Source organism: Enoplosus armatus, chromosome 22, assembly GCF_043641665.1.
Source record: "Enoplosus armatus isolate fEnoArm2 chromosome 22, fEnoArm2.hap1, whole genome shotgun sequence".
Classification (NCBI taxonomy): Eukaryota; Metazoa; Chordata; class Actinopteri; order Centrarchiformes; family Enoplosidae; genus Enoplosus; species Enoplosus armatus.
Genome location: NC_092201.1, coordinates 10,189,448 through 10,261,536, shown reverse-complemented (window position 1 = coordinate 10,261,536; position 72,089 = coordinate 10,189,448). Strand labels below are relative to the sequence as shown.

The 72,089-nt window shown below is 41.6% G+C and overlaps 2 protein-coding genes across 2 annotated transcripts; both read left to right on the top strand.

The window, feature by feature from the left end:
- The first annotated feature begins 3,018 nt into the window (after positions 1–3,018).
- On the top strand, positions 3,019–9,094 carry cntn1b (contactin 1b). Its single transcript, XM_070928896.1, has 23 exons — positions 3,019–3,076; positions 3,191–3,226; positions 3,322–3,448; positions 3,537–3,718; positions 3,856–3,951; positions 4,031–4,243; positions 4,426–4,525; positions 4,716–4,900; positions 5,061–5,185; positions 5,301–5,418; positions 5,605–5,755; positions 5,861–5,988; positions 6,069–6,241; positions 6,399–6,522; positions 6,637–6,804; positions 6,950–7,099; positions 7,188–7,258; positions 7,366–7,618; positions 7,748–7,869; positions 8,237–8,426; positions 8,525–8,646; positions 8,771–8,927; positions 9,012–9,094. Exons 1-23 carry the CDS (start codon positions 3,022–3,024, stop codon positions 9,092–9,094), a joined length of 3,129 nt encoding a protein of 1,042 aa, XP_070784997.1. The 5' UTR covers positions 3,019–3,021.
- A 30,238-nt stretch (positions 9,095–39,332) lies between these two features.
- pdzrn4 (PDZ domain containing ring finger 4) lies at positions 39,333–71,880 on the top strand. The gene is made up of 9 exons (XM_070928981.1): positions 39,333–39,401; positions 58,205–58,476; positions 59,341–59,443; positions 64,894–64,992; positions 66,664–66,726; positions 68,960–69,061; positions 69,230–69,346; positions 70,146–71,204; positions 71,308–71,880. Exons 1-9 carry the CDS (start codon positions 39,333–39,335, stop codon positions 71,878–71,880), a joined length of 2,457 nt encoding a protein of 818 aa, XP_070785082.1.
- The last annotated feature ends 209 nt before the right edge of the window (positions 71,881–72,089 follow it).

Here is a 72,089-nt window from a genome sequence, read left to right as displayed (position 1 = left end):
AAGGAGACGCAAGGTGAAAGTGTCTGTATGCGTCAAGGGCGCAGGACGCTGCCGGATGCACCATGGCATCTGTTTGATAAAAGGCAAGAGGGCAACTCCCTTACAGATCAAACACTGTTTAAAGATTGTATTCTGCACTGTGCTGTCACCAAATCTGTAGCTGTTGAGTCTAAATAGTTACATTTATCATTAAGTCTAAAATATCTTTGGTTTGAAGTTGAATATTGCAAATACTGTGATATGCATTTACATATGTTTTCTAAATATCACTTTTCTTTCCCCCCATCCCCTGGACTGTAACAAGAATTCAAAATGTATGACAGTCAAAGAACAATCAATCAACCATCAGATTTTATTTTCCGTCTATTTTTGGCATATCCCAGCTCTTGGGATGCTGAAGAGAAACCCAGAATCAGCACACAAACCAATCAAACAGAGCCCACTTTAATCCATTCACCTCTAACCCAGTCGACTCAAGATTAAAACAGCATTATCCACCCTCTTGGTGAATTCAAACATGACTTTGAATGTGATTTTTCTGGGGGGGGTTTCTACAGCCATAAAACCACAGCAAACGTGGTTATTTCGGCTGTCACGAAGACACTGGGCTTTAAAACATGTGCTGACCTACATTTCGCTGGTCTGTCCAAAGAGGATCTGTGATGAGATTATTGCGAGAGGAGACACATGAAAACACACTCTGATGAATTGATTATAGAATTAGTGGCAGAACAGATTGCTGTGACTATAATCTATAAAGCCAAAGCTATATAAATGTAGTGTCCTGGAAGGTTGTGCGTTAAAAGTTTATTGAGTTTTGAATATATTTGCATCGATAGAGACCCCCATCCATCTTCAGGGTCCTGCAGATGCAGAAGAGGTCCCATGTCTTGCTCCTCTTTATCCACCTCCAAGATAAACACTTTGAAGACATATAGCTGTGCAAATGCAGGATAGATGCAGCTAACCGCTAGTATGCTGTAGTGATGTTAGTGTTGAGTCATCAAGAGTGCACATGAGGAAGCAGTGCTGCAGTCTCTGCATGTGGATGTGCTGCATACTGGGTGTATGCCTCTGCTCTCCCTCGCTCTCTCTATTTCTGAGTGGTTGAGATAAACGTGGCGGCTGGGGCACATGGGAGGTGGCTGTCTGGAAGTTTTTTTCTTCTTCCTGCCTTCCTCTGCCTTTTCTTTCCTTTCATCTTCTCTTGTCCAGAATGACTCGGTACAGGACTGTGAGACTGTCAGGCCGCTAGCTAACTGTAGGACATACAAGCATTTGTTGTCAAACATTTCTGAGCTGTTTTCCTGATTTCCTCTTGATTTGCTGTCCCTGATCACATCCCCTCGGCCTGGGGCATTAGTATTAGAATTATTAGAAGTTTACTATCAGATATAGCCTGAGCTTTAAGCTGACTGTTTAGTTCAAATGAAGAAACATGGAGGCATGTAGAGCTAGTGCACCCTCATCAGAAAACATAAACCCCAAGAAAACTCATATATATATATACTCTAAAGTAAACAACACATATATATATATATATATATATATAATCATTGTTTTCTGCATGTTTTTTGTCAAAATATAGTAGCTTTGATCAGACGGCTCTGTGCAGTTTTATGGATTTTGGATGCATTTTGCCACAACAACACAAGGGGTGGAAGAGATGCGAGAAGTGTGTTGTGTTACCTCATTAGAATGCCCACATCTAAAATGCATTAATCTTCAAACAAACATAAATGGACTTGTTTGTTTCAGAAGTGTAAAATAAACCTAATGATTTGGTTTGTCTTCCCTTGGACTGCTGACATTAGTGCATTTCATATTTTTTACTTCAATTCACACACTTGACCCAGGTTGGCGAAACTACAGCCCACAAACATTCCCCCAGTTAGCTATCCCAAGATAGCCTGCATTTACAACAAATGCCATCTGAAAGGATATGATTTACATTAGAGGTGCACTGATAGAACTCTTTCTGTCCCAACACATGTTCTGCTCCACGGTGTGCAGATAGAGAGTATCAGACACCAGTACCATCTTTTTCCTAAATTTAATATCTGTACACCTGACTGTGTGGAGCTCATTGGAATCATTTTAATGTAAGGTGACATGAGGGCAGGGATTGCTGTGGTGTTGAAAGTTATTATTGGAACCATTATTATTATTATTATTATTATTATGATACTATTGTTATTTGATGGAACCAAACCCTCTTTTTCCTAGATTCCTATTCTACGTTCACCTCGTGCTGCAGTGTATTCTGCACTGTAACGCTGCTCACAAAGTTAAGTTCTCCACTGGGATCTTTGTGAGTGTACACAAAAGATCAACCCTCCCCCACTTCATCCCATCCTGCTCATCTTTATCAATCCTGGGTTCATCCTGCTTTACATCTCCACGTTCCTCCCCAACCTCTCTCTCTCTCTTAATATCTCTGTCTCCCCCTATTTGTCCTGTTTGACAGTGAGAGTTGAAACACTGCACTTGCTCACAGCAGTGCTGCTACTTCCTCCTGCAGAAGTGATGTGTAAGCATGTGTGACGGTGCAGCAGGAGCTGTCTAGGTGTTGTGGGGCTACCTTGTGTTTTGATTTCAGACAGCCCCAGTGTTTCAGCACAGACCTGTGTGTCTCTGCAAGGTGCAAGTCCTTGTGGATGTGCACGCTCTTTGCATGACTATTTGCAGCGTTCTGCTGAGTCACTCACATCCTGAATAATTTATAAGCAGAGGGAGGATTCCAGCTAGTTCTGCACTCACTGTGTTGCTGCTGTGGAGAGTCATGCACAGTCATCAGCCTGGTATTCTATCTCAAGGGTCAAGTGTTTTAATAACAAACTGTTGCCACAATGAGGGAAGATCATGTTAAACAAAACAATAGCTTAAACAGCCTCATATCTTTTCTTTGTGTCTCTTCCTCAGCCCTCTCCAGTTCATGTCCTGTCTATCGACTTCTTGTTTGTGTCCCTCTGCCCATCCGCCTAACTTACGTGGCTGCAGTAAGTCGGTTTGTTGACTGTCATGGCCTCCGCTGCTTTTCTGCTCCTGGCCCTCTCCTCCTCCGTCTCCCTCACAGGTAAGAGGCGCAGTGATGCCTTAAAATATACCATTTACCCCCTTTGAAAGAATGTCAATACTACCTGCACACCATTAGCTGACATGGCATAGCTGACATGTGTTTGCTTTGCAGTGGCAGTCCTGTTTGGTGAGCCTAGAATTTTTGGAGGTGAGTTCAGTTTTGGAAGACGGGACAAAAAATGGGGCATTTCAGGGTGGTTTTTAAATGCTTACGTCCGCTAATTGGTATGTAAAATTTGTCAGAGGTTGCTACTGGATATGGCCCCATCTTTGAGGAGGAGCCCGTGGATGTGGTCTACACTGAGGACTCACCCGATGGGAGAATCTCTATGAACTGCAGGGCACGAGCGAACCCACCAGCTACATACAGGTTACGCACACTAAAGATTGTCCTTCAAAGCAATAATATACTGCATGTATCTATCTTATGTAGACTAGTTGTGTTGTATCACTGCCAGGTGGCGCCGTGACAACTGGGAAATCAAGTTGATGGAGCAGCCGGACGAGTACTACAGCCTCGTGGGGGGGAACCTGGTTATCACCAACCCCAAACAGAAGAAGCATGCCGGGACGTATGTGTGCGTGGCCAGGAACGTCTATGGCACCGTCATCAGCAAGGAGGCCAGGGTCAAGTTTGGATGTGAGCATCTGAAGGGTTCACGTGCAGCTCGTACTAGCTAGTACTCATGTCTGATGCTGTTCTCCAGCCTGGTCCTACTATTTATAATTCCGTTCCGTTTTCCTTCTTTATTTTCTCCCCACCTGCGAATCATATAGTTGTAGAGGAGTTTCCCCAAGAGGAGAGAGACCCAGTGTATATCAAAGAGGGACAGGGGGCTGTTCTGCTGTGTGCCCCTCCAAAAGCCTGGCCACGTATGTACAGGTGTTCATGTCTCCATTAGAAAAGTCAGTCTCGTGAAGATAACAACAACGTCTGTCTTTTCCTTTTCAGAGGAGGTGACCTATCGGTGGATCTACAATGAGTTCCCAGTTTTCCTGTACACAGACCACCGTCGGTTTGTCTCCCAGAAGACGGGGAACCTGTACATCTCCAAAGTGGAAGCTCAGGATGCAGGAAACTACTCCTGCTTCGTATCCAGCCCTATCACTGGGAAGAGTGTCTTCTCCAAGTTCATCCCCCTCATCCCCTTACCCCCTGATGACGGTTAGTATGGGATAGCTGTGCTGCAGCTTAACAAGAAAAACAGATAAACGTTTTCTTTGACATGTGTTACAGAACAGAATTTTGAAAGAAAACTATTACAGAAAATGACACGCACATTATCTCCATGTTTCTACTTTGCAACATTGAAAGTTTTGAATATCTTTTTTTTTTTTTTTCCTCAGGCGAGGAGAGAAAGTACCCAGCAGACATCAGGGTGATGTTCCCGGACACTACTGCCATGCTGGCCTCTAATATTACATTGGAGTGCTTTGCTCTGGGAAAGTATGTTTTCATTTTTGTCGATGTTTGCTCAATGTACTGAATTAATGACGTACAAGGGCTCATGAGACACATGCTTTCATATAGACACTGCTTTATGTGAACATAATTGCTGATATGCGCATTTGTTACCTTTTTAATGTAAGTTTGAGTTTAAATTCAAGTCTGAATTTGATCTTTTTTGTGTGTTCAGCCCCGTCCCTCATATCGTTTGGAGGAAGGTGGACTCCACAGACCTCCCACCAAATCACGAGATCAGCGAATCAGGAGCTGTGCTGCATCTGTACAATGTACAGTATGAAGATGTGGGCGGATACGAGTGTGAAGCCATCAACACTAAAGGAAAGGACTGGCACAAGGCCTGGCTGTATGTGGAGTGTAAGTGAATTCATTCAATACCAACATTACATTGTAGAGTTTACTCTACAGTGTACACTTAGTGTAAAGATTATTTCTTACAATTGAATCTGCCAGTGGTGGTGTTTTGTGAGATTGTGTTGAATATAATCATATTCATCTCAACATATTGTTTTTACAGCTGCTCCAGAGTGGGCGGAAACCATCAACAACACTCAGATCGACATCGGCTCAGAGCACACCATGCGCTGTGTGGCGTCAGGGAAGCCCTTCCCTTTCATCCGCTGGTACAAAGATGGATACATGGTAAAAAGTTGTACATTTCGTCGCCTATTATTAAAGAAATTGGGTTGTACACGGTATCAACTTAACTTTTGCCGTTGCCTTCGTTGGGTTGTGTGTGTGTGTGTGTGTTTTCCAGTATGGGAAGGGGGAGTTGAAGTTTTCCAGCCTCACTTTTGATGACTCAGGAATGTACCAGTGTATTGCTGAGAACTACTGGGGCATCAAATATGCCAACGCTGAGCTGCGAGTCATTGGTGAGTCCCTTCAGGAAGCTGTACTCTCATTGACTTATTGAATATTAGGAATTAAACCGTTTCAAAGACTGAAAAGTGACCAAACACCAAACACACATTTGGTGTACAATGATATAAATTTCTTCTTGCTAGAAGATATCATGAACGTGGCTAAACATGAATTCACACTTTATAATCTCTCTTCAGCATGTGCTCCTACGTTTGAGTTTAACCCTGTGAAGAAGCAGCTTCTTGGGGCTAAAGATGGCCGTGTGGTGATCGAGTGTAAACCCCGAGCTGCTCCTCGACCACGGTACACCTGGACAAAGGGCAAAGAGCTCCTCTTCAACAATTCACGGTCAGTCCAACTTATAACACACTCAACAATAAGGCCCTCCCATACAGTATGCATTACCCATCCACTGTCAAGCAGCTTAGCTTAATTAATTGTGCTCATTTTTAGCATTTCCATCCTGTTCGATGGGAGTCTGGAGATCCTCAATGCCACCAAAAATGATGAGGGCATGTACAACTGCTTTGCTGAGAATGACAGAGGAAAGGCCAACAGCTCTGGCTATCTCACCATCACAGGTCAGTGAATATGTGCAGTAAACATTTACAGTGACATATTCTAGTATAATGATTTTATTTGCGATGTTTCTTGACCCCAGAGGCTACCAGCATCACAGAAGCGCCTGAAGACACTGAGGTAAAGGTTGGTGATGAGGTGATTCTGAGGTGCGCCGCTTCATACGACCCCATGCTGGACATCGCATTCATCTGGGCCATAGACTTCAGGGTCATCGACTTTGACTCGGAGTGGCAACACTACGAACGCGTTATGGTAGGGTGATGGTTCATCCTAGCCATTTAATATTTTACAGGTGTCTCATAATTAGCCACTCGACACCGTACTGTTATTGTCAGCTAATGACAAATATACAGATCTGTACACCTTCTTCCTTTTTTTTCCTCTTCTCGTTTTGCTTCCTGTTGTTCAGAGTGAAGATGGCAGTGGTGACCTGAGAATAAAGAATGTCCAGATTTGGCACGAAGGTCGCTACACCTGCACGACTCAGACGGTGGTGGACAGCGACTCAGCATACGCTGATCTCAAGGTTGTAGGTCAGTCCCAGCTTGCTTTGCCTCAAATGATCACAGATACCAAGATTATTTTTGATTTTTGTACAACAGAGTATATGTACCTCCTTTTCCATGCGCCTTTCCTGCCTGATCCAGGTGTTCCCGGGCCTCCTGGTGTGATCCGGGTGGAAGAGATTGGGGACACGTGGGTGAAGCTGGTGTGGACTAAAGGAGCGGATCATAACAGCCCCATTCTCTACTATACCATTCAAACCAGACACTACTGGGCTCTGAACGAAGATGACTGGAGGAACGCCAGCACCTGTGAGTACTGCTCACTGCCAGTAGGGGGCCAACTCGCTCTACTTGCACGTTGTTGATAGGTTGCTTAATCACAAGAGACAGCAAATATAACACAATTATTAGCACAATACAGTTTGACTTGACATGACATTTCTGTCTCCATCAGCTCCAGCCTTTCTTGATGGCAGTGTGGAGAAGGCAGATGTGACAGACCTGTACCCCTGGTTGGAGTATCAGTTCAGGATAATTGCCACCAACGAGCATGGCTCTGGAGAGGCTAGCATCCCCTCCCTCAAGATCAAAACCTGGGATTCTTGTAAGGAGAGAATACTGATATTTGATATATCTTTTAGTCAGGACAGGTGTGGGGTAAATAAAACTCTAAAGACCTTTTTTCTTCTCAGCTCCGGTGATTGCTCCCACTGATGTGGCAGGTTATGGAGGTAGAAATGGTGAGATCGTCATCACATGGACAGTAAGTGAGCCCTCAGTTCATGGGACATCAAAAATACTTGCACACACCGCTTGCGTTAACAAAATCTAAGATATCTTCTTTTTCTCTTCTCCACTCCTGACCATTAGCCTGTGGAGCCATGGTATTTCTATGGCAAAAAGTTTGGCTACATTGTGGCTTTCAAGCCTCATGATGCTTACGACTGGTGGTACGAGACCATTTCAGACCCAGAGACAAGGCGTTATGTTCACAGGGACTCTTACTTCATTCCCACTGAGGAAGACTTTCAGGTCAGAGAGTTTCAGGTGAAGATCAAGTCGTTTAATATTAAAGGAGACGGACCATACAGCCTCACCCAGGTCATCTACTACCCAAGAGATGGTGAGGATTTTGTTTTTTTTTAGTTTGGTTTCAGTGAAATTCCCTTGGGAGAAAAAGGGTGTGACACTAAACTTAGAGCAGTTGACCAATTTTTTTTTCTTTTCTCATCCATTTGTCTGACTTCTACAGTACCTACAGAGTCTCCGACAGACGTTTATGCCAGGCCGGTGTCCTCCACCGAAGCTCTGGTCTGGTGGTTGCCAGTGGTCGACACTGGTACAGGTCTGCAGCAGTACATTGAGGGATACCAGGTACAGAGCTTTAACTGTACAAGTTCCATACGCTAATATCACCAGTGAAAGACCAATTTTAGATATTTTAGCAACACATTACCCTCAAACAACTGGTATGGCTTCCTTGGTTCAAAGTCAACTGATTGCCACCAGCAACAGTGTTCGTCTAAAACCAACTGCTGGTCATTACAGTTTTCAATTTTAAATATTCTTGTATGTTATCTCGAAATTATTCTTGCTATCACATTCTCAATGCATTTTGGCCTTGGTGTCAGAGTTAATTGGCTAGCAGTGAAAACACTATAGCTTTGAAATGTCTCTCTTTATCCAGTAATGACTATATAATCAACAAACTAACTGACAAACCCCCTCTCTTGTTAACCAGGTCAAATATTGGAGAAAGTACGATGATCCGGAGCCGGGAGCAAATCGTATATTTGTTTCAGCCTCAGTCAATCAGACCAGGTTGGAGAACATGCTGCCAGACGCTCACTACCTTATTGAGGTCCGTGCCTTCAATGGAGCCGGCCTGGGACCCCCTGGTGAACACTGTGAGATGTTCACAAAGAGACCACGTAAGGCCAATTACTCACAGTCTTACTGCACAGGAAGCACCTACAATGATATACAGATATAGATGTGGTTTTAATAAATCATTTTGTTTCGCTTACAGCACCACCAGACCCTCCCAGGATGTGGCGCTATATTACCTGGACAGGACAGTGGTTGTATGTTTGGTGGGATCATATCCAGTATGACTGGTTTGGCAATATTTCCTTCCCACTGTACTACAAGGTGGGTGTGGAAAGCTTTGCTACAATCTATTTAGCCTAATAATACATTACATCTGAGAATAATTCCCAGGACTACATGGAAATAACAGAAGTGTTGAAAATCTCCCATGCTTGTTGTTTTCCAGGTCATGTTCAGAAAGACAGGCTACATCTACGGGAAAGTCTACATCACTGGCTGGCACTTCATGGACTTCCCCATGCCTCAGGTTGGAGACTATGAGCTGATGGTTCGCGGCCGTTATGAAGGAGGAGATGGCCCTGTCAGGAAGATTAGGATTCAGGGTAAGACTGAAATAATTTAATGATTGATTAAAGAATTTTTTGTTCTCTTGGTCTGTTTGTCTCATGTTGTTTCTGCTTCTTCAGGTAAAGCATCTATGATCACGCCCACTCTACGTCTGGTGTCGTTGGTGGTGCTGGCGCTGTGCATTGTGGGATTGGAAATTTAAGCCTGCCACAAGTCACATGTATATAATAGACTCTGGGAAGTAAATATGTGGACCTAATAAGAGATCCAGTCTTCTCCTCCAAACACATCCTCACACTGATAGTCATTGGTTAGCATCTGTTCTGTTGTAACACCACACAGGAAGTCGTTTTTCACAACAAAAGAATTGGGTGATGGCCCCGCCACTTTTTATAGACTTCATCTTTTAAATGAACAATGCAGCAGAACTGCAGGATACATTCAAATTTTATCAGTTGAAGAGATCCAAAATGTGTCTATCTAGATGTTTTGTTCAAGTCACCCCAAAGTCAAAGCCAAAACGACAAATGATAATTGTTGGATGATATAATTAGGCACTTAATTATTTAATGTTCAGATCATCCAGTCAAAAAAAAGAGTCATTTTTAAATTGTTTACTGAATGATAAAACTGTTCTATCACCAGTGCAATATGTCCTATTCATCCTCTATCATTGAACTTTGTTTATGTAATCACTGTTTCCTGTTTGGAGTTGAGCTGGACAAACCCATAGAAAAATAAAAAGAAAATGTCATTTATAACAAGCACTATAAATTTCTCAGATGGTCAAGCAATGAATATTATGTAAAGACCTGTATAATAATCACTGTATTTAGGTTTGAAATGAGGAAAGAAGGACAAGTGACTGGATTTTATGGACATATAATGTCACTTATCCATTTTTCCTCTTGGAACACACACAGAGTATCACATATTTTAAACAGGCGTATTCTTCACAACCATAAGTACACTGCTCTAGATTCTAAAAGGTTTTCTCTTTTTAAAATTGATTTTCTACATTTTCAACGGCGCTGTCTGACAGGTACAAAGGATGCTTGCTTAATTTAAAGTTTCATCCTCACCAGAATGTGCATAGACAGTTTAAGAGTTCTAGCTACGGATGACAACTTCCTTTGAGACCAGTGATGTTTTTTTCAAGCAAAGATGTGATATTTGAATGAACCACGAGGCTGGGGTTGGACAGAAACTACTGTATATCACATATATATGTATACTAATTTACTTTATGTCAGGCTGCAAAACCATTAAACAGAGTACAACAATCTATATTGTCTAATTGGTTGAGTTTTATTCCATTTTTTATTTGTCAATTACATACAGTATGCTCCTTGACTCTTGTTAGTGTTTAATTTTAAATTTGGTGAACAAGGAATTACATTTTTCTATTATTCTCTTTACTTTTTGAGCTCTCAGAGCCTGCAAACTGAAATGTGATGTGTGATTTCAACCAGCAGATGGCAGTATATCCCCGTGCTATTTACCAACGTTTGGAGTAACATTCAGTCCAATCACATACACGACATAGTGTACAGCAGTGTTTTTCATAGCTCATACCCATCTTATCCATATAAAAGTTGGCAGTACTGCAAAAATGTTTTTCTTTTCTGTATGTATGTGTATGTGTGGGTATTCTTCGTTTGCCTTGCACTCTCACAGCAATACTACTCACATTCACCATCAGGCCTCTATAGTATGGATTTCTCTTAAGGTTACTCTGCTATTGCTCATTCCTTGTACAGTGTGACAACATATCCATAATTTTTAGTTTTTTGTCTGTGTGCTTTTGTTTGTGCTTCAAAGCGATCTTGCATACTATACTGTACTCTCTGTGTGGGAGGCTTTTATCTCTCCTATTTCCACCTCCATTACCAGCATTTCTTCCATTTTACCTCCTTCCCTTCAACCAAATTACATGGACACAGAAAATCCCATGTGGCTGAAATCAATGCTGCCATCATTTACAAACAATCACAGCAGAAGCACAAACGTGAGTCCTCTCATGGTAGGGGAGTGACTCTTCCTCCAGAGAGGGATATTGAAGAGCCTGTTGTTGTGATACATGGTTCCTTTTGCTGTTATTTACTTGCTCGGTCCGGCTCCTCTGTGGACAATGAACAACAGCAGCACACTATGTGCCTTTAGTTTGTCTCTGGGGCCAAATCTTTTTTGTATAGCGTGAAATGTTGCTTTCAGAATCCAGTATTTTAAATCTGTGCTGTTAAATCAGACAAGTTTGTGAATGAAAGGGTTTGTTTTTATCACTGTGACTTTGTCAGATTTATGGTGAATGGCAACATCTGTCATGTCGCGTCTCCACAATGTGATAAAAAAGTACCTCCTTTTACAGCAAAGAGTCTGAGCAAAGAGTGGAATGCTGTTCATATGTTACTTTATCACTGTGTGGACTTATTCAAAGTGGGTCTGACTGATATTGTGCTAAGATATGTGCAGGAAGCACAACACTCTCTTGGGCCATTACTGTAAATAAGAAAGGTGATTGGGTCAACTCGCCTGATCAGGGACGGATATGCAAACTAAACTCTGGCATCGGCTGTGCTGTCAAAATAAAATGCATCAGCACAGGGAATGATGACACTGTGCTTTCAGGGAATTCATCTAAGCAACTGATTTCATGAATGTTACTCATGCCATGGTTTAAAGAGCGCTGCATTTTTGGTGGATGGCGTTAACACCCTCAGAGCCAGAACAGGACAGGAGCAGCAAGTGACATCTGCACATACAAAACATGCCATAGGATTTTATCACATATATGTAACCTGTATAGGTAACCTGCTATAGACAATTCGATAGTTTTTCAAGATAGCTTAAGAGGAAATGATAAATGAATGACAAAATGAATGAATCGGTCATAACCAGTGATGGCAAGTAACTAAATACTTTAACTCAAAGTAATGTACTTAATTAAAGTACGTCAAAACTGTCCTTGAGTATTTCCATTTATACTACTTGCTACTTTGCTACTTCTAATCCACTACATTTCAGAGGGAAATATTGTACTTTTTACTACACTACCTTTATTTGACAGCTATAGTTTCTAGTTACTCTACAGATTTTTAAAAACAAAACTCATGACGTGGTTATGAAATAAATATATGTCCAACATGTATGAAGCACTTAAAATAAGATCTACCTCGATGAACTAAATCAATAACAAATATATATAATACTATAACACCCTGACATTGGCCATTCTACACAATAAGTACTAGTTACTTTTTAAACTTCACATTTTGCTGATAATACTTATATACTATTACTGAAGTAACATTTTTAATTCAGCGTTTTACTTGCAATGGAGTAAAGAATCTGAGTACCTCTTCCACTACTGGACATAACACTAACATAACAACCCCTAAATTTGTATTTATTGTTCTTGTCCAATAAACTCACTCTGTTTCTGACATCAGGTATACTAATCCCAGGCGTCAGATACAGTAGATAAACTCAAACGATGCAGTGCAATGCAGCTGATTATTTACGTATTAGATATTCCCTTTGCTGCTTTCCATTTGATCAGAAGACGCTCTCTGGCTGTCAGGTTGGACCTGTGAGGGTGGGAGCACATAAATAGATTTAATAATGGAGCTGGAGCCCTTAGTGGGGTTAGGTTCAGCCTGTGTGATTACCTATCTCTCACATCCACTCATTGCATTTTTTTATCAAATCCTCTCGACCCTTTAGCCCCATTTCCATTCTATGAATTATCCCCATCCTCATCCATATACCAGTAGCTGTGTTTTTTTGCACAACAGCACACTATAAATTTAAATAGAGAACACTTTTTCTATAATTTAGCAGCAGTGTTGCAGCACAAAGGGTAATGTAATGAATACTATAAGCATAAAAAGGTATGGGAAAGCTCAAAACAAAGTCTGTGGAGCAAGCAAAGAGCCAAACCAGGACATATGCAAAGCAGCCTGCATTAGCCTTCGCACTGGCCCATAAATCACATACATTTGGCAGGGCCCTCTGGCTTGCTAGCTAGTTAGCCCAGACTAGTGAAGCCACTCCTGCTGGTTCCACAGAGCTGGGTAGCGTATTGAGCAACATCAGATGGCTCCCGGGGTTCGGAAAGAGCCACACTAAATCTCCCAGACCAATTTGGTGTTGGCAGAGCAGGCCCGTGTTAGCAGCACAGCTAACCTAGTTAGCAGCCTGTAAGACCACGGTTGGAGGCCCCTCCCGCTGTTCGATTGGCTGAAATGGGCTGCAGTGTCAGATCAGGAAGTAATTGCCTCTTCTATGGGTAGTTTATGACCCTGTTTACCCTGTGAAGAATAGCTCCTTCACATATCCCTCTTTCTGGTGGTGGTACTTTGGTTGATGTAGGTGCCCTCTCACTATTAGTGAACAAAAAGAATGTGCACCTTGAGGCTGAAGGAAATCATTTTAGCTGTATTGTGTGGCATTGAGGGGGAATTGATTGCTTACTGTGCATTGTATACTCTCACGGAAAAGGCTTTTCCTGTCCATTGGCTAAATTGGGAAACCTCATTGTGGAAATGTTCCCTGGATACCCAGGGCTCCACACTGCTGTCTAAATTCAGAAATAACAACAGACAGGTTGTGCGATTGTGTGACTTGGTTTTGTGTGTCTCATCAGCCCCCTGCCAGATTTGAGCTCACTCTGCACCAGGACCCCCTAGTCTGCTTTGGCAATCGCACCAAATCCTCTCTGGCTTGTGCTGGCAGACCTGATGCTTGGTATCGCTGATGCCAGAAACAGTTTCCAATCCTCTTTGAGTCCAATTAAAGATTAACAGCAGTACATCCACAGAGCCAGGAACCTTTATTGCTGTAAATACCTTTTTCAGCCTTTGTTTAGGAGATGTTCATTCAGTGCAATTGCTGAAATTGGGAAACGGGCAGTCCATACAAAAAATATCGCTAACAGCTGTCATTGTTTGACATCTGTTGCAGCGCTGGTTCAACTGCTAGTTTAAATTTATTCCAGGATCCGGATCAAATACTTCACTGATGTACAAGGTAAACAAGGACAATGGAATAGAACAGAACATAATTTCTCTCTAAAAGTGAGGAAATTTGTCCACCAATTTGGTCATCCAGACTGAAATATATTTATATATTATACAGACATTCATCATTCCTAGATGATAATATCTCATGGCTTTGGTGATCCTCTGACCTTTCATCTAGCGCCACCAGCAGGTCAAAGTCTTCACTTATCCAGTAAAATATCTCAACAACTACTGAATGGACTGGCACAAGATTTTGTTGAGGCATTCATGGTTCCCAGTCTATGTATCCTAATGACTGACTTTTCATCTAGCGCCACCTTGATGTCAAACACTTAATTTGTCCAATACTGTATATGACAGAATACCTGCAGCTTGTGTTTACGGCTAATTAGCAGATGTTAGCATGTTAACACGCTATATTTAGATGGTGAACATAGTAAACTTTATACTTGCTAAACATCAGCATTGTCATTGTGAGCATGTTGCCATGCTAGCATTAGCATTTAGCTCAAGTACAGTCTCACAGAGCCACTAGCATGGCTGAAGACTTTTAGTCTTGTCAATGTATTATAAAGTTATATGACATATCATCTTTCTTGTATCACTGATCTACTTGAATCCATCCTTAATTATTGAAGAGGATGAAGCAGCACAAGGTTGCCTGTGCCTCTAATTACTGAAAATCAGTCTCCAGTATCAACAGTTATCTAGTCAATCAGGGAGAGAGTCAGGGAGAGCACACTGGTCAAATGATTCATCACTCTTCTTGTATTCACTCTCAGTATAACAGTTTCTTAACAAGTAAAACCATGGTATAACCATGCATTCATGCCATTATTTGCCTTATTTACACCTAATTGAACATTTTATTCCTGGTATGTACGAAAGGGAAGGACTTCATTGGAAGCCCTTCACTTTCAATGCAAAGAGTGCACGTATACAACTATTGAGTTTTTAAATTATATAAACAAGTGAATAATATCTGACAGAAGAGTGAAATGATAAAATCCTTGAAAGGAAGGAAGATTTAATAATTTGGTAGACCTGTGGCCTGGTATAATAATAATGTTTAGATATATTAAATTAAAATATTAAATGGCTCAGATGAATGTATTTTTTGCAAACACTGTTAAATATCTGCTCTGCTCAACATCTGCCCCTGTTTCTGGTGTAGACAGGAGAGAACAGCTTTAGCCATTAGTGTGGTCTCAGCTGTCACACAGGAGGCCTTGCAGTGAAGGATGGATGTCAGCCTTCTGAAAGAGAAATGTGATACCTGTGCTGTCAGGAAGGAAAAGCTGGAGGGATGGAAGCAGGGACAGGCAGGAAACAAGCTGGCAGAAGAGGAAAAAAAGCAGAAGATAGAGAGTGAGAAATGGAGGGAGAGAGGGAAAGAAGATAGACTTTGAAAGACACCACAAAATGATGTGCCATCACTCAGTGCCTGTGAGGCAAAATCACCTCCATCCTTCCTCACACCCTCAGAATAATGGCTGGATTTATCACGCGTTCCCTATTCACAGAGAAGATTTCTCCAACTGGGAGGAGATGACATAAAAGTAGAACTCAAGTTAAAGTTTAGAAACAGCTTTATAGCATGAAAGTAGCGTTATCCAGCTCAAATTCCCCTTGTTATGCTGAAAGACGTCTGTCTGGGAGCCAGGATGGAAAATCAACTTCAAAAGTCTTTTTTGATACTTAAAACATTGTCTGAATCTGAATCTGAAGTGGGAGCAGATGCACTGCAAGATGGGCCCTCTGTGGTGTCTGTCTACAGTATGTATGCATATTTTGTGTATGTTACATTGTCCTTTGTCTCAGTTTTAAAGGCAATTCTGTTGGGGAATTGTTTTGCTACATGAAAATCCTTTTGGCACACAGATCATCTCAGACTGGTGTCAGCAAGGCTAGCAGATTGCATCAGGTGTCACATGTACAAACTGGTTCAGGTTCAGCCACAGAGACAGGCTCTATTGTCAACACAGCAGTTACATAAAGAGTCATTAGTGGTGTTGCATTGTTAAATAAGGTGACAGATCCAGTCTGTTGTGTCTCCTTGTGCTACACACATCTGTACACAGCAGACATTGTCCATCTTAACAAGAAATGTTATCCTCTGTCAGTCATAAAATTTTATTTCCACAGAAAAAAACAACACAGCTGTAAATATGTCATCCCCTGTAAATGATGACTTCCCTGTGCGGGCCAAATAGTAACAAACATGTCACATTGTAAGCTTTAACAATGCCTTCCCGTATTTGTCTGAGTATGTGACACTGATGGCAAACGGTTGTAATGTCCTGCTAAGGCTGATAAATATAATGTGCAAGTACATGGTGTTATTCTGAAAAAAAATCAACAAATACAGTATGGTAATGCACTCATTAGGCCAAGCGGTGTACCAAGTGGGATCAGAGATGTGTGTGATGGATACACAAACGGATAAATGGGCTATTTATCCCCCAGTTTCAACACATATTACATTTAAATTGACATACTTTATTTCCTATGGAAACTAGACGTTAGGAGACTCACATGAGACAGGTTAAAAAAAGACTAATCTACAGCCTGTGAAGCTGCACTCAGGAGCTAAATGCTAACATCATCATGCTAACATGCTCATAATGATGATGCTAACTAGCACTAAACACACAAGGTACAGCTGAGGCTGATAGGAATGTCATATTTTTTCCAGGTATTTGGGCATAAAATAAAGTAGTGGACATATTAAAATTACATTATACATTATATCCAAAGACTGTGAGGTATTCCCTGTGACTTCTAAATTGGCTTTGACATTACAATCAGCTAAGTGTCTCTTTAAGTTACCGTAGTTCACACTCCGACATCCACACATCCACACAAAACCTCAATGAAACATTTTTGCAGTAGTTACCCCCCCCCCCCCAACACACACACACACACACACACACACACACAGGTAAAAACAATAGGGGAAAGTGCTGTAAAGAGTTAATGTGTTATCACCTGAATTGAGACGGATGCATTTTTAATGACCAGTCCTTGCTCAAAGCAAGAGAGGCATCAAATTATGCAAAGTAAGTGAAAAATCCTAATGGATATTGCTCTAGGTCGCAGCTGAAAGACCAACTTTGCAGTTTTTTAATGTCCTTTCCCCTTGGTGAAATCTTTTAACCTGCATTTGCTTAATTCCTGAAAAGCTGAAAAGGTTCAACTGCAATTTAGAGGACGCTGGTGTAGTTTAGCATGACACCCAAATATGTAAACTTCAGAAATATGACATTTTCATTATCTAATTCTTCCAAACTATCTGTTTGGTAAGCATGCTGCTTGTTCTTTACATAAAATCATTTTGTAAATACCGACTGTTCGTGGCTTGACGATCCATAATGATATTCACGATCACCGAACAAAACATCTGTTTCCCTCCACAGTTCAGCAGTGTTTATCTCTAAGCTTCAGCTCTGACTGCACTCCTGAGGTGGCATTTTAACTCTGTTCACACCTGGAAAGATTCAAGGCAGATATCAAAGCAGAGACATTTCAGTGTTGCAGGGACCTCTTGTCAGAGACACACACAAATGCACAAAACATATAGACATATATAGTATATAAATTTGTTTGCACATATGCAGATGCAGAAAAATGTGCATGCACACATACAGACACAGACGGGCACATGAATTAATGCACACGCACAAATAGACTGATTTCCTTTGCTGCCATCTGTCAGCTGTAGCAGCCTCAGGGGAGTTACAGTAGGCCGCAGACTGCGCCACAGTTGGGTGCTAAAATGAACAGCATAGCAGATGTTTGCTTTGCTTTTTAGTAAGTCCCTATACTAACCTCCAGGAGAAGACTGCCGTTTCACTCCTGTCATGTAGTAATGTCACTTATTTTATGATGCCCCCACAAAATGGTCGGAGAAACATCTGTGTTCTGTTTATGCTCGTCTTTGTGAGGGATGGGCTGCATAAGCTGAAGAAAGTCATGTCAAGACACACAGAAGATAAACCAGCAGGGGTGCAATGAAATTTTTTTATTTCTACACTCACAAACACTATCATTACTATCAATATTTGTCATCGCATACACATCTGGAGCAAGCCCTCTGATTACACTTTGGTTGTTCAACAAAGCCATTCTGAGTTATTTCTATCACATTAATTAAAAAACACAACATAAATGCAAAGTTTAATTTCCCAAAAATAAAAATGTGACGGCCACTTTTAGCATTAGCATTGATTTGGAGTTGTGTTTCTGGTCACCCAACAAATGAAAGTCCAACATTACAGTAACTCTCCTTTTAGCTCGGGTTTGGTCTCCAATAAATATCTGCTAAATGTTTCACAGTTCACATGTTCATGTGGGTTTGTCACTGCAAGCAATCCCTTACACATTACACATAGTCATTACATCCACTGTTGACATTTAAATATGAACTAGAGCAGCTTTCACATTTCTAAACTAAAACATGTTATGATTCTCCCCAAAGGTGAGCTGCTCAAATGTTGCCAAGAGTTCAAAAAGACCTGCAACTTTGCCAGCGCTCCGTTACTATAGGGGAGGATAGAGAAGAAGGATGCTGGGAGGAAAAGGTTTGACAGGTTTGATGTGCATGCACCCAGTATGACATCACCACCACATTGTAAAGAACACCTCTCAGACAATAGGACCATGTCCTATCAACTCCCAGTAGAAATGACTCCACAGCCTTGCATTAGTCATTGACGGATGACACAGTGAAGTCCCTCTTTCCATTGTTCCTGAACATTACCCAAATCAGCTGAGTCTCTAAACTCACTCCCTGCTGATGTCACCAGAGCTCCACCGTGAGAGCAGATTAGTTGTTAATATCATCTGTTTGAAGGAGTTAAGCCTTTAAATAAGCCTTTTCTTTGAGGGGTGATATACAGTTCTACTTTTGGATCACTCTGTTTGGATAAAAGATTGTATGAAGCCTGAAGTCATCAAAGAGAGGGGTTTCTTTACTTTTCAGATCTGGCATTTAGCTGTCACCCTGATCCAGACCGAAGAAGAGCGTGAGCAAGTAGGGATTTAATGTCTCATTCAAGGACACTTCACAAGGACACATTGTTTTTTGGCATTATTTCCCATGTACCCTGGGAAAAAAAAAGAGAAATTAAGAGCTTGAATCCTGCAACATCTTGGACAAAAAAATATTCTTTAAAGCTGCTGTAATTAATATTTTTATACACACACCTGCTTCAGATCATCCAATCAAGCCATCTGCACCACTCCAGTATAAAAGACCGACTCAGCTCTCCACTCGTCGCCGGATTGTCCGTTACCTTACCGTGGTAATTTGTGTGGCTCCTTGTGCTTAAGTTAACCTGCTCGTACTTGGTGATTTATGCCTGTTCTCTCTTTGTCTCCCAGACTCTGGTTCACCTGCACCTGCCTGCCTGCTCCTCCTTGTCTCCGCTCCGTTCCTGTGGATCTCCGGTCCTGTCCGCTCTCTCCCCGGTCCTCGCCAGCTCCAACCACCACGGCATCCAGCCTCCTCCACGACCCCCCCCCCCCCCAAGAACCCTCTCTCTTCCCCATTTAACAATAAATCATTGTTTCAGAACTCTGAACCTGCTCCGCCTGTATTCTTGTGTCTGCATTTTGGGGTCCAGCCAGTTAGCTTTCTTTTATGGATTTTAAGAGACAGTAGCTCTAAGGTATTTGTCTTTTGGAACAAATCTCTTCAAATACACCAGGCCACTCATGGGTGTCCTCACAAAGGTACATGCTCTATGGTGTGCTTCAAACTTCTGAGTTTGGTCCATGATTGGGTTCACATGACACCATGTTTTTGTCTCACCTCTCCTGCCACTCTCTCCTGTGCGCTGCCCAACACGAGCAAAGGAAATCCTAAAAAGCAGAAATGTACAATCCCTGTCTCGGCAAACCATTAACCCCTTGCACAGTGAGGCCTGGCCCATTGATTCCAGACTACCTTTTGTCAGGTTTGATTTCAGAACCCATTTGTCACATTCCTTAAAATGTACAGGGTGCGCTCTGTGGATCAGCACACCAGGGCGCCACATAGTGTGCTTGAAGTTGATGATGACTAAAAGATCGTTCACAGTCACTTTTCACCATAACAAGACAAGCTAAACAAATGAAGGTTAACAAGTGGGGCTTGTCAACCTCCTGCGACCAGTACATGGTTTCCTTTCCATGCGAAGGTTAGAGGAGTGACAGTCGTGGACAGAGGGCGTGACCCCTGTGTGTGCGGGAACGTTAGGATGAGGTTAAAGGTCAGAGGGCAGGGGCTTTGGGGTAATAAGGTCAGACAGTGATACATTACTGTAGCCTTAATGCAAACAACTCTTCAAGAACTGAAAAAAGAGCAGAGGGCACACTTATGGTAAGAGATACAGGTCAGTGTGTCATCAAAACATCTTCTAGGTTTTTCTTTCTGACCTAAGATGTGTTTATCATTCACTTGATAAACTGTACATACTGTGTTTATCTATCTATTTACTTTTTGGTATCAATTTTGAGGAAAAGAAGGTTTTAAAATGTATTTATGCTTCACATTAGCCTCCATAAGGTGGTCGCTAGTCTTTGTGGGGTGTTGAGTTTTTATTATCTAAAATATTATCATTCATCTGAACAGAATCTAGCACTGTTGAACGCTTTCAATCTGTTAAACCCCTATTTGTATATTTTTTGAAATACATGGAAGATGAAACATGAAAATAAGCTTTTGACAGATGTTTGGTTTGGCATGCAATCACATGTTTCAAATTATATGCGATTCAGTCAAAGATACCCTTGTGATGAGAAAAGGATGCAGAAATACCAGCAGAGCATGAAGATTATTTAGTGACCTTTCACCTCTACAATGACCCCAATCATATCTGAGTCTGAGGTATAACTGATAATAATGAGTAATTATGTTTATTAGCAGTTGTTAGAGAGGAGAGAGATCCACATTTCATGAATAGATTTGAAAGGTTAAAAGCTTTAGAGAAAGCATGGTAGAATACAAAAAGTCATTATTTATCCCCAAATTTCCACACAACAAACACGATCTGACACACTTCACTGACTTCTTTATCTTGCTGCTTACGCCCAACACATTGTCACACATAATTTGGAGATTTTTGTTTGCAGATAATGGAGTAATCTGCCAATTCTGCGTGCAGAGCTCATCACTGAAAATCTGACATGGCACATCGCTGATGGATCACAGTTGGCTGCTGATAGGTACAAAGCTGTTGTGGTGCGTCTGGAGCTTTTTTGACACAGTTCTTAATTAGTGGTAGCATCTGGACTAACTAGCCTGGAAAAAACTAAACGTCAGGAAGATATGACATTTTGTAAAAAGCAGACAGACTTTAGATGGATTCGTGTTTTGGGTGTCAAAATGTGCACTGATGTTGAACTTCAAATCAATTTTATTTATATAGCCCAATATCACAATTTTGCCTAAAGGGGCATTACAATCTGCACAGCATACAACACCCTCTATCCTTAAAGCCTCGATTCGGGTAAGGAAAAATGGAAGAAACCACAGGAAGAGCAATAGAGGAGGGTATGTCCTGTATGCAGAACAGACCAATATAGTAAAATTACAGTATGGACAATCAGGGTGAAATTATCGATAGATTGACAGATATATGGAGAATATGCATCCGGGAGGACGTTGAGCAACTTCCAGGTACCACCACACAACCTCCTCTCCTCCATGGAGACCTGGAAAGAGGACAGACCACACAAACAAAACAAAAGCTGTTTTGGGTCTGGATCTCCTGGAGGATGAAGATCCAGATCCAAAACATCTGGAATGAGGCTACCCCCTGACGCTAAGATTATTTGGAAAATAAATAAAAGTCTAATATGATATTGACTTTAACAGACAGAGTAACAGAGTAGACAAGTAAGATAAGACTGACAGTTACGGAGAGTGAAGAGATTAAAACAGACAATTGAGGAGGGAGAAAATAGACAGTGTTTTTTGACGTCACGGAAATCACAGGACGCAGCGTCATGGCGAAGCACTCAACCTTTCGTTCTCTAATGACTGTTTTGAAACCTTTGCCTCAACTAAAGATAGAAAGTATTGTTCTGAGGAGCATATTTGCATGCGCAGTGAAGAATAAAAGTGTGACCTGAAGACCCAGAGACTGATGAAAGTACTGGGCTGAGGTGTGGGCAGCCAGACTGACAAGCCTGAGTATGAGAACCAGTTCCTCAGACAACAAGACTTGCAATTATCTCCACCGCAGGCCAATCAGACACGCTGCGCTGAGGCAAGAAGCCTGCAATCAATCTCCAATGCTTGTAATGAGAAACATATTTTTCTCTGCCAGTGAAAAGATAATCAGCAGCTGAACGGAAGGGTCAACAGGTCCTCCCTGCAAGGATATAGCGAAACAAATAACACGAATCTCTATCAGCCTCCACGGCTCCATAGTTGAATCCTCAAACAAGGTTACCTTCAAACCTGCAGACCCTTAACACAGCTGCTGGCTGTGGTATCGATCAGAAGTATCTTAGCCTGTAGTACCAGCAGTTTTGTGCCCTATGTAAAGCGTGCATTGATTTGAACATACAAGATACAAGACTGTATACAACATAGTTCCCTCTAATACTTTTCAGTGCAAGAGGAACATCTGCTGCACGTCTGTTGAGCCTCTATAATGTGTCCTAATGTGATTGAGGAAAATAATGAACGTTACAGAGAGCTATCAAAATGTGTTGAAGGGAGTAATACATTTTCATATAAATGGACAAAATTCCATTCTCAAGATTTTGGTGCAAAAAACATAGCTTTTAAGATTAACCTGAGGAAGAAATATTGAAAGATTATTCAAGAGAATACATTAGAGCCATGTGTTGTTAAAAACCGGCGTTGTGGTTCACTCATTATTAATTTCAGTGCCTTTTGAAGTATATGTGTGCACTGTACTTGGCTACATAATTTAATACTTTGGGTCATTATAAAGAGGGAATGTATATCCGATACAATCACATGCTTATATCTCTCAGTGGGGCCTTAATGAGATACATTATTCTTCAAAATAGGTTTTCTAATATAATCTTACAGACAATACTTTTCACCAAGATACTGCAGTTTACAGTAATAATTCAACATTTTGGGAAATTCGCTTTTTTGCTGAGAGTTTGATGAGAAGATCGATACCACTCTCATGTCTGTACGGTAGATATGAAGCTACAGCCAGCAGCTGGTTAGCTTAGCTTAGCACAAAGACTGGAAACCACCTACTGGTACCATTTAAACTCACTAATCAACACATTATATCTTGTTGGTTTGATCTACACAAAAACCAAAATATAAAAACAGATTAAACATATTTTTTACAAAATAAACAAATGACATAATGTGTTAATTAGTGGGATTTAGATGTTTCCCCCTTTTTCTACTCTTTGTGCCAAACTAAGCTAGCTTCCTTCTCATCTAACACTCGGCAGGAATGCTAATACGCCTTTTTTCCATTTTCTTTTCGTTAACACCTTAAAAGGATAATATAAAAGTCACAGGCTATACTCACAAGAGGGGAAAATTAGCAAACTTTAACGTTACGTTTGGACAGAGCCACTCTAACACTTTCCCCCCTTTTCCAGTCTTTGTGCTAAGCTAAGCTAACCGGCTGCTGGCTGTATTCACTGCACAGAAGACGAGCAAGCGCAAACTATTTATTTGACACATTTAGCCATTAAGTCCTCTACTGTAATGCCAACTGCAGCTCTACAGTGTTGTTTAATTGATGTAAGCATCTCATGATTGTATACAAATTGTTTTTTGTTATTTAATATTTGTAATAATTACTTTCATTTGTAAGGTCATAGAATTCCTGCAGTGTGTCTGCATGTAGAAGTGTGTGCATATGCATGTGTATGTGTGTGTGTGTGTGTGTGTGGGGGGGGGGGGGTGCTGATGTGTAGTAGTTAATGGAGGTTGTTTTAGTTTGTCATTGTTTATGGGATGGAGGTGAAACCAATTTCAAATAATTGGAATCAGTAATTGAAATTTGTGTTGCCACTTAAATTGGCTTTTACTACTTTTATTTGGCCATTTAGAGGAAAAAATGCACGCTCTAAGTTTGAAAGTGAAAAACATTAAATCCTATAAAGTCAGGCAGAAAAACATGTTAAATAATACAACAAATCCATTCATTATGCTCATCTGTTTTTTTTTCATTAGGGGGAGAAATTCAATATCTCATTTCTCACATCTTGCTGTGTGGCCTTTGAAGCTTGTGCGTGGTTTCTTTGTAATTGCGAGACTAATTCTTTTTTTGACTTTTCAACACACCTACTGAGCAGGTTCTCCTTTATACAATCTCCAAATTGTTTATTCATTCAAATAAGTCAAAGAAAATATTCTCTTTTAAGGTAGCAGTAACCTGGAAGTAAGACTATTTCTGTAATATTCCCAAGTATTTGCTTTTACTTTTTGTTATATGTTATATGTACATTTGTGTGGGTAGTTACAGCTGTGGACACAAATGTGCACATACAGATAACAACAAATGCAAAGGGTGGACGGGATGTGTTTCGAGGTGACCTCTGTGTTCATATGACCTCTCGTGACTCCCAGTTTATGACCTGTGAAAGGATACAAAGGATTCTGACCACAGACATAAATCCATATTAGGCACTGTGAAGGGGATAATTGGCTGACCCCATTATTTATTATTGAAGATTTTTTGAGATGCTACATTTTATATTTGACAGTTGCTACATGTGCAGGACAAATTGCTTTTCCATTGAGATGCGTTAGCAGTGGCTGAGCTTAAAGACCCTGAAAACCTATTTTCTCAATCACCTTCTCATTATGAGCAATGATCACAACATATTCTATAACAGCTTTGATTATTTCACATGAGAGATTTTAGTATTTGTTTTTGTTTTCGCACTGGTTATAAATGGGCGGGGCTTAGTTGGATTTTTGTTTTTTGTTTTTTGCAAACTTTAACTTTATTTAGTCATGAATATTTACTTTTACTGCCTAAGTTAAAAAACCTGGCGCACTATGTTGCAAAATAGTCTCTCTAACGTCTTTCCCACACAGTTTAACAGCTCTTACATAGTTTTGGTTGATGTTAGAGATAATTGGGATACTATGCACAAACCAGCAGGATACCCATACATTACAGTCTAACACCATATTATCAGGAAATCACAAGAAGTGTTGCTGGCACAAAGAAATTGTTGACAGCTTAAGTTTTGTGCTACAACACTGGCAGGGTGTCATCTCATGGAGCCCTTGTTTTTTTATTGTCCACACAGTCTGGAGCAGGATAATTGTCATGCATTGGAAGCAGGGGAGCATGACAGGCACAGATAGACGGGGAGACGCGCCATATATACTGTACTAGATACTGACAAAGCTACTGCCATTTGTCTCACCAGAGCGGAGCAAGCCGACCCTGTCTTTTGATCAATGTGTCTCTTTCACCCTTTACCCCTCACTTTCTGTATGTGTCCGTCCATCTTTCTTTCTTAATGTCTCTCTCCTTTTCTACTTTTTAATGTCTTTTTCTGGTGGCACACAAGCTGAAGACAAACACTAAGTAAATGTAATAATATTACCAAAATCCTATTAACGCTTTATATTACTTTGTTACTGCTAAAACTAATATATTACTGTTACCTCCAACAATGCTGTAGCAGTTTTCTCAAAATGGTGAGAGCAAGAAATGGATGGATAGATGGATGGTTGGGCTGACAAATACTGAAAATGCCAGGGAAATTAGAAGTATAGTGATGAAAAAGTAATGGCTGGGGGAGCAAAGAGACCTGACCATAGAAGTGGTCTATTAAATGGACATAATATTCCGCCATTAAGACCTATTAGGAAGCTATGACTATGTTTGGCATGATTGGACGCTGGGACCTTTAATAGAGCTCTTCATGTTTTCATCCTGCACACTCTAAAAGCTTTGAGTGGTCTTGGTTGCCACTGCAGCACTTGAAGACACTCATGGATGCTGCAAGAGCAGACCGAGCTGAAATTATCATAAAAACCTAAACATGGCCTCTCAGATCAAGTAACTACACAAATAGCATAGATGCTCAGCAATGTGGTTTGTATGAGTACATAACTTCTAATCTAGGTGGTATTGACATCAGCAATTTCTCCCCACAGTAATATGTGGCAATATCTGGAGTGAAAGAGGTGGGATGATTCAGAGCTAGTACAAATATTCCTTTACACACACTGGTTCAGTTGTGTGGTTTGGTAGGAGCTGACTGAGTTTGCTGCTTCACTGGCCTGCAACTGTGGCTGAAACCAAGGGGTTTCTCTTCTTGCGTTTGGCATTGTTCTTGCAAGCTGCTGGAAGACATCAAGCAAATGCCTACAGTATTGGATCTGCTGACAAGTATGGAGATAATAACGTGCCAGTCGTAGGCTATCAACCAGATTCAAGTAGCGTTAACACTGGAGACACATCTTCATGGAGCCCTGGGCCAGTTAGTGGTGGTGGTGATTCGACCTCAATTGAAAATGAGGCATGTAGCCACAGTTAACAGCCTGAAGCTGAATCACGGGAACCAAACTACCAATCTGTGCCAGAAATCCAGTATTCACTCAAAGACGCCTGACTCAACTGAAAGAAAGATAAATCCTTTAAATGGAACCTGCTGACCACTGATCCTTCTGTGCTCAATAACTCAAAATCCAGTGCATTCCTCACAAAACATATACTTTGCTACAGCTGCAATGTGAAAATGCAATGTCAAATATGTCTAGAGCAGTCGACTTCTAAAGTTTCTGTACTTGACTGAACTGTATAGAACACATAATGGAAAAACTGCATTGCACCACTGTTGCTCCAACACAGAGGAGCTGTATGAAATGGAAAAACACAGCAATAAATCCAAGAGTGATGGCTGATGAGAGGTTTGAGTCTGCAAAGAGCTGTGGAATCATACCTGTGACCAGGAGCTATTTACCATTCTGGTAGCTTTACCCAAGACCCCCATACTGTGTGAGGACAACCTCAGGTAAAACATTTCACCTGGTGAGATTGTTTTCACAGAACTTTGTTGAAGAAAGACAGCTGAAAAGAAAAAAAATGGAAGGTTGAGTGGTGCCTTTTGAACTCTTGGCACTTTACTGACCTTGTGGCATTGTGGATCCACTAAACAAGCTTCCCTCTCATGAGATTAAGCCTCTTAACCATTTTGATCTTTCTGACCGAAGAGGACCCCCACTGGGACACAGGGCGACCCTAACATGCCCTCATGCTCCGCTCTGATGAATTGACCACTAAAGGTCAACAAAGAAGAAAGTGCTTCTTCGTGAGAGAGGTGCAGATTTAACTGACAAATCTGAAAACATAACCAAACACATGATCTGATGCACCATTATCTCCTGCTCTAAATTAGAGGCTTTGAACCTTTCATCATGCTTTATGAGGTCCGATTCAACAGTTAAAATAAGAATTGCAACCAGAGTAAGGCTGTGACTTTCTCTAAATTTCAAATTTGAAGGCATTCAAACAAACATGTAATTTGTTCAAATTTATTTGAAAGGCAGCCCATGTACCCTAATCCTAAAATACATTATAGAAGTAACACTGTTCCATTTGTGGTAGAATACCAACAACGACACTGCCTCACAAGCTAACAATCTAATGTTACAGAAAAGCTAACGTTACTATAAGGCAGTTGTGTTGCTAAATTGGCGAACAAACTAAACACAAATCAAATCCAAAATGATTCCTTGCATTTTTTCTGAAATGCTTTGGTGTCCTGATTATCTCTTTCAGAAGAACAACAGCCTCAGATGCCCAGTGCATTTTTAGGAGTGCCCTAAACCAGTGACAGCCCTAAACCACAAGGATTTTGGTTGGATGACATGAGTGCAAAGACATCAACAAAATGCAGTTTTACAGTATTCAATTAAACTCAGTCAACACGTCAGAACAGAAATGCCCTCTCCATTGTGTTTATGTATGTGACCTTCTGCCTCCAAACACAACCTCCTGCTACGGTGACAAAAGAAGTAATGGTGCTTTTCAAAAATTATTTTGTCGGAGTTTTATTCTTGCAAGAAGTCTTTCTGCAGTTTACTTTTACTCCAGCGGCCCTGACTTTCAGTCAAGTACAACCAAACAGAGAGCCCTTATTCCTTTTTGTCTGGCATCAATACTTGACACACTGTCCAAACACACTTGACATCGCCTCTTTGTCATGTTTGTGTTGAGAGGAGAACTCCCAGATCAAATCAAACCAAAATGATTTGGCTTTTCTGTGGACACAGCAGAAGAAGAAAAAGTAATGGTCCATCTACACAACGTGTGTTGATTCATCTGTGCACCCACGCACACATTCTAGTTCACACACACACACACACACATATAAGGTACACACATCATTATAGCATGGCTCCACCACATGACGCTATTTCAGTGACAGATCTCCGCTTAGTGCTCCTCTGTCATCAGCTCTGTCATATTGCATGGTTGCTATGACAACCATGGCATGATGTCAAGTCAAGAGAAGGAGGTAAAAAATAAGGTCTTGGTGCTCCCAACTATTTTTCAATGAGGCTGATTTGATTCAAACATATGGCACATACTGTGCATGTTGGTAGATTGTGTTAATTCATGAATATGTGACAAGTCCAATCATATTTGACAGGCTGATATGTTTTTAACAAGCAGTTAAAGTGCTGTAAAATGCTTTTGACAGGATTATGACTTTCGCTATTGGTATGTACCAATAAAAACCTGCACTCTGACCTTCTGTGCTTTTTCCCTGTCCAGGGTGGTTGTAAAAAAAATGGCTTGATATTGGGTCATAAACAACAGACAAGGCTGCCGTTGGATTAGAAAAACAAGAGATTTTATAAGGTGAAAAAAGAGCTGTAAACATCAGCGTGTGATTGTTCTTGTAGCTCTATCCTTGTGAAAATGAATGTTAAGGCCTTGCCACACTAGCATTTAAAACAATTACAATGGAATTGCTGTGATTTTTCGATTTGCCCGAGAGGGCAAAGTCAGTGGAATTATTTGTGCGAATTTGTGCTGTTGACCAGTGGCAAGCTGCCTTGACAGTGCTGCTGACCTTTTGAGGGCATCAGAGAGCCATAGAGTCCAAAATGGTGGAAGCTATGGTAGCTTATGTTGCACCATCCATATTTTATTTGACTCTTTCGGAGTAATAGCTGTTCAACAAAAGAGCAATGTTTGCAAACAGTTATGATACAGGAATGGATGGTACAAATATGTCTTTTGAATAAACTGCGTGAACTTATTGTCCTGTTAGCAACCAAGCTAAGCTAACAAGCTAACCACTTTGCTAACCACTAGCGAGCTGGCGAGCTTTTTAGCTTGAGCTATATTTTCCCCTCCTCTCTTAAATGAATATTTATTACACCAAATGCTGTACAATGGTGAACAAAAACAGGCCCAGCCGGCTAGCGAGTTAGTGGTTAGCTCACCAGCTACAGCAGTCACTACATCATCAAGTTTCTAGAACAAATATTTCACGTAGACGCACAGATTACTTTCACTGGACCACATTCTGGTGTGACCAGAGGTTTAGACTTCAGAAGTGATAAATATGAATATTTTTCTCTAGCCCTCGCTGCTTTAAAGGGCTAGATTAAGTTAGAGCTTGTTTAGGTTTGAGATTTAAGTTCGGTTCAGGTTTAAAGTAGGTTGGTTAAGCGTTGAGGATCAGGGAACAAATGTAGTCAATAGAAGATCCTCACTGAGCTAGAAAAATGAGTGCTGCCATATCCAGTACTTGTGAAAAAGGGGTCCTCCACAATCCTCATTAGCATTGTAAAGACTGAGGCCATCTGATCCTTGCATCCCTTTAACCTCTGGGGTCATAACAGAGCTGGTGTCAGAGCTTTGTCTCTGTACCAAACCGTCTGTGTTCAGGCTGCTTTGAACCAAGTAGCATCAGTCTATAATCTATGAAATGACCCATATGTCAATGCTAAACAGATGGTTGACAGTGTTACTTAAACAACACAAACACTTACTAATTTGGTGTTACGCTTATTGTCACGTTACTTGAATTTGAAATCATCATGGCTCTTTCTGTATTTGCCTTGTACATCATATGAAATCTGGGAGGTTCATCCTAAAATAAAACATTAAAACACATCACCTCTGACAGAATTATCACAGGCATGTAAGCAAAACTCTTCCTGTTGCTACTTCATGTTGGTAATTTTGGGTTGTTAAGATCTAAATGTTTTTTTGTTCCAAATAAATACTGTATATTGCAGAATGAAATGAAACCATTCAGTTGGACTGTGATGGGCCATCTTCTCCTCGTAAAGCCATTTTTTTCCTCTCTTGTATGGCCATCGTGGGGACAGTAAAATTTTTATTGGTCACTTTGGGACGAGGATTTGGACCAGCAGGGTGCTAAAGGCACGCCCAGTCAATCAAGCAATCAATCACATTTATTTGTGTGTGGATCATTTTGGAGACAAAAAAAAACATTGTCTCAAAATAGCTGGCAATATTGTGAGCATTAAAAAGAAAGCACAGCAACAGGGAACATTTGTAGACCCAGACGCCCTGTGGCTCTCCAGCAGACGCAACCAAAAAAATAAAATGGTTGGATAGATCGGATAGCAGATCTGTGAGATGCGGAGCGGCCCAGATTTGTTTATCTGGTGTTTTTTATTACATTCCTGATGCAGCAACAACAACCTGAACTATTTGTATGGCTTTATCGGAAAGGCATCCTTCAACAATAACATCATCCTCTTACCATCTGAAGATACGATTCATTTTACCTTGAGGAGTAACTGCATTAGATACATAAGTTATATGAGAGAGTTAATATGTTAATGTGTACCTACCTACAATATGAACGATGTTACTTTAAGAGTTGCTCTTACAGTAGTTGACAATGTAAGACCATGATGGGCTTCAACCTCTGATGATAATACCTTTTGAACACATTATAATGACATTGTAAGAGAAAGGGAAGCATTACCCGTAATTAACATTTCTTAATAACATTTTAACCCTCAAAACATATACGATGGATTCTTGAATGAGAAGTCTACAGTGTGAATCTTGTCAGCTCCACAATTGTAGGAGGAACGATAAAAGTTGAGGCTTCACAGCTATATTAGGTTGCAAGATTATAATGCTCTTGCAGGTCAAAATGCATATAGTAAAATGGTTGTAATGTCAACTAAAAGTCCCATTGTGATTTAAGAACTCAACAGATGATTAAATAGACATTTATGTCTGTGTAATAGAAATCCCCGGCTGACCTGCTGTATAGATTTACCCAATATAGATCTGTGTTCCTTTGGATTTGGCAAATTACTGTATGTTCTACAATCTGCACTTTATTGAGCATATTGACTGTAAGGCCAACCGCTGCCAGTTAGCCAGCCACACCCTCAGCCACAGAGGGCCCCAAATCAATACTGTGTGCTTATTCTCTACATGGGCTCAGGCCCCTCGTTGTTATGGACGCAACGTAGTGCACACAAGGCATTCAAATGTGAACTCAGTGTGGGCTCCGGCCATGCAAAGGAATTGACGTCAACAAACATTTGTGCGTATTAATTAAATTCATTTATTTGAGAGATGTAGCTTGTCTGTTCATGGCTAGCGTTTCTCCATCAACCACGTAAAGTCTAATTGCAAGAAAGAAAACTCTTCTGTTAATTCTTCTTGACATCTCAACATGTGTCGTATCAATCTTGTCCTTTTTGTTGTTCCAGATGGAGCCATTGTTCCCAGTGCTTCTCTGCTGTGACCACACCTCAGGTTGGCATATTGACAAGCTCTGTAATATACAGACATAAGGAGGATCAGGGAGACAATGGACACTTCCTTATCTTCCTGACAGGCAGTAGCTTGTCCTCAGTCGGGATTAGATAGGAAATAGGGGCACCAGCAGCTGGAACCAGGAAGTTAGACGACATGCGACATTGCGGGCCCCACTTCGAGCTCAGTGGCGTATGACTAATCTTGTGTCCTCTGACCGAACACGCTCTGTCTCTTACACCACTTTATCACCGTGTGTGGGGGGCCAGATTAAGGCCACATTAATTCACAACAGGGAAGCCCTTTTAAACCCAGCCAGTGCACTGATAAAAATCGAAGGGGCTATGCTCCGCTGAGGGAGGATGTGCATGCTTAAGACGGAAAAGCAGAAGAGTGGGAGGCAGAGACAGACTGAAATATTTTTCAAAAGAGAAATCTAGTGCCTCACAGTCATGAAATATGATTACTAGCATTAAGATAATTATGGTAAGCTATGGTAAGATTATTTTTGCATAAGATACTTAGGGTCCTGGTTGACAAAATGACACCAGTTTCACATATCTGATACCAGCTGTTATTCCTCAAATAAACCTTTAGAAATGCTTGAGTTTCAGCCAAGTTCGGACAGTTGGTTTTTGGAAATCAGCACTTAATTTCTTCAGCTATTATACTTGTGGGAAACCTCAGTGAAGAATGAGTTTAGAAGTTTACTCCCTCAGTGAGAAAATAGTGTATTTGTTCAATATAAAGTGTATAAAGGGTCTTTTCAAGCCCAAACTGAACAAGTGATCAAAAGGGGTCCAGACAGCGCCATCAAATCAAAATTTCAATTTGTCAAATACTTTTGTTTATGACCAAATACCTGCAAAGTTAACGACATTCCCATCAGCCTCAGCTGTACTTTGTGTGTAGTGCTAATTAGCAAATGTTGGCATGCTAACAGCCTAAACTTATATTTTTCAAGAAAGGATGGAAGGTCAAAGCTAGTCACTGCCCGGTTTCCTTTCACTTAAAAAAACCCCAAAAAAGTTCATAATGCTGCGTATAATGCTGAACGCAGGGTTGAATGACTGAATAAAATGTATATTATTTGTAGAGCGGTATTTTTTGTAACACTGAGCAACCCAATAACACAGTATCTGCATGCTTGGCCAAGCATTGCTCCAGCGCTTACCCATAAAGCCGAGGGATGATGTGTCCTTGTGCTTCCCGGTCTGCCTTTGAAGTTTTAGGTTAAGTCTGTGTATGGAAGTGTCTGCATCTGTGTGTGTGTGTGTGTGTGTGTGTGTGGATGAGGCTGGCCTTGTGCCCCCCTGTAATCCTGTTAAGCACCTGGACAATGGAGGAACAGCTGGCTTGGCCTTCCTGCTCTCTGCAGCGTAGAGTGGAGGAGAGGATGATGTGCACTGCATTCAGATGGAGAGCCAAAAAGAGAAAAAGATGGACAAATGTAGGTATCTATTGATCTATTTTTCTATCTATCTTTTGTGTCTATTGATCTATCTGTTTTATCTATCTTCCTCCCTCCCCCGGGTCGCCGGTTGTGCTCTCTTGGCCCTGGCCCTCCATCCATCCTCATGGTTAAATACTAGCACAGATGTTGTGGAAAGATTGAGAGGCCCACTTGTGCCATTAGTCCAGCAGCAGGGCCTGGGAGCAGCAGGGGAAGACTTCTCTAATCAGTTTTATTGGAGCTATGCTATTGGGTTAACACAACAGGGACAGGCTCAGAGCCCAGCAACACTCCAGTGTAAATGTGTGTACGCAGACAGGGGGTATCTGTGTATGTTTACACCCTAAGGCTATGGCACAGATCGTAATGTCTCTCCACCTCTCTGCCTCTTTTATGCACACATACACACACCCTGCTCTGGGTGGAACCTGAGACTCAGCTGTGTGGCAGATGAGCTCCAGTTGGTTTAGATGCTGTCATCAAACAACTGCATGGGATCACAACTCACTGATATATTTTTGTTGGAACTGGTGATAACCATAGTATGAATGAATGGAAAGCAAGGGTCTACAGCCACACTAGCAGCAACAATGTTAACATGTTGATGTTCGGCAAGTATAATGTTTACCATGTTCACCATCTTAGTTTACCTTGATAGTATGCCAACATTAGCTAATTTGTGCTAAACACAAAGTTTAGCTGAGGCCAAGGGGACTTTCATTGTAAGAAGAGAAAACCAAACTTTTGACATGATGATGTTGCTAAATGAACACAATTATGGAAAATGTCCACCTTATGGCGGTGTGACAGGAAAAGTCAGGGGATCATAAAAGTCAGTCAGATTAAGGTATTAAGATATTTCAGTCTGGACCAAAGTGGTGGACCAACCAAGAGACTGACATTGTCATCCCTAGTCCCACACCAAAAAACAATTGAAGGTACAAACCAGCTTAGACCTGTTAACTTCTTCTTGTTTTGTCAGAGTAACTGACATTTCTTTCAAGAGGCACTTCCATGCTTCGTAGGCTGATTTTGAGTGTATTCAAGCTGCTCAATAGTTAAAGAAAAGCTGGTGAGGGAAATCTGAACCTGTGTCCCAGTGCCTGAGGACAACATCACTCTTATGGGCCACTTGACCCGGCACGGCCAACGTGGTGTGAGGTCAGCTGGTCAGTCGCCAGTTTGGCTGCTAGCTTATTGAGTCAAGAGGCTGTCAGAGTCTCACATTCCCCCCCGGTCATGCTGCACTGTGGTGGTTAAGTTGCTGTATATACTGAATCGTGAGCAAGTAGGGGAGTAATACAGCCTCTGGGTGTCTGGTCACAATGGTTCAAGAAGGATCCTGAAGTGTTTGCCATTTGCTTTTCTAAATAGCCTTGTTCAATGGAGCAATGAAAAAGAAAGTGTTAGCGACTGATTCAACATTGATTTGATTTGTTTTAATGGCTGCCTCACTTCGTTTGACGCAAAGCGCTGAATGGTTTAATTATCGCACACTGACTGTTTGTGTGTATGTGTGAATGTGTGTGTATGTGTCTACCTCGCTTTGCCTGGCAGTTCAAAGGGGACATAAGTAAGATTGGACATTAAAACACACTATTTCCACAACAACTCACTGATGAATGATTTTTGCCCAGCTGGCAGTCTGCAAATTATGAACAAAAGGTCCCTGTGTGTTTTGTTGAATGGTTCCCAGTTCAGTTGTTTTGTCTTTTCCTTACTTTTGTGGGCTGACCGCCTTTTGTTTCTCTTTATAACTCTGCTCATAATTTGATAATTAAATGACTGGAATCACTCTGTCTTTTTTTGTTTTGTTTTTTTTACAGAGTCAGTCATTTTGCTTCAACAATCGGGATCAGGAGACAATGAGTGGAGGAGAGATAGTCATTATGAGGATTGGATCTGAACACTGGCCTCCTGCAAAGTAATTAGACAGTAATGAATAGTTACAATGTAATTACTAGAAAAAAAAACAGAAAAGGACGCCGCTTTTCAATTACCATCACGTACCATCATTTCCCCTCGGCCTTTAGCTCCGTGCTGTAAGTAGCACTCTAAGTGTGTTTTTACCTAGATGAATGGTTCAGAGTGTTAAATAATGTATGGGTTATGGCTATTGAGAGCCGTGTGTGGGTCGCCCTCTGGCTTTTCTCACGCCATTGGCTTTGAGACGCCTAGCTGTCTACGCTAGCAGAAATGCTGCTGTTTTGTATTGATCTTTCCACACGTGGCGTGACATCTAAAAGTCACTTTAAAAGCAAGCCTTTTCACCACAGGTGGTTGAGAATTGATTCAATCATTTGACAAAAGCTAAGCTGCTAATTGAGGACTGACCTATTAGCACAGTTTTCCTACTTTGGTCATAACAAATGCGCTGCAAGCATCACAGCTCTGTTTCCGAATTCTCTGATATCTGGTGCTGTTTTGAACATCACAACTGTCATCCTAAAGAGGCATTAATGACATTGCATGAAGGACACTCTCAGATCATCATAAAACCAAGATTCATGAGTCCTGGAGGTGTTTTCAGTCCACCTGCGCCAACGTTAAAAATGCGCCTCTCCGTCGTGTCCGGGATGTGTCTACGCTGATGTGCTTCAAGGCAACTTTGTGAGAGAAAAGAGAGAGAAAAGTTTGAACTGGTAACTTATTGAACAGCCGTTTGTTAGTATTCTGCAGGGCAGGCCTTTGAGCACAGACCAAATGCGTGATCATCGTTCCTGATTAGATCAGCTCTCCACTCATGACGCACTGCTCGGTCTGTCGTCAAGGATACTGTGGCCTTTGAACATCTCGGTGAAGGATTCACACAGCTGTAATTACCTGCTATACGTAGAACTCTGACTGCTTTTTTTTTTTGCTGAGAATTTTCTTTTGAAAAGTTTATACTCAGATTTTCCGTAGATTCAACACTGAAATGGTTCAGAGTTTACCTAACAAGTTTCTATTTTCAGAGAGGAACGTGCAAAGAGGCCAATTTTCTTTCAATCACAGCCATATAGGACATTATGCTAATGTGGCGTTTCAGGCTTCCTTTGAAGTGCAACACTTTCCCCCCCTGCAGCAAGCTATTTTTGGTTAACCTCAGTGACTAACCTGGCAGATCACACTGACGGACTTTTACCATCAAATACGAAATGACCGGTGCAGCTGTTTGAACCCATCTCAGCGCTCCTCACCCTAAAGTTAACTACTTGCCTAAGAATTTATTGAACATGCAACCTTACAGGTATGACACCACTCTGTATTGCCAGTCCAGTTGTCAGACATCAAAGACGATGGAGCACATTTTGTTTGTGCAATATTCCTCATATAATTTCTGATCCGTAGGGTTCAAATCCCACATCTCTTAAAGTTATACAAGTCTCTTCAATTTTATATGGGAACATGAGCCAGACATCTGTCCGGTGTCTCATGTACACAGGCGCAATAGAACAGGATAATGAAATGGAGGAGGAGAGAAATTGTAGAGATGATGGAAAGTGGGTGATATGAACAATAAAAAGGATGGTGATGGGCCATAAATGACCACAATGATGATGTCACCTTGAGTAGAAACGTCGGGCATCTCAGATTTACTTTCCTTTCTGTAAAAAAGTGGAGGAATAAGATGGAAATGTTTTTGGTGTGTATATGTGGCAGTGACTGTGTGCACTCTGGACTCATGTTTAGCTCTCTGTATGTGTGTCCGTCAGCAAATCGGAGATCACAGTGGCAGTTTAACCAGAGTCTGGAAATACTGCTAATCCCACACTCAGACAGCAAACATCAGCTCTGGAAAAGAGTGGGAGAGACTGAACAAAAGAAATATAAGAAAAAAGAACAAAAGAAAATAAAAGAAATAGAAGAAAGTAAAGTGCATTAGGTGGTGATGTCACCCCAGAGCGTCACCATCGGAGGTCAGCGGAGAAAACGGTGACCTCATCAGAAGGGGACGAGAGTGGTCGGAGAGAAAGGGTTAAGTGTTATCTGGGGGGCTGTATCTAGAACTGCTCTGACGCCCTTGACTGAATCACTATGGTCCTTGTACCTGCATGACTGGTGATAAGAAGGATGATGCATCTGTGCTCTCTGCTCATAGTCTTAGCAGTGACAGCTATTCGTCATGCAGACGGAGGGTATCTGTATCTATCTTGAGTGGAAGTTCCCATTTTGCCGTAACAGATTTTATATTGTTACATAACTGTGCATTTCATTGTAAAATAAATTATGCTGCAGTGTGAAATGTGCTGACCTCTTATACTAGGAACACTTTGAGTTTAGAAAACATACAGTACAATACTTTGTTAAGCATTGAGTGAGTTCCATGCCCAGCTGAAGGCCGTTGTTACAAACTATAGACAGTACTAAATGTTGTTTTGTTATGTTCCTACTGCCATGTTTCTTTCTATTTGACAGGAGACAGAACACAAACAACAAGCCATATTTAGGCATGTCCAGGGGAACAAAGCAATATGTTCATTTATACTGTATAAGTGTATTATTATCAAAACTGTCTCCTAGAAATTTGTTTGCTCTAATTTGTTTTGCCATTTACATTTTCAACATGTTTTCCAGAGAAGGAAGTGATTCTTTTCTGTACTGAATGCAAGTTGCAAGTGGAGGTGGTCAGGTGGATACAAAGTAGAGGACTTTGACAATGATGACCAGGGTTCACTGTTTCTGTTTGGTTGGTTGTGCTTGTTAGGTTTAGGCAACAAGGCACTGCACTTTGGTTAGAGTTAAAGTCAAAATTAAATCAAGAAACCAGCATATCCTTGGTGTTTAGTCTGACTGGTGTACTTGACCCATGGGTATTGAAACAAAATGAACCAAAAGTAACATCTGTGAATGAATGCCAATTCTTTCAGTATTTTTCAGTATTTCAGACCACAATCTTTCCCTAACCTTAACTAAGTCCCGCAAGTGCCTAAACATAACCATAAAAATGTCAATTGACAACTTTTCCATATTATGTTGATAAGAAATGTAATCTGAATTACAATGCTGTCAAAACATACAGTAAATTAGCATAATTTCTAGTGTGATAGGGCTGTAATACCATCACTGTTTCAATTTATCTTTACAGCATCTTCAGCGTCTTCCATCCTCTCCTCTTTCTATCATCCTCTCTTTCCTTCACTCCCCCTCTGTCCCTTCACCCCCGCGGAGAGGGGCCAGTTGGGCTGGAAGCTAATTTGAAGCCAATCAATACTAGTCTGTGTTTCTTCCTGTGCGTGTCAGTCCAGTGTGGTGCCCTTGTCTAACTGCCGGCAGAGAGAGAGGGAGCATCTGTTTGGTGACTATCGCTCTTTGACTGTAAATCTATGGCAGCCACTAAACACCACTCCTCCAACCATTGTACTGAGTGCAAAAGGCTATCTGATTGAATCCAAATGAGATTGATTTCTATGCCAAATAGCCCTCTCAGTAACTTGATTAACTGTTGGGATGGCATTTTAACTCCTGTTAGAATTTTCTGTATTGAATTTTTTTGCATTGAAATGTAGTGATTTTGGATTTTGCACGTTGGTGGAATGTGTACGCACAGATAACAAACCGATGCACTCTCTTGAGCATACAAATACAGATGCAGCCACTAGCACAATCACACACATACATGCAGCACATCCTTCACTTTGCCTGCAAGCAACAACACTGATGTTCAGATACTGAATCTAGCCAAGATAAGACCAGTCCCCTCCCTCTTCTCCCGGCCCCTTTCCTTAAACAGCCAATGAGGATGCTGTCTATTCATGAGCCAGAGTAGGAGCAGGCATGTGTAGGCAGCCTGCCACAGGAGGAGGTGTGTCTTGATGAGCCAAAAGTGTATGTGCGCACGAGTGTATGCTCACACTGAGAAAGGAGGTGGTGTAGAGTGGAGAGAGAGTGTATGTAGGCATGCAAGTGAGAACCAGGGGAAGGAGTGACAGGCAAGAGGGAAAGAGAAGCCAGGTGCTTTTACTCATCTTACCACTGACACACTCCTCACACACACACACTCTGAAGGAACTACATCCACCACCTCTACTAAAGCAGTGAGCTGACACACGCGTGTGTGTGTGTGTGTGTGTGTGTGTGTGTGTGTGTTTTCTGCGCTCCGAGCCACTCTGAGGATACACGGATGAGAAAGAGGTGTGGGGGAGCCAAGGAAGAGGAGCCCGAGTGTGTTTTTGCCCCAGGGGGAGCTCACACACACCGCAGACAGCACACACACTCCAGCGGGCGCTCGGCACTGTTTCCCTGACAACTAGAATGGGCTGCAATTTGTGCACCTTGCAGAAACGGGAGGAACACTACAAACTGCTGTATGAGATTGCACAGGTAAGTGAGACTTTGGAGGTTTGGTGTGTTTGATGGTGGGAATCATCAGCGTGATAAACTTAATGACAGCAGAGGCTATGATGATGATAATGATGGCAGGGATGATTTGGTGCCTGAAAAGAATTGGATTTGCCTCCAGTGAGCGAGGAAGGCAAAAGTGAGGCAGAATAACAAGAAGGAACTGAAGTAATTTTCAGAAAGAGGAGAACGACGACAGACAGGTGCCGGTGTGGAAACCAGGAGAAAAATAAGAGTGGGACGTGAAAAATGTACAAAAATGAGTTTTTTCCAAGCAGCCAGGCAGAGAGCCAGTGTGTGTGTATATATGTGTGTGTGTGTGTGTACTCCTCTCTCCATCAAAGTGAGTGGAGCTAGTTATTTCTCCTCAGCAGCAGGAGATGTGAGAACAAGTTCAGCTCTTTTTCCCGCGCTGGCTCCAGGGGAATTCATCACATCTCCTCTGCCTGCGACTGTCTAGAAGCAACACAGTTCAAAGAAGCACCAGCAAATGTGTTCTGCTGTTTTCCTCCTCTCTGTTGTTTGTCAGAACTGGACTGGAGTTTTTTTTTTTCTTCTTCTGACCCGGTATGACAGTTTTCACATCGCTGCTGTCATGTAAAATTTCTATTCAGCTTCTGCGATTATGTGTTGAATGAGTTCACTGAACTTTGGCCATTTTATTCATGAGATTTCCACAATATATTGGCAGAAATGACACATGAGAAATACTGACGAAAGCTTTACACTCGTTATTACCTCCACAAACAATCATGTTGTCATTATGAGCAGTAAAACCCCGTGAATGTATAACTTGTCATCTTGTACTGGGCTTGGCTGGAATGTGTTGATTAGATAGGAAATGTCAGCGAGTGTGAATCCACTGGGGAAAAACACACATATCTCCAAAATGCCATTCTTTTAGAAATAGAAGAAAAACTGTCAGTGGTTTCATCTGTTAATGTCAACTTTAAATTCAAATACAGAGGAAGACAAACATGTGTTAAGTGTAGGTACTTTTTACAGCAGCGTTATATGCGTAGAGCTGAATGTGGGGGAAACATGTGCTCTGCGTTCCGTCTGTTGTTGAGTACAGTACTGGCGCAGCAGCAGCAAGGATTCATTCATCATTTAGTATCTTACACTGTTACAGACAGCAGGGAAACTGGGCACAGCATAATGAGAAGAAACAGTTGAGCTTTGTCAGTTTTGGTGGGAAATAAACTCTTACTGTGTCCACAATTAATGACAGTAAGGCTGTTGTCAGTTTTTTGATGTTGATGGTGACAATGACAGCCTGTTTTCTTGTTATGGGCTCCATAAAATGTAAAAAAAAAAAAAAAAAAACATTGTTATTCGCTGCTCAACGCTGCTTTGATGAACGTTACACACAGTGCTCCAGTCTCAAGCTCATAACGCTGTCTGACTAAATGCCCCCACGCTTTAATGAGATGGTGGATGTCTGTGTAGTCTGCCTGGGTGCACGGCATGAAAATTAGCCATGTCAGTTAAAGGAAACCCAAGAAGGTCATGGCTCCGTTTGTACCAGTGAGGTGAACTGAGTAAACTGGCCAGAACAAAGGGATGAGTATAGTATGTTAACCCACTGAGCAATTTACTATTAATTATCTATTTAATTAATTAATTATCTATGGCTGACTGAATCATACTGATAAATTATAGTGTTTAAGGGAATAGTTTGATATTTTGGGAAATACATTTGCTTTCTTGCAGAAAGTTAAAAGAAGGTTGACACCAGTCACCAAATGTAGCTGGAGCCAGCGGCCGGTTAGCTTAGTTTAACACGAAGACTGGAAATAGGGGTAAACAGCTAGCCTTGCTCTGTCCAAGGGTAACAAAATCCACTTACTAGCACCTCTAAAGCTCACTATCTTGTTTGTTAAAAATATGCACCAGCTAAATATTTATCGTAGAAATGAGAGTGATATCGATCTTCTCATCTAACTCTCAGCAATAACAAAATGTTGAACTATTCCCTTAAGTTTGCAATCTAGAATTACATGTAGACTGCACACTAATACTGGATGTATTTACTGGTTTGTCTTACAGTAAAGTAGAGTTCACACATAGCTCCAAAATAAGAACTGAGGCTATATAACGGCTACAGCTCAGGCAATTTTCATTTGGCATGACATAACAGCAGATGTATGATTGTAGCATAAAGCATGGTGTTTGCGAGGAGATTGGCTGGAACTAACATAAAAATGACCTCCTATTTCCGCATCACACTGTAGGTGTCCTGGCACTGTGGCAGACGTCCAAGAATATTGTGTGTGTGTGTGTGTGTGTGTGTGTGTGTGTGTGTGTGTGTGTGTGTGTGTGTGGTGTGTGCATACTGTTAAACGCTCTGTGGTGTGCATGTGAACGGCAAACACCTACAGTTCTCATTAGCAGCGAAAGAAAGAGAGAAAGAAAGAAAGACGGAGAGCTTACCAGGCAGTAAGTGTGTCAGTGTGACTTTGTCCCGAAACTCAAGGCTGAGGGGATTCTGGAAATCCAGAGAGACTCCTCAACAATCCCTCTGTCTCTTTTCTCTTTTATCATTCCAGATTCATTTCTTCTCCTTCCTTTTTCAGACTTTCTCCTTCTCTATAACCTTCATTAGTCTGTCTCCCCCTCTGTCTTTTTCCCTCTCAGCAATCTGTTTCTCCCCTCTCTCACTTTACTTTGGCACACACACACACACACACACACACACACACACACACACACACACACAGAAAACACTACAGATTCTAAAAGTGTTTTTGTTCAGTTGTACTTCCAACAGTGCTACACAATAGGACACCACTTGCTCATTATACCAGTGGAAAACCAAAGGATGCTGATACTGTAGCCTAGCTAAAGCAGGGACAGAACATGTGCACAGTGGCTGGAGCTTTGGTCAGACTGTAACTCTGATTTATCCCTAGATACTTGCTGATGTATTCTTCTTGTGTGTCTCTCACTCCCTTTAGTCTTGGTCGGTGAGTCCTGACCAATGTGATTTCTTATTAGAGCAATTAATAACAGTTTGATATTGTTGCCATTCTTTTCACATAGATGTGTAAATGACTTTCAGTTTGTGTTTGTGTTTGCGCCGCTGACCAATAGCAAACTGTCTTGACAGTGCTAACCTTAGTGCTACAGTAGTCAGCCCTGCCAGTAGTCACTACGTCATCAAGCTTCTAGCACCAAATATTATACAAAGACACGCACATTAGATTTGTTGTGCCACATTCTGGTGTGACCAGGCCTTTAGGGTGATTTCTCATTTTAAAGATGTTAAATGTCTACTAAATGGATTGCAGCTATTTTGGAGTTTATGGTAATGATTGCCCCCCCCCCCCAAAAAAAATGGATATATATTGTGGAACAGACCTTTCATTTTGAAAAAGTAACGGAGCATTTCAGAGGCCAATTCCAGTTGTCAGCCTGCAGGCCTGCCTCGGTGTCTCCTGCACCACAGTGGCTATCTCTGTTCACACAGCTGCACTATTCTGACAGGACTGCTGGCTGCCCGACCCCAGCTGCCCAGCGGCTACTGAGAGATTCATGACTCTTGTCAGACTATTTACATTCAATGTGTCATTTGTGATTTTGTGTGTGTGTGTGTGTGTATGTGTGTGTGTGTATGTGTGTGTGTGTGTGTGTGTGTGTGTGTGTGTGTGTGTGTATCTCTGCACACTCGCACCTCGGGGCCTCATTCTGGCTGTAGCAATTGCCATGCCATGTATTTCGCTTGTGGGCTTGTTAAATTGTCCCACAGCCTTTGGCCTCCAGAGCCTCACAGGACCCGTGTGTTTTGTCCTTTTAGTTGTACCAAAGTCAGCATTATTATTGTATCACACAACAATACTATACAGCCTATATCTACAGTATACAACAGCCACTAACTACCCTGTGTGTAATCCTCCCCTGCATTCCTGCTAAGTAATACAGTATGTTTGTTTAACAGCTGTAATTGAAATTTAAACGTGGCTTTTTGAGTGTTGAGTGGTTCATTTCATTGCATGGCTTGTTAATAAGATCAGCTATTGAATGTTGGTTCAAAAATTACACATAATCTTATATTATAGTCCTTTGGGTATTCATCATATCAAACCCCTTTATTATTATTATAGTATGTAGATGCCTACGTAGTAGTTTTCATTGTTACTGGACTATGGTTAAGATATGGATAGGCTTAGGCAACACTTTGGTGAGGTTAGGGTAAGGTCATGGTTAACACAGAGGCAAACATGATTTGCAATTCTGTTATGAGACGCAAACTCAAATATGCAAAAAGTCTGACACACGACCTCCACACCTTTCTTTCCGCCTCACAACATATAGGACACATTGCTTCCTGCATTGGCGTAAAATTGTGAGGTGCGGATTCAACAGAGAAGCTGTTACCAGTACTCTCATCAGTGTATTTAAGTAAGGTTTTTCATATACGTTCATATCATATACATATACATTTTTCCCCTTTGTACATATGTGGGTTTGTTCAGTTGTGACCCAGGCCAATCTTTGGTGTGGGCCTGTCCTCCGGAGACAGATGCTGTGCCACATGTCCAGCCTGTTAGACAGCATGGAGGGGGCTAGACAGTCACCCCTTCATCCCGCCACCGCCTATGGTGTCCAGAGAGTGCCACACAGAGCAGGGGAAGCTGTGGTCAGACCCACACAGCCGTCACCTCCATATGGCCACCTCAGACCTGGACCGTGACTTCATCCAGATAGGGATGTGAAATATGTCGGAGTTATCGCTTACATCAGCCTGAGAGGCTGGTGCGAAGCAGAAAATAAAGAAATGGAAAAAGCACCGAACTGCAGTTATCATGCAACTACAGCAAAATATTCCTGTGATCCATGAGTGAGCATGCATGACAGAGAAGTCTGGGAGTTGGGGAACGGTGATGAATATAATCTCCTGCTGCCAGATCTCACCTCTGAATGATCTGTTTGGGTCATAAAATGTGCTACAGATGACCAATGGGGGATGAAAGGAGGGGGTATCACCTGATTCATCAGCTGTCCACTTATCAGAGAGGCACAACACTGGTCCTGAACTCACTGTTTTTCTTTCCTCTCTGTCTCTCTGATGGGATTTTGAGCTTTTTCAGAAAGTATCGAATGAAGTGACCTTTCCAATTTTTCGTTCAATTTTCGGCCCAACAAGTTGTCTTCCTGTCCGTGTGGGTCAGTGAGTTTGACCTTTTCACCTGTGAGTGTAATTCCACTTGACAAGTCTCTCTCGCTCAACACACACAAACACTTGACAGTTTTATATTGCATGTCAGAAATCGGAATGATCTTTTTTAAAAATCAATCACATTTGTCAAATTTCTCAAAATGTACATCTTTACTTACATTTAAATCTGGTGACCTGTCTTTTTTTTCTGTATGTACTGTACTTTCATTACAAAATATGACAGCTACAGTTTAAAATAAGACATCACACTAAAAAAAAACTTTACCGATTACACTTTGAAAGCTTAGAGGTACTGAATAATAATATGTAATGGTTTCCCCCCTAAAAATGTTAATCTAGCATTATGGAAATGAACTCTGATGCTGCTGAACACAGATCATCTGGTGTCTTCCATCATGGTTATGGTTGCTCGTTGGAGCACAGCATGGCGATAATACCACATGATTTAGAGGTGCATATGGCCTTGTCACCGGCGCCGCGGGTACCACGTCTTCTGGTTGCTGGCCAAAAGTGGGAACAGGAAATGGGTGATTATTCAGCGTCAGGTTAATGCTAGGTTAATACGGGAAGCAGCATCCTGGTGTTGTGTGTGTGCGCCATTAAAAATATGAATGAAAAATAGATGAGGTATTCTTGATTCTACTTTAAATGAATTTGTGTGTGTTTATTTGCAATGCGACAGAAAGCTTATCATTCTGTACATTGATATCCACGCCTAACTGTGTTACTTTGTGTATCTGGCCGTAAGCAAACATACATAAACACCACTTTGTCATGGAGTGTTTGTGTGTGTATATGTGTGTGTTTGGGGGGAGGATTACAAAGCCAGGGGAAGACTGGTCCTGTGTGGAGGGGGGGACAGCAACAGTCGCCGTTTCGCTCCACCAGCCAACGATCTCCCCCTGCGTTGGCTCTGATAAGCCCAGGATGAAAGCCCTTTCTGTGGGCAGAGTGACACTCCTCACCCCCCCGCCTCCTCTCCAGACAAGGCAAAGGGTGCACACATAATACATGTACACACAACTACACAGCAATGTTAAGAGGTAGATGTGCCTATTTGCACATACTGTGTACATTCACATACCTCACAAAAAGGAAAATCACACAGGGTCGATCCATTCATCAGCTTTACGCCGTGTTTTCCTTTTTTTACGGCTGTGTAAAAATGTCATTCAAGCTCTTAGCACCCGACAAGAGGACTTATCAGTTGTTATCAGCCTCTAGCTGATTACCATACTCACCAATCGGCCAAGTGGCCTGGCCAAGATGATAGGAGGTAGGGAGAGAGAGAGCGATGGGGTGGGAGAAAAATGGAAAGTTAGAGGAAGGAAAAAGAGGGTGTGAGAAAGAAAGAAAACAAGGGAAGATAGTACAGTAGTAAAGCATGAAGGGAGAGAACCAGAGTGAGAAAAGACGTGCCATGTGCCATCAATAAGTCCTTTAAATCCACCCATTCTCCTGATTTTTTTCCCATTCTTAACCTCGCCCTTTCCTAAACAGTCTCACCCTCCTCCTCCTCCCATCACTTATCAGTCGCCAGACACTGTTTCAAGTCCGTTCCATTCCACTGCCCCTGTCTGTCTTCCTGCCTGTTTGTCAATGTCTGTCTATCCGACTCATTAATACACTTTGGCACGACCCCGCCCTCTGAGGTGTCACAGATTTTCTCTTCGTGTTGGAAAACCCCTGGAGAGAAAAATACAGTGATGTCTGTCCGTCATTCATGAGTGTGTGAGAGAGACTAATTTTGCCTTTTGACAGTGTGTGTGCTGTCAGCCGGCGACTGTTATACGGTTTGAAGCCAACCTTGTGCCAGAATAACCCAATAATACACCTCATGGCCGCACACTGCAGGCTATGTTTTGTCAGGTTAGACAGATGTTACGACAAATCATCTCAGGCTGTTGTGGATATGTTGCAGGCATTTGTTGCTACACGCCGCTACAAAAATGCATTCATACACACGAAATGCGCATGAAAAATCCCCCTAGATATTTAGCCTTTCCAGGGGAAAAATGCTAAAACAGAACTTCTGAGACATAAAAACCTCTAACATCCTGCACATTAGCATAAAATTTCTCTCAGTCAGATCTCTTTGGCAGCGAAGGTGCAATTCTCATCTGAGACCAAATGTCAGTTATACTATAAAAAGAAAACCTCCACTTTTTTCCCTGCTCTTTTTTCTCTTTGTCAAGAATTTCCCCATCACGCATAATCATCTGGGGGAGAGAAGGGGTATTTGTTACTATTTTCAGTAGTGGCTCAGAGTGAACATTTACAGCCAGTTGCTTGTAACGTCAGTGATAATAATTCTGCGTACACTATGTGTCTTGATAAGGCTGTTAGCTAAATGCTTAAAAATGCAAATGCACTGTTGTGCTGCCACTGCCAAGTGTGTTTTCAACCCTCAGGGTGGATCCTGGGTCCAGGTGGTCTAAAGGGAGATTAGGTTACAGCAGGGCACTGGTGTTGGATTCCCACTTAACCAACTTGGGTTTAGGAATCATTAGGCCCACTCAGAGCCTGGCATCGAGTCCTGTTACAGATAGAATAACACTAAACCATCTGCATAGTAGGGGGGTATGATTGCATTTAGCGCCGGGTGTAACCATAAGTCTTGTGTTGATATGGGAAATGCCCTCAGGATGGAGAGTGGCCGAAGCGCTGTGGATGGGTCTTTGTTGTTGTTGTTAGTGTGAAGAAATGTATTAGATTGTCTCCTCTGTGGTGCAGTTTCATTCAATCTTGTTAGGTTTGGGAAATGATGAGTTATCGCTGTAAATGCTGAGATCACAGCAGGTGTAGGCGCACAAACTCACATAACACAGTGTTGCTTTGAACAATGAGCAAAATGGCAAATTAGTGTCTAGAGAAGACTGTAATTTGTGGTGTGTGATTTCATTTGTTTATTTGAGAACTGAGAGGCATGTAAGACGAATTCCAAAATGACATGCTGTTGGTTGAGAACATTTTACAAATCCTCATCCTCCTGTATCCCAACACCAGTCTCTAACGTTTACGTCCACACTTTTCTGACCCAACCATCCAACCTGATTTCACCCGTTTTGCTGTACTAAAATGTCACACTACTGGTCACCTCTGAAAACCTAACCTCAACCCTATCCCAAACCTTAACCATACTGTATTTGCCATGCATAGATACATTTGCAGAACTTTCCAATATCGAAATTCTTGTTGGATTATAGGGTTGAATAAGAAGTTAAAAATCAGTCCTCAGTCATCATTAAAACATGATTCACAGTCTTGTTACATGAAGGCTCTCACAAATTAGGCCTGTAACCTATTTTGAGAAACGATGGTTAAATTTGAAGAGTCAATCTGTGATACAGTCTGAAAATGATGCCGTTACTAATCATCATCCATCTGATAATACGTTGACGGCGGATGTGATTAGCCATTCACTGTCACATTATAGACGTACACTCAGCTGCCTGAAACTGTGAATACAGTCGAAGTCTTGATTGAGGCGGGTCGGATGAGGGGTAAATTGCACCATCGTGTGTCTTTCACTTAACTAACCAACCACGCTTTTGGATTAAGGTATTTTTTCATGGCAAGAAGAGCTCTTCTCGCCCGCTCACAGTCAGTGGAGTATAAAGTCGTTTTTCTTCTCCAGCAAAGGGCGGAATGAGGAAGCTTCATGTTATGAATAATGCTAATGGGTAAGGTGCTTCCAGTGAGCATAAACATGCATCACTTTAAAATGAAAAAGGCAAAGGTTTGGTGGGAGGAGGGAAAAAATGGTAAATTCACACTCTAGGCTTCTTAAAAAAAAACCTGACTTAATTTTATGCAAAAAGCAGCACATAAATCTTTTATTTTCCTGCTCCCCAATAAAATGTTTTCACTTTCCAAGCTTTAGCATGTTTTGCTAATTATGCCCCTGCATCTGGAGCCGGCGCTTTTTGCCTTCAACCAAATCTGTGCTCATGTGAATAACAAAGATTCACAGCAAGACTGCTTTCAATAAGGAGCCCCCTTTCCTGAATTTAGCCATTTTGAATTCAAGATGATCATTATCCCCCTGATTTATGGTGAAACTACTGTCGATTAAATCATTCCTAAAGGATTTAGGGTCCAGTTTCCAATATTTCTTCCTCTATATTCCTGTCTTAATTCAAATAATTAAGAAAGAAAAAATATTGTGAACTTGACAATGTCTTATTGTTACACGAGTATGCAAAATGTTTCAAGCAATGAGAGCCTATGCTGATTTCCTACTGATGTGTTCAGTCAGTCTCAGTCAACCTATCTCTCTGTCTCTTCACTGGTGTCTGCATGTGGTGCCACTTTCATGACACTGTTAAACCCCTGCTAGTGTGTCTGTGTGGTTCACCCCACAGCACTGCGGTTGCTTAGACCCAGAACAATGGAAACAGGGGCAGCAGAAACTGAATGGGATCTTGAAAGAGACATTGCCACATCTAAAAGTCAACATTAACAGATGTGAAAAGACCAAAAATCCATCTCCCAGTACTTTCTCCACCCTGGCTGTGGCAACCCCATGCCCAATGGTTCCTAAATCTTTAAAAATTGGTCACAGATATAAAGTTTAATTTGTCTGAAAGGCCTAATAATTTCCTAAGACAGCTGGCCACTGCAGTTTTTAGCAAATGTCACTCAAACAGGAGAAAAGGAGAAAAGTGTGTGCAGTAGTGCATTAATTGGGGACTATTTTCAGCAGAGGATTCATGCATATTTGGTGCACTGGTGGATATTTATGGAAGCAGAATGGTGTTTGTGGGATTGACTCAAAATGAACTACAGTGCCAGGTTCTTGATAATGAAAGAATATGTCACTTAGTGGCTCGTTGGTGTGTTTTTGACACTTCTTTTTAGACAATGGAGGTCTACTACACTTGTTGGTAGGATCTATTCATTGTTGGTTTTCATCTTTTAATGGTATTTGTTGACAATAAGAAAAATATTGTATACCACCAGTCTTGTTCTTTATGCTATTCTTTATGTAATAGAGTGCAAGAATAGATGACATGCTTGGATGGAGAATGTATGATGTTCCAATTTCCCATATAGAGGAGTAACACATAACCTCTTTGTGAACTCAGCCGTCTGGATGAATTATGTGGGTCTAATCGGTGACCCCCGAGAGCCTAATTCAAACTCATTGCAAGTGTGTGTCGAGGGGCTGGAGGAAGGGCCACTGTATTGTTCAGCCCGGCTCACTGGCTGTTGTTTTAATGGCAGATGAGAGATTAATGGCGATCTAATGACTGTGGGGAGGACACAGTGCAACAATAGAGTCCTGGTATAGCGCAGGCCAAGTACATTAGTCAGTCAAGACAACTATCTGCATGGATGAACACACACATATATACAAGCATACATGCATACGATGTACACACAAACACATTTGGTTAATCCCCAGACACACAAACACATTCATATGAACAGACGCACGCAGAGTGAAAATGAAAGTGACTTCTATTGATTTGTCAGTAAAGAAGTTTTGTGAAGTCATCTGCCATCAGTGCACCCCGTCTCATCACGAGCAAAACAAATGGCGCTAATTCTCAACCCGCCAACCCCCCAATGTGACAAAAGAAGGCTAATTTATGCATTGGCGACATGGTGTGCAAGGAATAAGAGTGTGGCAGCGGGGCTGGATGCTCACTCGTGGATCGCGGTAATTGTGATTTGGTTGCTAGGATGTTGAGGGTAATGAATGTCTTGTTGATGCAGTTTGTCATAACCCGTGCCATTCGTGGCTGCTTGAGGACACAAAGCCTATTAGTTAAACACAGACACATTGGCCCTGCCATGATGTATGAGCCCACCGGGCAGAAGGCATTAGTCATTTTATGAGAGAAAATGAAGGAAACTGCCAGGCTACAGTAGGTGTTGACTAAGATTGTGCATCAAACTAGGCAGTGCCAAGAAAACCTCTTGACTTTTGCCATTGGGTTTTTAGTCATTTTATCTAATAGTATACTGGGGTACAAATTAGAGGAAAGAATGTTTTAATTGGAGTTCAAATGCTTTCTATCATCCCAGTGATGATACAGTAGGAGGTTGTTTTTCCCTTGAAAGTATTAGTAGCACATATGCTGCTGTGGTTGTCTTATAAAAAGCAGAATACAAGACAAATCATGTTTCATTCCAAGGTTTTACCAGTGGGAAGTATCTGTATTCATGAATCCTAATTGAAAGGAAGCCCGCCTTGCATATGGAAGTGGTACAAAGAGCAGGAAATGAGATGGTTCTTAATGCGTTCACTGACAGATGATAACCTTTGATTTCCCCCCACTTACATCAGAAATGGCTGCTTGGAATGACAGTCACAAGTCAACAGTCTCTGATGTCTGCGTGTGCGCTTCCACCGCTGGTGTTGTCACGCTGGGGTGGGGAAAGATAGACATGTGAAGAGCGAGAGAGGAGAAAACCCTGGAGACACACACAGAAAACACATAGGTAGAAACAGAATGCGATGTACTGTCTGCTTTGGCAATGTAGAGCCTTTTTACCCACTGAATCCAAATGAAATGGGCTGACTTACAGTGACAATGACAGACAAAAAGGGAGAGAAACAGCTTGATAGCAAGACAAAGAAAAAAACACATGAAAGTACTAACATTAGATCAAACATCCACGAGTCATTTTATAGAAAATTTAGACATATACACATGCTGCCATAAAAGACAAAAGAACACATTTTAAGCAATGGTGTCCACCTTAACTCACCTTGTTGTGCACATGGAAAGGAGAAAACAAAAGACAAAAAAAATTCTCCACCAAGCCAGGCTACAAAATGCTTAAGTAATACTAATAAAATTAATATCATACCAATTGTGCTTTCGATGACACTAAAGAAATTAGAACTAAAAGAAATGGATGAAAAATAGGGTGGGAAAGTGCTCCCATTCCATCAGCACTTAATTGTAATATTGACAAATATCTTATTAGTAGTCAACTTCATCTTCATCTGTATCTAGACAACCAGTTTACCATTCACTTTTACTGATAATGACTACATTATTGGGATGCCTAAAATTAGTTTTTCATTATTCTAATCATTACATTCAAAAGCGTACATAGGTGATGGATATGTAGTTTTCTCGCTTATGATAAGAAAGACAAACTGCTTTAGAGACACTTTATGTTCTGGCTATCATGAAGATTGCCTGAAGTGATTCTGGGAAATGGAGGAAATAATCTTTTGCTTTAGCCCTCCACAGAGATGCGTATGATCAGCTGCAGAGCAGAAAAGTCGATCTTGTTCAAGGACACTTCAGCGGTGCAGATGCTTCATGATGAGGGGCTTGGATGCAGGATAACCAGTTGAAGAACAGTACACCAGCCTCTTACTTTTAGCAGATATTATTGAACAAGGACATGTAGGAATCACTGGTCTCTGCAGTTGCTGTGAGACTATAAAAAAAAAACATTTGAAGCATGCAACTCTTTTACTAAAAGTTCATACACTTTTTTAACTTTTAACGCCCCCTCTGAAGCTAAGATCTAAAAGCTAAAGCGAGCCAGCACTGTGAGGGCTGATTCCATGAGAAAACACAGTCTAATCTACTGCACACAGATACTGTGTGATGTAGAAAGGATTAACCTGAGCGGGCTACTTAACATCCGTCCCGACAGCAGCTATTTAATCCATGTTTCATGTTGTCATGCATCTTCCGCCATGCAGAACTTATTGGTTGTTTTCGCCTGTTGTGCAGGAGCCCATGTGTGTGAAAAACTGTGAAGGACACTCATTACAACTTGTACGCACAGTTGCGGGCATGGACATAGATGCAATCACGGGTGCAGACGAGCACATAAACACAGGCAGGAAGAGCTGAACTCTATTCCGTGAATAAAGGTCCTAATCTCCTTGAACCCGTTACCGTAGTTTATCACACACACACACACACACACATATAAACACACACATACGTACACCTGAAGCCGCCGCCACTACCACCACCAACACAAACACACACATCTCTTGCACCCCCTTCCACACTCTCTCCATCTGATTTGCATTTTGGTTAACACTCTAATTGCCTCTCATTAAATACCTTGTCACTTTGATTAATTGGTGCGATACAGAAATGTAAAACAGCAGAGCATTACAATGCAAAGTGAACAGTTGCTGATTGGGAAAGACGAACAAGCCTTGGCTAAATATGCAAAACGGAGGTGAAATCTCACCAACTCCTCATGCACTTTTAAAGTCGAGTCAGGGTTCTTTCTATTCCTGAAGTGAATCTTTTAAAATCTGGAGAAAATGGCACAGTTAAGAGAGGTCCAAAGGTCTGCATTTTGATTCAGATGCAGATGCAGGTACTGATGATCTCTCCTTGCAATTGGTCTGTCCTCCTTCCTAGGTACAAGGGGGAGATAAATGCTTAGGTTGCCATGAACTAGACAGAGATTCAGCCATAAAGGTAATTCTTAAAGAGAGTCAAGGCAGTCAGCATCAAATTGATATAATGACAGAAGACGAAATCAGCCTCGGCCCTTTCTCTCCAGTGTCTCTTTCTGAAGTGGAGCAGTTGCATAAATGTCATTGAAAGTGCCCGTATGACTGAAACATTTGTGGTTTTAATCCTGCAACAATGCACGCTCTCCCAAACTGCTACCACGGTGTCTGCAAGCAAGAAAAGGTGCCCTTCAGCTCATCCCCAGCTGCTCCAGCAAAGTAAAACAGCACTGAATGAGTGGGATGCTGCTAAAATAGGACTCATATGCTGTCTGAATATAGGCTAAAATGAATCAGATTACAGCATAACAGCAGTCATTTACTCCGGATAGACATCATACCCAGCCCAAAATTGGCTATAATTGTAGTGAATTATGCACTTCAGCCACATCTTACACAAAGCCATGGGATTCTCTCTCTCCTTTGAAATGGCAGGTGCTGTAATTGTACAGTAAGACAGAGTTAATGTTGGAGTTGTTGTTTTTTTCACTTTCCAACTTCAGAGCACTTACAATTTGAAAGTCATAAGGAAATAAAACTTCACTGATATACTGTTTGGAACGTTGTACTCGCTACCTTTGTTGAGGAAAGTCAGGGAAACGCAAACTCCAGCAAAATAATATATAAGAGCAGGTAGTGCTAACCTCCTAAAGCTTTCCAAATAAACCTCAATTTTTGATAAATCATTTCAAAACTTGAGTCCAACCAACAGTAAACACAGAAATTAGCCCCCTGGATTACTGGGTGTACCTAACTGAAGCATCTTGCTAACCTCAATTTACATCTAAATCCTTACGAGACCATTTGCAAAAAGTTTAGAGCTATGATGTAATGTAAAGCTGACAGTATAAAATTTTTTTTTGGAAAGACACAGTTTGAAAACAAAGAATGGAAAACAAAGAATGGAAAAAAAGGTTTATTTCAACCCCCTCCTTTTGCTCGCTCGCCCTGGGTGCTTGTCACGCATGCATCAATAGCATCATGGTATTCTCACCCCACACAAGGCAAGGGTCAATGTGATTCAGTTGACTGAGCATGGCCCACCAGTTGCACGGCATGCCACTCAAATTTATGAAACCATCATCGTCTTTGCCTCTGCTGCACTAGGTGATATTGCATGTCAGAGGCTTTTATTATTGAAATGAGACATTTATGACAGTGAGCCCTCGCCACATGAGAGCAGCCTCCTGAATCGTCTCAATGCAGCTAGAGGAGGAAGAGAAATGAGATTTGGCAGATTATTGGAGCACGCCACCTGCGCTTCCTCACTCATCACAATATGTCAATTTCCATGAATTTAAAAACAATCTCACTTGTATTGAGATCAAGTTCACTAAAATCATGATCTGGGGGACTTATGGAAGAAAGCTTTCTGCTGGTGTTGAGCACTGTGTCTCCTCTGGGGCAGACGAGGTCGGTGTTGAATGGGCAGGGGGGTCTCTCCTCGGCAGCCTATTGTTTCGTGGTCCATTGTAAGCCCATTCAGTCTGAGATACTGGCATTATTCAGTCACACATGGTTAATGCAAACAACCGCATTGTGGAGCTGTTTTAAGTCTGTCGGGAGCTGATGTAATGTTTAAACGTGTGTGTGTGTGTTGCATGTGTCTGCTTGAATTTGCTCACAATGACACCATATCTGTCAGATTTAGCTGTGAGGTTGAGTGGTTTCCATCACACTCTTATCTCTGGGCAGCAAACACACCCATTCACATGTACACCCACACACAAATGCACACACAACAACAAACTCTTGTGGGTTTTTCTTATCGCTCCTGTTTATATATAATATAATATAATATAATAATATATATAATATCCAATGATGTGTGTAATTGGTGCATCACAGGCAGCAAAATGTTATATTTTGGTAGCTGAAACGTGACCTTAAAAGTCTGTCTAGAGTTACGTCAGGAATCGAAATATCAAAGCTTGTTCAAACAATCCACTGGACTTTTCAGAGCACAAGACAGTGCTGTGAATTAAGGCTGTCCACCACCTGTAAGTTAGTACTTCAGTTGGTTATACCACATAAATTAGGCAGTAGCTAAATGCAACACATGATCAAGATAAACATTAACTACAGCTGGCTCGTCCTGCTACGAGGTAACTGGGTAGTTTAAGTTAGCAGAGAAACGTTAGCAGTAACTCCCATCTTGCTTCTTCTACCTTAATCATACATTTATATGGATTCATTGATTTACCCTGTGCCCCTGAGACTGCCCATTACATTTTTTATATGAAATATTTCTTTTCTATTCATGAAATTTAGGTATTTATCTAACTACCCAAAACTTTAGCTTTCTAACCCCTTTTCCCAACTTTACTGTATCTTTAGTACTGCTCTCCGCTGTTGTAGGCCAGTTTAGATAGATAGAAAAGACAAAAAACATACAATAGCCTAAGTATCTCAAGGAGTAATAACAAGAATACAAAGTGGGCCGATAGCAAATGACATTTTCAGTAAAGGCTGTAGATCGATGATGACACACTGCACTCACTGAACACACAAAGTAGAAACACACACACACACACACACACACACACACATAAGGTACAGTACATCCTGTCCTCCCGAACTGTAGCAGACCACTTTGAACCTTGACCTTTTGGAAGAGTGTATGGAAAGACAAGGGGCTGTGATTTAGGGCTACTGGGAGCCATTTTTTATTGGCAATAGTAACCTTTAACTTGAGAGGTATATGAAGGCTGCGCTAGACTGTAGGTTCATTACAGTCGTCCGTGTGGACTGCTGTGAACTCAGACTATTTTTAGTGTTCTCGTGGAGCTTTCGTGGGTTGTATCAGATGATGTAATGACTTGATATTGTCTCTCTGTCAGCTTGGTCACAGGAGCGCAGTTGAGTAATGAGAAAGGGAACTTGTAATCAAAATGGAATTACTGTTTGATATTGATGGAATCCGCACACCTACACGTCTCAGTGCCGATACCGCACTTGCATGTATAGCTCCCATGCACGCCTGCCCACTCACACGCACATACAGATAGAAAGGAAGATCCCATGCGATGACTAAATTAAACTACTGTACAATGCCTATGCGGAAACAGTCCAAGAGTGAACAGTAACAGGAAACCACAAAGAAAAATAACAGAACAGAAAATGAGGATATTTCAATGAAAAGTATGGAATATTATTATGGATATGTCACTAAAAGTTTAATGCAGACTATGTGTGATAAAAAATAGAAAATAGAATGACTAATACAACTAAGAAATATATAGTCAATATATAATCATTTAAAGCGTATGTGAATCTTCTTGATTGTGAACCTTATTGTCCAATCCACATCTCAATTGTCTCAAAGCTCTAAAACCCTTCCCTAACTTGTCTGCTCCTCTTTATCTCCTCATTTGTGGTTTAATTATCCCTAATGCTTTGTAAATTCAGTGTATATGATCTACAAAATGATGTGATGCATACAAACACATACACCCGCACATAAAACCTACGTGTTCTGCGCCATTATCCCCAGTCTTTGTTGCATCTGCTGGCTATTAATCAGCCCCCAGTTAGCTCATCAACTGGCAGATTGAATAGAGGTAACAACAGCAGGTAAACACACTAGCTGGTGTACCCGCACAATCACTTCCTGCCTTCCAGAGCATTCCCTCTGATTGGAGATTAATGTGTCCATCTGGACCTCATTACAACTCCAAAATGTTGTGGAACTTTCTCTGTGCTTTTTTCTGAGATGCACATAGGTTCAAACAGGACGATAAAATGAAGTTAATAATGCAGCCATAAGTTGCCATCATAGTGGCAGATGGTGGTAGGATGTGGCCTGATGGGCACTTAAAACTGCTGCAACACTTTTATAACTCATTATACATTACATTACATTACACTTGTCAAAAAAAAATGTCAAAAAATGTGTCGTGTGGGTCCAACATAACACTATATTTGTTTACATGCCCCAGGCAAGGTCTAAGAGGCCTGTACCAACATCACAAAAAGAAAACCATACTGCCACAAATATGATGTCCAGTTTGCTGCTACTAAGCCCTTCCACCAGGCTATAAGAAATATTTCAGAATGTAGATCGAAGTTGTTCTCCTAATAATGATGCTGACATTAGGCGTTTGCTTCCGCATTCTAAAGCCTTGACAAGCACGCTGACACTCTCAGACATCCAAAATCAATGCGAACGATCAATTTCAGGATGTGACAGGCTGAAAATGAACTTGGCATACAGGGGTTAAACTAATTGGGTTAAACTTAGTGTCAGAGAGTAAATGCATAGGTGTGTGTGTTCCCACACTGACAGCTGTCAGTATGACATCTCCCCTCCACTGATTCCCCTGTGGCACAACCTTTTTAAATTAAGTAGGTGCTCCTTGCTAAAACTGTTCCCAATGAAGCAAGGTCTACCCCCACTGCTCCTCCCCACTTTGCTGCTCCTTTGCTTAAATCAGTATTTTTTTTTTATTATTCTACGTCTAATGGGCTTAATGGTAGGAATGGGATGTAAATTATGCATTTGAGTTGGATTGATTTGAAGAACATTGGTGCACAATAGAATGAGATAAAATGAGCTCATTAAAGAGTTTTTCTCCTTCAGTAAATGCTGCAATCTAGTACATTATACAGTCTGTGTAAGTTTGGCAGCAGCCTAAAGGTTAGAGAAGTGCATTTGTGAATAGCTGGTCAGCAGTTAAATTGTCTGAACCTTCTGGGAAAATGTACTGTGTAGGTAAAAAAAAAAAAAAAAGGCAGAATATGTAATGTCCTCCCTCCATGAAGACTTACTGTCAAAGTGCCCTTTATAAATGCACTTAACTTGTAGTTGCTTTTCTGGAAGCTTTTCCGTATCTAACTGTGGAGACGTGTAAAAGTACTGCAAGGCTTCCAGGTGTGAATGTGAAACAGGTTGTTGCTGAAAAGAGCATGCATGTCTGCCAGATTGTCCTTGGATAAATGAGGGTTAAAGCACTAGGATCTTTAATAAGGTGTCCTTTCACTTCCTCCTGACTAGTCTCCTCTTTTCAGAGACAGTTTATATTGTCATTATTGTCACTGACAAGGGAATTCAGACATTGGGTCAGAATATGATTTGCATCTTTTCACCATAACATGCAACATAAAGGAGGACAAAGGGCGTCCAAGTGATTTGGTCTCCTCTTCTTTCCACAGGTGAATGCGCGAGACTTCTCCAAGGTCGACCATGAGGAGGCCGTGGTGGAGGCCATCAGGCGAGACCCCATTGTTGTTCAGGTCCTCCGGCGGACCCCCACCAGAGCCACGGCTGCTGTTGCACATAACCACAGCAGCACCCCACAGGATGTGTGCGTGGTGGATGTTTGCACACAAACGGACATCACCTTCGAGCACATCATGGCCCTGGCGAAGCTTCGGCCTGCTACTCCCCCTGTTCCGGACATCTGTCCCTTCCTTTTGTCTGACAGGTAAGGGCAAACACTTACTGTGCAGTTGTAGCCAATGCAAGAGGTTGAATGTTACTGGTGGCTGGACGTTAATGATACACACTGAGATGACATGGGCAGGTTTAAAATGATTACCCTGTTTTTTGTTAACTGGAACCAGGAAATCGTCACCCAAATGAACCTGGCGCTCTCCTGAGGCTTCTCCGTTGTTCTCTTTCATTTCATGGTAGTTATTAAGCAGTTGTACAATAGTGTGGAAACCCCCAGCATCGCTAAGTACTTTGTTCCGGTGATATCATTATGCAGAGCCAAACCCGCAGGCAATAATTGCTTCTGTGTGCTACATCCATTTTCTTTATTGGGAGCTTTTCGCCGGGCGATTAAAAGCCAATGGTCTGATAGAGCAGGTATTCTGGTGCTACGTCCGTTCTGTGGCTATTTATGGAGCTTTGCTGGGCAGCAGATGAAATCAATTTGTCCTATAAAACTACAAATCTGCCAGTCTTGGTCAATTATTATGGGGAGGTAGTTATCGTGGTGACAATTTACAGAGGTCATGGCTTTCATGGGGCGAATGGTTGATGTCTGCATAGCTTGTTCAGAGTTTTGTTGCAGAATGACATAACTGCTAAGAAATGTAACACATACTAAATAACATAACTTTGAGGTACTTTTTGTTCAATTTTCTCAAAGAAGCCATTTCACATGATGCACAGACCACTTACTAATTTAATTGGTATGGTAAAACATCATTCTCACACTACCATTCAATACATTATCAGCTTATTTCAAATTAGAGCTAACATACAGGAAGACACATGCATATGGGAACATACATTAATGACCTTTAACATAACTGTCTCTTCTTCTCTTTTTTGTCTCTAGTTGTCATTCCATCCACACTATGGAACATGAGTTTTATGAATGTCCCGAGTACCTGTCCAATACCCCAGCAGAGGTGGAGAGGACTGAAGAGTATGAGTATGAGGTACAGTTTTGCATCTTTCTGCAGTATGAGTGTATTTTAAAGTCCTCACACTGTACTGGGACAGTACAACATGTTTTTGCCCCTTTCATCTGTCTGTCGATCCGTCCACAACGAGATTGGCATGAAATTTGGTGTGAATGTTCATGGTCCACAGAGGATGAATACTAATATAATTGGTGACTCCCAAACCTTTCCTCCCACCATCAGCTCAATATTTGTGCTCTTATAGTAGAAATATCAAAATCTGCGGCCTCCCCCCCTGGTGGCCAAGAGATTTGGACACTGACCACGAGCCACGGTGTTCCCGCTGTGCATCCTTTGTTGCACCCTTTCATCTCTCTACTGTTGGCTATCCAATCCAGGCATAAAATGCCCACAAGATAATTAAGAAAAAAAGAAATATCAAAACATAATCGGCAAATTGCCATGGAATTTCCTAATCACATTAACGCTCCTCAGAGGATGAACCCTTATTTTACCATTATTTGATGAGTGATAGAAAGAATGTCTTCAACAGACTTGTAGGAGAGTATTTAGTTTTCCAATGAAGAATCAAATGGTGTTAATGTTGTACCAAACTCATATGAAGCCCCAGGATGTGCACAGCACTATACTTGTGCTATAAAAAAGGCTCATTTATGAAGCTATTTGTGGCTTCAGATTTCTATGCTATTGTAACTACATTGAATAGGCTTAATTTTTTCCACTGATGCAGTCGGATATGAGACCACTGTTGTGTCAGTAATACACAATCCCAGGAGAAAATCCAAGGCTAGCCCTGACGTATGATGCTCCCAATGTCCCACGACAATACAAGAAAAATTGTCTTCTACAATAATGCAAGAAGATTGGCTGTCCCTTGTGAAAGCTTCATCTACTCATTAGATTGTTCTGTGTAGCATCGCAAAGTCCCTGGGTTTGAGATGGAAGGCCATTCTTCATATAATTGTACCAAAAGAAAATCCGTCTCTGAAAGTCCTCCCTGTTGAATTACCAGTGTGTTTCATTCACAGGCCGTTAGTTCCCCTTTCATCATGCACTGTCCTTCAGAAATGTTTGTGTCCCTTTTCAGACAACCATTTCAACCTGAACAGAAATTCTGAGTATGTTATGTGGTTTTTCAATCTGCAACCAACAAAATAATTGTTAAAAAGTAGTTTCCCGGTTTGGCTGAGTAATGTTACAGAATGTTACGACCTTGCACTGATTCATCAATGCGGTTATTTTCTGTACTAAGTTGTTAGACTTCATTCTAGTTTTTGATAGACAGGACTCGAAATACTGTATATCACTAATCCAACTAACCCTCAGTTCTAAATAAGAGGATTTCTCAGAGGATTGTGAATGTGATTCATTCACACATTGCTAGCTTGGAATGGCACAATTTGTACTTCTTTACGATACAACGTGCATTAAAAAAACATTTATGAGTATACGTTGCTGTGCTAAAATGTACAATTACATATTATTAATGTATGGATTAATGTTTGTTATATGATCTTTTATGTACAGCCATGCTAGTGGTTCTTTGAGGCTGTAGCTAAATGCTAAAGTGAGCATGCTAACATGCTCATAATGGCAATGCTGACATGTTGATGTTTAGCAGGTAATGTGAACCCTGTTCACCATCTTGCTTTAGCATGCAAACACTAATAAGCACTAAACACAAAGTACAACTGAAGATGATGTCGATTAGTTTTCCAGGTATCAACCAAAATATGGAACAAATTAAATGTTTGGCCTGATGATAGGACTAGTGGAAAAGTCAGGGGATCACCAACGTCAGTATGAGTCATTCTCTGGGGACCATGAATGTATGGACCAAATGTCATGGCAATCCATCCAATAGATGTTGAGATGTTTCTGCAGTTGAAGGTGTACTTCTAAAATCTTGTGATCAGAAGGGTGCATTCTGTGTTGTGTGTGTGCCATACAGTCAATGGTCTGTACCCACAAGTGTCTCCACTGTAACAGATGCATCATGCCACTCAGACAGTGGACCTAGAGGTCATGCTAGGTGACAGTAATGGGTGACGTTTGCAACTGTCAATGGTCCCCCCGGGTTTAATAGGTGCTTCCTGGTTCAGTGAACTGCATTGTGGGTCATTAGGATTCCTCTGCTGCCAGCTGTGGCCTTACCTCACAGCGTCGTCTGGATGACAGAGTCTCCAGTGTGTGTCAGGGGTGGGAGTGGGGGGTGGAGAGCTTGTGTGTGGTAATAGCAGTAGTATTCGAACAAGGTTGGCTTTACAGCATGAACACACACACACACACAGTCAACTTCCCCCTACCTGCCAGACGTACACACACCATATCAGCCGTCCTCACTTACCTCTGTCCATTCATGTGTATCTAACTGAAACATGAATGGCTTTCCTCTCGGATGAAACAGAATAGGGCTGCCATTCCCAGGAACATTACTTCTGACAGGTTTAGCTTCACTTCCAGCTGATTGTCCACATGGGTACTCCTGCTGTCATAATACTCCTGCTATTTCTGCCAAATCCACCAAACTATAATATTGCCAAGTAGCAGACATTAGATGCAGAAAATTAGTTTCAGAGCTAGCAGTTTTATATATGGAAGCTTTGATTGTTAGGGTAAAACATTCACAGAGTTACTAAAAATGCTGTTGTGAATATCTGAGTTAATGATGTTCTCGACAGTTCTCAAGCCCTTTTTGGATATTAATATCTACTTCCCAGACAGAGTAATGTTGAATAATGGCAGATTTTAATGAATGCTCTGTTTGGTTACCAGGTTACACAGTACAGTCAATGAAGTGGCAGCAGTCTGCCAGAAAGCAGCCAGTTAGCTGTTTGTCAAATTAGTCAAAATAAACATGTCTAAATTATAGGTGCCAAACATCGAAGGGTTAGGGTTATGGGTTTTTTTTTTTTAATCTTCAGAAACAAAGAAATATTGGTCTGCAAGGGATGGTGCAAGAATAAAGAGTCTATTGAGCTTTGTCAGTGATAGTACAGTGAAGTATAAAATAAAGTAAAATAAAGCAGAAAGACGTGTGATCACTTTTAATAGATCAAGCAGTGACAAACTCAAAAGTGAAAGAGGGGTACTCCTGTGATTTAGTGTTGCATTTCCATGATGTTGGGAGATTAAATAAAGAATGGTCAAAATCAACGCAGCACAGCCCAAGATATCCAGGCATTTACTCTCTAGTATGACCTAAGCACCAAAAACAGTGGATCCTATAATTACCATGATGCAACTAGATACCATTTTTTCTTAGACACTCCCTGCCTGATAAATGCTTACATCTTTTAAAATCCACACCACTAATTTGTAATGCAGGTTTTCCAAGACAACCCTGATGATTTTGTCACACTTTAAAAAGCTACCACCCTGCCAACACTGAATGGTTTGTGTTGAGGTGGTCAGTGGCTATGCTCCCATAATGTACTACCAAGTTGGTTTGCATAGACCAAGCAGCACTAAAGCACATAATACATTTGCTAAAAAAAAATCTCATAAGAAGCTAAAAAGCACAGCATTAATGGGAAATTATCCTCACTACACTATAAAGACAGTTGCTATAAAATAGTGACGGCTGAAAGGATGTCATCATCTGCAAAGTGGAAACAATGAGCCAATGAACATTAGGCATGGGCAGTAATTTATTTTGAATGAAACATGAAGTAACACTTAAGTGCATATTAGAACAGATGTTTTATGTGGCTCTGTCATATGTCTTAAGTTCTCATATACATTGGTAGCATGTGGTAAATGTGATCTCTCCCGTTTAAAATGGGGGAACCACATACTGTAAATTAAGAAGATAAATTCCATCAATTGTCACAATGCACGTGAAATTAGTTTCGACGTCACTGCTGTGCCATAATTTAAACCCCACGGTGGCACAGATTTGAATCCAATCATCACTAATCAGGCCTCTCCTCAGTTTCAGCACCCACGGCTCCACACATCTGGAGATCATTCACTTGTGGGCTACCCACCCCGATAATTGACTCCAGTAATCCAGTAAAACCCAGCATACCACCTAATGTGCACTGACATTAAGGCATTAGTGCTGTCTGATCTCCCTGTATGCAGCTGTTACTTCATTGCCAGGGTTTGTACGAATCAGCCAGTGTACTAAACTGGTGAGGAGTGTGGGTAGTCAACACACAGCCCAACCTGTGAAGGTCAGGGCCGTCTGCACAGGGGGTTAAATGCCACAGAAATTAATTACTTCAATCTCTGCTATCGTGGTTTCCCCTGACAGAAAAAAAGGGGGCAGGGGCTTATTTCTTGTCCCACCCCCCACCCTTATCCCCTTTTTACCCCACTCCCCTCCTTTCACAACTTCACTGCGCTGAAATGAATTTGGCAGCGTGGGGTTAATAAAGATTACCCCCGGAGTTATCTTTATGTGATTACCTTTATACACAGCAGGGATCAAAAGGAGCCAGTAGCGAGTCTGGCTAAATTTAGAGGCATTTCCTGTGGGAGGGGACCAGTCTGTGAAATACTATCTCTATAGACCTGCCCTGTATGTTGCCACATGCTGGCTTCAGTTTGATACTTACAGGCTTTCATTTAATTGATGTAGGGAACACATGCTGGGGCTATGTTTATGTGTTTGTGTGTGTGTGTGTGTGTTTCTATAGTTTATTTATATTGCATTGCAGTGCACTGTTGGACTGCAGGTTATAAAAGAGTTTTCTCCCTACATCATTGTATTTTACATTGTGCTGGGTTGAGTTCTGCTGTGGTGACTTCTGCAACTTTAGGTCTTAATCTGAGTGAAGTTAGAGCAGCCTGTGAGTCTGTGTAGACGAACAAGTAGACCAATACTCCAGGGGTCTAAACCAGTTTTGGGTTGCACAATCGACTAGATACCTTTTTGTTGGATAATCTGATTTCCAAGACTTTCAGCCGAATACCAGCTAGTAACAGGCTAGCCTCATTCCTGACTGGTGTTCTGCTCAAGTGGCAATGAGGGTAACAGTTGGTGGTTAGGCATGTAGTTGTTATAGTCAAGGTTAAGGTTATGGGATTGGGAATGCACTTTTCAACAGTCCTCATAAGTATATACTTACAAATGCGTCTGTGTGTGTAAAAGAGAGAGAGGTAGACATTTGAGGTTGCCTGGATATTTTACGTCAGTAGAAAATTAACATAGATCCTCTTTACCTAAAGCAATTTCACTGCTTATGACTACAGAACAACAAAACGCTCCCAAAGTGATTAGTAACGGTAAAATGGAGCATCAAAATCAAGTTGGACCTCATCTCCCATGTGTGGTATCATTTCAGCTGCTCTGTAAAACAGATGAATAAACTCCACATTTGAATTGATATGGTTTTGGAATCCATCAAATCCACTGGGGGGGGGGGGGAAACGTAGGCTCATAACAGGTGCACCATGGGAAAACATGTTTGATGTTTGGTTTATAACATTATTGGTTTGTTTGTTTGTGTGTGTAACAGGAGGTGGAGCTGTGTAGGCAGAACAGCCAGGAGAAGCTTGGCTTGACGCTGTGCTACAGGACAGACGATGAGGAGGACACCGGCATCTATGTCAGCCAGGTACAGACAGATGTTCCCGTTATTTGGTCCTGCTATACTGACACTTATAGGTAACATGATTACCTACAATACAACAGATATTTACTGTACTGTAAAATATAATGCTGTGCACTGGAGTACAAACAAGCGCCCCCCCCCCATGAGGTCTGATTGAGACAAGGCTGCATGTTCGTTAAATCAAACCCATGGTTCCATGATCAGTTTCCTTTGGAGCAGGAAGTTATCAATCGATGGCATGAAATCCCATTTGAATCCCCATCTTTACATCCAGTCGCAGTGAGCAAGTCAAGCTGAATTAGGGAGGAAGGGGAGCAAAGTGTTTGCCAGTCAAATATCGACTCTGAAATGAGCCACGCATGGCCAAAGAGGAAGTCAGGTTTGAAATGTGATTCCCGTCCTGCCATTCTCATCCCTCCTCCTTTAATGTGTTTTAATTGAAGGTTTTAATTAGCTCTGAGTAACAACTTTCTCTTCCCCCCACACAGTGTGTTAAAATGGCACATTCTCCCATTTACTGTACCCCCTCTGAATACCAAACACACAAAACAAAGAGGGACAGACATATTACAGAGATTCTTTTAAAAATTCAAATGAATTGCTGTTCCGAAAAAAACATACTTCCTCTTGCAAAATGGTTGATAAGACAAAATGAAAACAAATTATTACTTTACATGGAATTAGGAGGGCTTTAAGCACTACAAACTGAATTAGAAAAAGAAGGAAATGTTTTGCCTGACTGCAGGTGCAGCTTCAATCCAATTATGAACAGAAAAAGCAGAAAAGGGTGTGAAAAGTAAGTGTGTTGTAGTAAGTGCTGTGAGGATTAGAATGCTGTAAGGATATCAATGGCAGAAGCACAACGACCTGCAGTATATTTAGCTCCTTTCAGCCTTTATAAAAAGACTTGTATATAAAACCGTGAACGCTACCAGCTACTTCTCTGGTTTTTCACCTGTTCTTCTTGAACCAGACGAAGAATCCGAAAACAAAACCACAAACAACACGAGCACCTGCTGAACCTCAACAGATTGTGAAAGCAGTCTCCCACCGACAGAACGCATCTATTTTTGTATGTTTGATAAAAAGTATAAAAATGCTAATATCCCTCATTAAAAATGTATGTACGGATAGAATTGGTGCAACCGTATTTTTTTTCTCCATTGGTAGCTACCTCTCTTGATCTTCAATGCAAGAACAACAAAGTTTATGAAATGATTATTGGGGGCTTGTGTTGTTGTTGCATAACCACTGGTGTGCATTTTGAAAAAAGGGAGGTGTTGATTCATTCAACGAAAATAGAATCACGTCTGTGCCATAAACACTTGCCACTACTTGTTTTTTTCTCAACTGCCTTTCAGGTCTTTCACTCACGCTTCATTTATAACTTGCTGCTCTTCTGTATAATGTCATCGACTCACATGTTACCTCAGTCAGTGTCACTCTCCAGCTTTAAACTCGTGCGAAGCAACCTGTGAAAACACACCTGTGTCACATGAAAAATATGAGGTTGTCAGTGAGAAAATAAGCATCTTCCCTTTCTGAAAAGCAGACTTTTATTCCTGACAGCAGAGATGAGAGAGTGGTACATCAGTGGTATTTTTTTTTTTTTGGAGAATACAGAGACACACGATAACTGGCTGCCAGCACTGATTTTCATGTTCTTTTGTGCAGGTGGAGCCAAACAGTATAGCAGCAAGAGATGGACGCATCAAGGAAGGAGATCGTATTCTACAGGTGCGTATTTTCATCTCAGAGAAAGCACATTCACAAAAGGTTATATTATGAACTCACACGGCTCCTAACATGTCTGGGTCTAACCCTTATTTTTCACATCACGAGTAGGATGTTATCAGCCTCATATTTACAAAATAAACCCCCTATTTCCTGTTTCAGTTTTCTGTGTTGAACAAGCATGCCTAGATCCTCCAAGCCGCTTGCAAGGCAGTCTTTTTAGAGGATATCCAAAGCTGCTGGTGTCTTCAGTCCGGGCAAGCATATGTATATTTAATCACCTCGTTTTACCAGGGAAATTAAAGTCCCTAGTTGCAGTTACACCAGGCACTACATCATCTCTAGCACTGCTCTTCGTCTTAGTCTTACTCTGTCTCATTATGCGAAAACACCTATGGGGTCAGAAACTGTGGATAGTTCTCTCTAAACACATGCAACTAAAACATTGCAACCTTACATACACTCTCTGAAACAACAGTTTTTCTACTTTGGATACAGTCTGCTACAGATACAAAAGTTTTAGTACATATTGTTTTCCCACTGGAATACAGGATTAACAAAGTACAGAGGTTTGCACTCTTGACTCCAGACTTGATTACAATGAGTGGCACCAGGTGTGTGTGTAGCCACAGCGAACAGTCCCTCGTCAAGACATAACAAGAAGTTGTCTGTTACTTGTTTTTTGCAACAGAGCCCAATGTGAACACAACTCTCACCCTTGTAGTCTTCTGCAGTTTTTTTTCTTAGGAAATAACATAAAAATGGCAACATAGAGATCCTATTATGTGAGCCATGTCTGTGATCATCTCTGTGTCTTCAAATCGAATCAAGTTTATTTATATAGCACGTTTTAAAAACAACCAGAATTGACTAAAATGGCACAATAACAACAATAAATGTAAAAAAATAAAAATAAAACATCATAAAATACTAAAACATTTAAACCACTGAGAGCAACCAAAGGACTTGAGTTTTATATTTATTTATGTAATTCAGCCCATATTTTATCAATACTTATCTTTGTATGTTTTGTTATTAATTTCTGTATTTGCATATAAGTACATATGATAAACACTTGCGCACATGTGTATGTCGATATATCTACCTATTGTCACTCAACTTGATGATTCAATGTTGATGAGCTCATTGAAAACGCCGCCAATATGATTTTATTCTTTAATATGAGATTGTGGGCATGACGTAGCATTCTGATACCGTGGGGTAAAAAAAGTCTCTAATTGCAGTGTACTCAAGGCACTTCACTTAACCTACACACTTACAATGGATTTATCATTTTTGACCATTTGTCAAGTTAGAAAACACACAGTGTCAGTTTTTAATGCAAAATCAGATAACAATGGCGTGTTTGTCACTATGTTAATTTGAAATCATTATGCATGCATCCAAAATGTGTTGTCCCTAAAAAGATGAATCGGAAATTCTGATTTATTTTCAAATACATGCAAGGACATTCAGACAAAAGGAGTCTTATTTAAGTTTATATGAATTAGATTCGTAAGCAAATGTAAGCATGATGGATAAAAAAACATGCTAAAATCTTTTGATGTGCACTTAACTGTATGTCCTCTCAGTAAGCAACTTCTCAACTTGCTTCCAGTCTGAACAACAGTGTACCAACATTTCCTCTCCTCCGTATTTATTGCATAAACGGTACCTCCATCCTCTCACTGTAGTGTTTCTGTGTCCCAGTCATGTGAATGATTGTGGGGAGCAGGGCCTGCTGTACTCCTGGCCCTATTATCTTCTTCTGACAACCCCATTACTCTAGTGAGGAAAAGATGAACGCCACCTGTCAAAGAACAGTTAATTGTGTGTCTGGATGTGTGGTGAGGCAGACTTTCGTGGAGTCGGACTGCACGCTCGCAATTGACTCCCGTCACCAAGCGTGCAGCCTTCCCATGACTTTCCTAGGGATTGTGTGGGGATGGAAGAAAGGAGGAAAAGGAGGAAAGACAGATGGAGAGGTCAGCGAAAGAAACATGTGAAAAAGACAAATGGAGGAAGGAAAATGGTCAGAAAGAGTGAGAGAGAGAGAGATAAAAAGGTGTCGGCATGTGATTTCTCAAGGTGTGTCTTGCAAAAATGGGAACAATGGTTAGTTGTATTACGCTCGTCTTTTCATTCATGTCAGTTAAATGGATGATGGATGTGGTTGGGGCTTTTGACAAGTTCGTTCTTCTTAACATGACTATCTATACTTGTCTTTGATGTACAGATAAATGGCTGTGAAGTGCAAGACAGAGAGAAAGCCGTTGCCTTGCTGTCAAGTGAAGAAGCAAGGAGCATCATACTACTGGTGACAAGACCAGAAATCCAGGTAAACACACCTACACAGGCTCCCTGCCCTAGACAACCTATGTCATGTCAAATAACAAGAGCTGCCTGCTAAGTGCCTTTTCCTTTCTTTCGAACTGTCAGCGTGATTGTCTGGAGTTTCTACACACACAAAGAGAAGCAGGTTTCTGACAAGATGTTGTGATTTCAGCTGGAGGAGGAGGTATGGCTGGATGATGAGCAACAAGAGCTTGTGGAGGAGCTGAAGATGGAGATCCTGGAGGAGAGGAGAAAGCACAAAGAACATAACTTTGACAGGAGAGATGAGGTGAGCGTGTAAGCGAAGAGAAATACATCAAAACAAGAGACAAAAATGTCCAATAAGATAATCCTTTATTAATCCCTCAGCGGGGAAAAAAATTAAAGAGGCAGAAGGGTGAAAGTGGGAGGAAAGGTGACAGGGTAGGAAGAAGGAGAGACTAAATAAAAGGAGGTGGCAGAAGATGAAGGATAGTGAGAGCACAGGATTTGATTTATGTAACCTTACCATCATTTCAACCCTTTTGCCCGATGAGAACGTTGATATTGGACTCTATTATATCTATTATTATATTGGATTCTACAAAACCGTGGATTAAATGCAATGACGATGTTGAAATCCAATGCCAACGTTTACAAAATTCTTGCTTTCTACAATATCTGTGCATGGCAACTTCTGTATGGTTTGGGAAAGATCATGGCTATAGCAACTATGGTTAAGGTATGGTTAAGGTTGGGCAACCAAGATCATGGTTATGGTAAATGAAAGGGCAAGCATTAACTGTAGGTCTATCATGGGACGTAAACTCTGGTCTCCAGCATGAAAATATGACTGCGCGCCCACGAACCAGCCTCTCTACGTATGTGGCACACTATTTCCTGCATTGTGCTAAACATTAGTATTGGACATAAATAAGTAAGGTGCCAAATTTTCCAGTACATACACAATTCCTAGGGATACTTGGCTGATCATTCTCCCTTCTCAATGTACATAATCATGAACTGCAACAAATATATGAAGCTCTTGCAAGTGAATGAAATTGCCATTGAGAAGGACTAACTGTTGTTTGTCTTTCTTCATACACCAGCATCAAGTTGAAGAAGAGATGACAACAGACACAGCTACCTGTTCCTCTAACAATCAAGACAAAGACAGTGGGTTTGGACACAGCACAGACAGTCCAGAGCACCAACCCCTGCTGGCTAGACTCCACAGGAGGACCCCAGCCCATTGCCTGAGGGACCGATGGCGGGCAGAGCATCCACACACAAGACGAGGGACTGTAGTGCCACAGGACACCCAGGGACCAAGGACATTGTCCAAAGGACAAGGCCATGAAGGGGTAGTCAGTATTCGCAATGGTGGAGGTGGAAACCTAGGTTTAGAGAATCACTTCCAGCAACTCCTGGAGCTCAAGTGTCAAATCCGAAATGGAGGCGAGTGTGGTGTGTACTCCATTCGACACAGTATAGAATGTAGTCTCACTGAGCAAGGAGGAGGGGATGGAGATGGGGTAGATGGTGTTGGAGGAGGGAATGGAGTGGAGCAGGAGTTGAGGATGCTAAATGAGGAACTGCGCAGCATTGAGCTCGAGTGCCAGAGCATCATGCAGGCGCATCAGCTCCGCCAGACCCACCAGCTGGACCCCTCACAACCCGAGTCCTGCTCACCAGGACGGAGCCCCAAGCGACACGGCAGGTTGGCCGACATCCACGAATACCCGGAGAGGTCGGACAGTGATAAGATCCGAGAGAAGGATAGCTCCAGTGCCTACAACACGGCTGAGAGTGCGCGGTCGACACCACTAGGTATAGAGAGATCTCCTGATCATTCTCTGCAAAGACACATCAGCATCACCAACCAGAAAAACCTCAGACTGGCTTCCTCCGCACCCTCCAGTCCTATCCCTATCCCCAAGCCCCAGGGTACACCCAGTCATAGCAGGCCAGCAGACCCAGGTTCTGTTATCTCCAGCAGCCCAGACCAGAGCAACCCCTCCAGGTCTGAGTCAGACCCTGCCCTGCCTGCAGACGACGAGAGGTGTGAGAAGAAAGGGAGGACCAGAGATTCCAGGAGGGGGCTTCCCTATGGTTCTTTGTATCAGACAACCCCCTATCAAGGCCAAGGAGGATCCAGACAACTTCAGGTAGGTATAATTAAGAAGAGACGTGTCAACCTAATGCAGATATGCCTTTGAGTGAGGCACCTCTGAAGACGATTCTGTGCTAACAATGTTCTCTGTGTTGCAGAGCTACATGCAGCTGCTACAACAGCACTCGTCCCTGGAGTATTCCCAGAGCCAGCTGAGTCTGCTCAGTGTCTGTCGAGATCCTGTGCACCGGAGCGGACGCCCTGGGGAACCCCGTCTAGAGTGGAAGGTCAAGGTTCGTGCTGACGGCACACGCTACGTGGCCCGGAGGCCTGCTCGTGACCGCATCCTAAGGGAGCGGGCGCTAAGGATCCGAGAGGAGAGGAGTGGAGGCATGACCACAGATGACGATGCTATGAGTGAGATGAAGATGGGCCGCTACTGGAGCAAAGAGGAGAGGAAGCAGCACTTGGCGAGGGCCAGGGAGCAAAGGAAGAGGAGGGAGTTCATGCAAAAGAGCCGCCTCGAGTGTCTAAAGGAAGGGCCAGGCAGTGGAGCTGAGGCCAGGAAGGAGATCAATATCTTGGAGCTCAGTCACAAAAAGATGATGAAGAAACGAAACAAAAAGATCCTGGATAACTGGATGACCATCCAGGAGCTGATGAGCCATGGGGCTAGAGTCCCAGAGGGCTCCAAAGTACATAACGCCTTCCTATCTGTCACAACTGTCTAGCGGACACATACAGTACTGCATATTCTTAAGTACTGAACACTTTAATATCAGGTAGCCTGCATTTCAGGAACTACTGCTTTATGTAAAAAAGTGTCAGTTTGTGAAATTAAATTAAAAATGTCACTGCTGAGGACTTCTGTAGCATCCCTAAGGCAACTTTGTAACTATCACTTTAAGAATGTTTGAATAGTTCTTTCTATCATTACAAG

Excerpts from the sequence above, each read along its gene's own strand:
- cntn1b (XM_070928896.1), top strand. The coding sequence starts at position 3,022 with ATGGCCTCCGCTGCTTTTCTGCTCCTGGCCCTCTCCTCCTCCGTCTCC. Across the intron at positions 4,526-4,715 it reads GAGTGCTTTGCTCTGGGAAA|CCCCGTCCCTCATATCGTTT; the intron begins GTATGTTTTCAT and ends TTGTGTGTTCAG. Across the intron at positions 6,805-6,949 it reads CTGGAGGAACGCCAGCACCT|CTCCAGCCTTTCTTGATGGC; the intron begins GTGAGTACTGCT and ends TGTCTCCATCAG.
- pdzrn4 (XM_070928981.1), top strand. The coding sequence starts at position 39,333 with ATGGGCTGCAATTTGTGCACCTTGCAGAAACGGGAGGAACACTACAAA. Across the intron at positions 58,477-59,340 it reads CCCTTCCTTTTGTCTGACAG|TTGTCATTCCATCCACACTA; the intron begins GTAAGGGCAAAC and ends TTTTGTCTCTAG. Across the intron at positions 66,727-68,959 it reads AAGGAGATCGTATTCTACAG|ATAAATGGCTGTGAAGTGCA; the intron begins GTGCGTATTTTC and ends TTTGATGTACAG.